A 72089-nucleotide genomic window follows, 5' to 3' on the forward strand; every position below is an offset into this window, starting at 1 on the left:
GACATTTTTTTAAATGTATAACCCAAATATTGCTCTATGATGCCCTCCTTGGCCAGGTCACTGACACAGCAGTGGCTCACGCTACACAAATAGACATGCCTTTACTTCTCATAATCAGTGATAGTGATGTGTGCATCAAATTGTGTCACACAACAGCACCTCCTCATCAACATCACACCTATCAATCTCTGTGACACCCTCACATGGCACACATCCTAGGTCCTGTTGTCAGATTAGAGAGACATCTGTATGTATGTGTCATTAAACTCAAACACACCTTCCCTGCTACAATTCTGTATGAGTAAATGGGATTACAAATAACCAGTGTGAGAACATTTGAAAGGGCAAAATGTAAACACTCTATGCATAATGGGTACGCCTCTACCAGGGGGAAGCCAGTAAGGCTGGGGCTCTTGTCCACAGCCCATTTTGTACATTCTTTAAAACCTCTATGTGCACAGGATCCGTGGTTTGAAGTCTATCAGTGACAACGAATAGCATAACCAAGTGCCATGCATTTATTTTTATTTTATTTTATTTTTATTTAGCTGTTTTATAGCGCGCTCTATTACTACCAGAGTATCCTGGCGCGAAAAAGAAAAACAAGCAAGAGGCCATCAGAAAAGAATTATAAAAGCTAATAGGCAATTCTGAAAAGATAGGTTTTGAGTGCCTTCTTAAAAGGAACGAAATTTTCAATCGATCTCAAGGGTAGAGGTAGGGTGTTCCAAGTCCGAGCTGGGACAACAGCAAGTGACTGGCCTCCCAGACGTACTCTCTGAAAGCGGGGCACTCTCAGGAAATTACAGTCAGATGAGCGTAGAGACCGAGTGGGATATAGTGGCTAAATCTTTTCCTCAGGTAAGAAGGCCCAAGGTCATTGACTGCTTTGAATGCTAATGTAAGGAATTTAAAAATGATCCTTTGCGCAATCGGCAGCCAATGTAGTTCCTTCATATGTATTCTCACACTTTCTCTACTTGGGACTTTGCACAGCAAACGTGCCGTCGCATTTTGGATAACCTGCAGTCGCGCAACTAAGAAGGCCGGAGTTCCGCTAAAAAGAGAGTTGGCATAGTCGAGCTGAGATAAAATTAAAGCCCTCGCAACCGACTCTCTTGCTGAAGATGGCAAATAAGGAAAGAACTTTCTCATGGCTTTAAGGGATCCGAAGCACACCCCTGTGAGTTTTTTTATGTGTGCTTCGAATCTCAGATCCTCTCCAAACGAAACTCCCAAGTTCTTTGCAGAGATAGTAACTGAGCCTGGTTGGGGAAAATCAGGCGGCCACAAGAGTTCTCTAAAATTGGGCGGAAATTGGCCATACAACAAAATTTCGGTTTTGTCTTCGTTGCATTTCAGCTGTGACACTGCTAGCCAGTTAAACACAGCGGAAAGGCACGAACGGACAACCTCTGTGTTAGCTGCTGCATCCTGCCAAGTAAATAAAAGCTGTGTATCGTCTGCATACGCTATGATTTTAGCTCCCATTTGTTCAGCCAGCACAATAAGAGGGGTAAGGTATATATTAAAAAGCAGGGGGCTCAATGTAGATCCCTGAGGAACCCCGGTAGTAAGGGGCCTAATCGAGGATGAAAAAGGTGGGATCCAAACCCGCTGAGACCTGTCCGATAGAAAAGACTTCACCCATTCCAATGCTGAACCCAGTACACCAATCTCAGCCAAACGCGTCAGGAGGCGTGAGTGCGGGACAGTGTCAAATGCGGCAGAGAGGTCCAATAAAATCAGAGCCGCTCTGCCGCCACTGTCCAGACACTCCCTGATTGCCTCAGTGATCTCCACCAAAGCCGACTCCGTGCTATAAGCTGCACGGAAGCCAGACTGAGCAGGATGTAAAACCTCAGAGGATTCTACAAAGGCATTCAACTGAGCAAATGCAAGTTTCTCACCAATTTTTGCCATGGCTGAGAGTAGAGATATGGGTCTATAGTTACTCGGCACAGTTGGATCTGCACCTGTCTTCTTCAACAAGGGAAGCAGCTTAGCCTGTTTCCATTCGTTAGGAACCCTAGCTGTTGTAAAAGATAAGCCCATTATTTGAGAAACCTCAGGTGCCACTACTTCTGCCACTTCAGCCAACACCCGGGCTGGGCAGGTATCACCAGGGGCACCGGATTTTAACGATTTAATTGCCACCAAGGTATCATCCACTGAAGGGGAAATAAAACTCTCCATAGTGTAAATGGGTGAAACATTAGGTCCAACATTATCAGCAGTCCAACTCCCACCGCCAATTGCTCTAAGACTTTGTTTAATTTTAGCGATTTTTGTCAGGAAAAAGGAGGAGAGACTTTCGCACCATTCAGTAGAGGTCTATGAAATATGTAAGTGCAAGTCATGGAAGCAAACACAGCATGAACAGCATTTGGCAAACACCTAGATAAAGTAGATGTAAGGTACTCACAGGAAAATGGACACATGAACATACAAATGTCTACAAAGGTATGACAAGTTAACACTCTCCATGAGTGAAAAAATAAAAAATCTAACTTGAATACTTCAAACACATATCCTACCTACATCATAGCAAGAAGTGCAACCTAAATGATGTTGGCATTGGCCAGGCCAAGCTGAAATACTTACCATATAATGTAGCACCCAATGCAATGTCACCCAAAATTGAATCTCATCCCACATAGACATCCATTCAGCAATTCCCCTTGTCTTGTGTAACTCCAGCACAGGGTCCAAGGTCAGATCATCATAACCACTTCAAATGGTTCAGCAATCAGGGATGAAACAGACACAACTGTACTCACACATCACTAACTGTACAATAACATAAAATAAGTAGAAAAGTAATGGTAGGACTAATGTCTTCCAAACTATGAAACTGTTTAATCAATGGATCAAAAATATAATGCATATAATAACCAGTTCATTGGTAAGGTCTGTGTCACAGCACAATGCTGTGTTAGCAAACTTACCCTTACTGACACTGCCAGGGAACCTCCTCACAAAGGGGCACCCATTAGGCATAGAGGCACCTTGAAGATGGTACTTGGGAGGGGGGTGGTTTAGGGAGGGTTAAGTTTGGTTTTGGGAGGGGTTTTCTTAGACTTCTCCAGGATATGGATGGATTTAGCGAGGGGTGAGGTTTTCCAGGGGTGGTTCGGGATGTGGAAGGGATGGGTTTGGTTTTGGGAGTGGTTTTCTTTGACTTCTCAGGGGTATAGCTGGCTCAAGGGGGGATTGGAATGATGTTTCCCAGGAGTGGATTTGGATGTAGAAGGGATGGGGGGGGGGATTGAAAGATGATTTTTGACTTTGGTAGGGGAGCAATTGGCACAAGGGAAAGGGCAAGGGCAACATAACATGTGTATTTGTAAAGCGCATGTTCACCTGGAGGTATCTTGGCGCTGAATAACAGATGTTTCTTGTTACTCAATGGTACTTATTTTATCGACCTCAGATGGATGAAAGGCTTAGTGGATCTGCCGGGATTTGAACCTGTGACCTGTAGGTCGATCACAGGCCCCTGCAGTGGAGGCATTAGTCCACTGTGCCACCAGACCCCGCATGCAAGACATCTTCACAGGAAAATGGGTATGATGTTTGGGAGGAAGTCGGGTTTGGGATATAGAGGGAGTGAAAGTGAGAAGTGTGTGTGCTGTATCTTCTGTTTATGTTTATGTTTGGGGGATTTATTAAGCGCTTGTTAACCAAAAGGTTTCTGGGCGTTGTCGGAGAATGGAGAGCTATCCTGAGGAACTCTAACAGTATGCTAGGGTGAACAGCCAAGTTTTCAGTTTTTTCCTGAAGCTGATGTACTCCGATGTTAATCTGATGTCAATCGGCAGAGAATTCTAAATTATTGGGCCAAGTACAGAAAAGCGAGAGCTGCACGTTCTCTTGAGCTTAAATCTGGGAATAATCAGCATATTTATGGAGGCTGATCTGAGATTCCATTTGGGAAAGTACCGTGATATCTTTGCGGATATAAATTTGGGGCCTGTCTCGTAGAGTGCGTTCAAAACCATGCAGCCTGTCTTAAACATGGACCGTTGAGTCACAGGAAGCCATTGAAGCTGCTTCATAAGTGGCTAGGTGTGGCAATGTCTTGGTTGCTGAAAGACTAGCATAGCCGCTTGATTTTGAATCAACTGCAACCTATGGGTTTGATTGACAGGGAGGCCTAAATATATAGTGTTGGCGTAATCCAGCCTTGACATGATCAAGGCCAGCATGATTACCATGCTTGCCTCCCTAGTAAAAAAATTCCTCATTTTCATAAAGGTCCTTAGATGGTAGCAGCAAAATGAAGTAACCAGGTTGATCTGTTCATGCATGGATAGGGTGGCATTGATTTTGATCCCCAGGCTTTTAACCGAGTTTTTAGGCATAGGTGGAGTACCCAATGCAGCTGGTCAATGTGCTGGCATCCACTGATCGAGTCTGTTGTTGGAAATAACTATCTCTGTTTTCTCAGGTTAATTTCAGATAGTTGTGACTCATCCATTCTTTAATGAAGAGCATGGTGTGTTGGAAGAAATCCTTGGATTCCTCCGTCTCGTCAATCAGGAAGATCAGCTGCATGTCATCTGCATAGTTAAATCCCTTCACTCCCCTACTTTGGAGGGAGTGGATCAGTGGACAGATATAGATATTAAACAGATGAGGAGAGAGGGATGAACCCTGAGGTACGCCACAAGTGGTAATAACCCTGGCTGAATTGAAGGGTGCCAGCCTAACAGACTGGGTGGGTTCCTCTAAGAATGAAATCATCCAATCCAGGGCCATACCTCTCAGGCCTGCTGCTGCGTTTCTGTCCGCTAATATGGTGTGATCCACAGTATCGAATTCGGCGGACATGTCGAACAGTACCAAAGCCTGTGTGCACTCCCTATCTGCTCCCTCCTTCAGATCATCCACTATGCTTACAATGACTGATTCAGTAGAGTGTGATGGTCTGAAGCCTGCCTGGTGGGAGTCCAGGAAGTTAGTTTCTTTCATGAATGCACAGAGAAGTCTTGCTATGTGTGCTTCCAGCACTTTTGCCGGATATGGAAGGAGCGGAATGGGTCTGTAATTAATAAGTAGGTTGGGGACTACTCCAGCTTTCTTTTGAAGTGGAACCAGCAATGCCTTTTTAAAAGCATGTGGGACCACCCCTTGCACCAACGAAAGGATGAGAAGTGAGAGAAAGGTGTCTGGGAATTGTGCAAGAAGGTCTTTTTTTTATCTTAGTGGGACAAGGGTCGTGGGGGAGCCAGATTGTATCGTGTTCCTTAATTCTGTGAGCCGATCTAGTGTAATGTTTTGAAAGCTAGACATAGTTTTGGGGTTCATAATTTGCTTAGATGCTTTCAATCTTGAGAGCTAGGAGAGATGGAATTCTGAATAACCTTGATTTTATCAACAAAGAAAGTATTCAGATCATCACATAGAGCTTGGGAGGGGTAATGGCCAATGTGACGCGTTCGGGACTGGGAAGTTCTCTATCTTGAAGATATATTTGGATATATTTTCAGAGCCAAGAACCCTGTTTGTGTAGAAGGCTTTTTTTGCCTCCACGATGGCAACTTTGTAATCAGTTAGTGCTTTTTCATACCTTATTCTTTCCGCAGGTGAATAGCTTCTCCACCATTTCTGTTCCTCCTGGCAAGTTTTAAGTTTTCTAATTTTAACTCTGTGGTAAATCATTTGGAGGCTGCATGCCGCCTCACCCCCTTCTCTTTCCTTCTGTGTGTTCTGTAGGTGTCTGTAGTGTGGGTGACTGTGAGCATTTCCATGTTTTTCATTTCGTTTCTGTGATGTGGACATGCTGGGTGTTGTGGAGGGGTCTGTGGGTGTTGGTGTGGTGTCTGTGTCAATGATGGGTGTTGTGGAAGGGTCTGTGACTATCTTATCCTGAGTAATGCCACCAATGTATAAAGGAATACCAGTTGAATAAATGACACAATGTTTTCTGTTGGAGGTGAGTGGCTTCTCTATCATTTTAATTGGTGCTTTTAAAGTAAAAAATGGCAGGAATATCACTAGATCTCATCATAGCAATGCACTTGTCTTTCCAGAAGATCATTTGCATTTTGTAAAGTTGGTCCTCTGAAAGAAATTTTACCTAATCCAATTGAACTTATCACATATTTGCATATGGGACCCTTCCTACCCACCATAGGCTCCTCTAGTGTTGATTACATTTTGTGGTATAGATCATTGATAACTGTTAGATCTGGCTTTTTTCAGTGGGTTTATCCCCAGAACTTTTGCTTTTTGGCCTCCTGTTTTTTACCCTGCTTTGGTTGGTTTTATGACTCTGGGAACTTTACCACTGCTGATCAGTGCTACAGTGCATATGCTCTCTGTGTAAATTGTTAATATGGATTAGTGTTTCCATAATTGGCTTATTTGGTTTACTATTAAGTCCCTAGTACAGTGCACTGTGCGTGCCCAGGGCCTGTAAACCAAATGCTTCTAGTGGGCTTGCAGCATTGATTGTGCCACCTACCCACGCAGTCTTGCAAAAGGATCTCAGGCCTGCCATTGCAGTATCTGTGTGCAATCTAGTACTGCCATGTCAACCTGGTAAGTGCACCCACTTGCCAGGTCCTAACCTTCCCCATTCTCACAGGAGTCACCCCTAAGGTAGGCCCAAGCTAACCCGGTGGGCAGGGTGCAGTCTAAGTGAATGGTAGGACATGCCCTGGTGTTATAGGCTATCTGTCCCATTGGATAGAATGGGGAATCTACTATAAGTTTAAGTTTAACTGCCCATGGGAACAAGATAGGAAGTGGAGTTTGGAATGCCTGCATTAAGAATATAAAGATGCATGTTTCAGTAAGGATGATTTTTATATGCTGGGTTTGAAAATACCACTTTTAGAAAGTCAATATTTTCTTGCTTAGCCATACAGTTTGCCTCTGCTTGGTTGAGTATTGACTGTCTGGCTTTTGAGTGACAGGGACTGGGGATGCACATTCTGTTCACTTGGGGGGGGGGAGGTTGAGGTGTGTCCTGCCTTTCCAGGGTGAGTCAGGGCTGGGCTGAATAGACCTGGGATGCATTCAGAGTAGGGGGAGGAGATTTCTTTCACACCTGAATGGGCCCGGTCTGCCTTGGACAATGCTGTCACCACCACCTGCCAGGAAGCTGGGCCAGAGAGGTCAGATCTGGTTTCAGCTGAGCACAGACACCCTGTGCTTCCCAAGAACAAAGGATTTTGTACTATAAAAAGTGAGGTCCAGAGCCCTGAACTTTAGATTACTTCTGGAATTCAAGAGGAACCTATGCCAAGGAGAAGAGCTGCCTGGGGTTGGCCTCAGTGGCTATTCATGCCAAGGAAAGGATAAGGACTTTGCTGTGTCCCCAGCTTGAGGAAGATCTCCAAAGGCTTGAAGCAGAACTTGCCTCATGTTCTGAAGTCTCAGGGACACAAAGACTTCATCCCCAGTCCCCCCTGAACTCCTTTGTTGGGAGTTTTGACCTGCCAAGAGGTGCCTGCCCATGTTCTGGGCCTTTGGAGGTTGTTTCTAGGGCTGGGAACGGCAAAAGACTGAAGAACTGTGAAAATCAACGCACTGCCTGGTTCCGATGCATCGCAGTGGTGCGAGAAGAATTTCCAACGCATCGCCGCAGCCAAAGAACCGATGAAGCTCCTGCCCACAGCTGAAGTGTCTGCTGTGCCACAAGTCCTGTGGACCAATCTCTGACGTCCGAGATCACCGCTCGCAGGCCCTATTGTGTAAGAAACGACGCATCGAGGGGACGCGGTTGAAGCGTCGCAGCACATCCTGGATCTTCATGCATCGCATCATCCCGGATCATCACTCATCGCATTGAGGCACCAGGTCTGTTGCATTGCTGTAGGACACAGTAAGAAACCGACACATCACCTCCAGAAGCAGTAGGAAACCGACACATCACCTCCTCTCTGGTAAGGAACAGAAGCATCACCTCCCCTGCGCAGCAGTAAGGAACTGACTCATCTCCTCCCCGGGGCAATGAACCGTCGCATCACCTTCCCTGTGTGGAAGGAACTGATGTATCACCTTCCCTGCTACCCTTTTTGCTTGTGGTTTTGACGCATCCAGGGTTCTTGGTGTTGAAAGTGTTGCATTCAAAATTTTACATGAACAGAATTGATTCTACCTTTTAAAAGTCATATTTTAATTATTGTATTGTGGATTTTTGTCAGTTTGGTTTTGGTTGGTTTAGATAAAAATGACTTATTTTTCTAAACTGGTGTGGTGTCCATTTGTAGTAGTTTCACTGTTTTACTGTATGTGTGCACAAATGCTTTACACACTGCCTCTGAGATAAGGCTGTCTGCTTGTGCCAAGCTACCAAGGGGGTGAGCAGGGGTTATTTTAGAAGTGTATTCTCCTTACCCTGACTAGGAAGAAGGGTCCCTATTTGGACGAAGGTGCAAACCATTGGCAACTAGAGACCCCCATTTCTAACAATAACAACGTTAATTCTAGTCCTTTTAGTAGTCATATTCCTTAAACCCTTGCTTTCCAGTTTTCTCACTCAGTCAATCAGGCAATGTTAACTGTATCATGTACTAAATCAATTAAAGGCTGCAGCTTAAGGTAAAGTGACATTTGATTGACACAACAACAGTTTTTAAACACATATTAGACTCTACTTACCCTAGAGGGTACAGACTTTTATAAAATGATTTTGGTGGCCTACTGTTTAATATCATTTACTGTGTGTAATAATTCCAGAGTTTCATGGACTAAATAGTTTAGTCTTAAGCCCATTAAATGGGGTGATCCTTCATGAATTATTTTGAAACTGCAAAAAATGAGTTATTAGTTGGAGAGGATGTGTGTCATTCCTAAGTAATATGTCAAAAATATGTTTTACCTTCTGATTTTGTATTCTTTAAGAAAGTCAAAATTCTCCTGCATGGCAAGGTAGCAGATTTTTTCCAGTGAAGTCCTCTGGACGTGGGATAGTAGTTGAAGAGGTCCTGCTGAAGTCGTTGGTTGTTGCGGCGAAAGGTCAAAGCAGGGAAATTCTAATTTTGTGGCAGCCGAGGCCCTCTCATTTTTTGGACCTTCCGACCTATACTTTCAGGCTAATGCTATATAGCCCAATAGAACTGCATGCCTGTTATGCATCACAAATCAAACTTCACCATTTAATTGGATTTTTAATTAATTTAAAAAAAGGTTGAATCACTTCAATAGCTTATCCCAAACCAAAGTTAGTAAAAATAGGATTTTATTTCATCTTTAGTTTTTTTCTTATAGGATCAGCTACAGCCCTTAACAGTGAAAATAACTTGTGGGAGGTAATCACTGCAGGATAACGCTAACAGAATTTCTCACATAGTTCACTTTTAAATTCTAGGCACTCTGATTGTGGCCTACAAGTACTATTTAAGAGTGTCTTTTTTACTATTGAAAAGTAGGATTCCATCTTGTAAAAAAAGGGTTCTAGACAGGAGTTAATTCTTGCTTCGACCTTAGTTAGTCTGGCTTGTACTGTCCCCATGGCTTCTTTCACATGCTGATCAAGTGTGTAAAAAGCCCCCGTTAAGCCATCTAATTTTTGGATAATTGTGTGAACATTTGGGATTGAGAGGGTAGTTGGTGCAATTACCTCTGTATGACCCAACCCCTGAGTGAGAGAACTACCCTTCTTATTCCTAGTCGAATTTCTGCTAAGTGTGGCGGATACGTTATGGGGATAGGCTTTTTTTTAACCCATTTTGGTGGAGGGGAGGTAGATTTAGTTGGATAGATGCTATCATACATATATTCTACACAGCCATTCACCGTGGTAACCACTTCCCTTTTGTTCTCCTCGTACTTCATAAGTACTTCAATAGAAAACCACTTGACTCTGGAAATTAGTGGTGACATTAATCACCCGCTCTTAGGGGAGATGGAGGCATCTCAAAACACACACACACACACACCCACACACACACACACATATATGTACATATATATATATCAGCCAAGGATCTCTCCCAGTTTGGAGAGACGAAGAGACGCACACGTTACACAGGATGCAGGCAGCATTATTTATTGAGCTGTCTGAGGCACCTGACGCGTTTCGTTTTGAATAAAAATTTATCAAAGGTCTTGCCTTAGTCCGTGAGAGTCCAAAGTGGATTGCAGGGGGAGTTTTAACATCTATGTCAGCCCTCTAGTGGACACCCTCAGTGTGACGATTTTCTCGGCATGATGGTCCCTGTAGTCCCACGTGTGTTGTGTATCTAGTGGCTCTCTACGAGGTAGTCAGAGAGTTCATTTGTTCTTTTCTTTTTAAACTTTTTCAAAAGGTTATACCTCAGTTCAGCAGAGTTCCAAGTGGATTGCAGGGAGGGTTTTTCAACAAAAATGCCAGCCCTCTAGTGGACGCCCTCAGTGTGGCGATTTGCTCGGCTTGTTGGTTCCTGCAATTCCTCACATGCTGTTCATGTGATGACTCCCCGCGAGGTGGTCGGTGAGTTCATGACTGTCTTTCCTGGAACGTTTCGGTTTCCAGTTCTGTGTAACTCCCTGTCGCTTCCCCAACTTTTCTAGGGCTGCAGGGGAAAAATGCCCGACTCCAGTGTCAGGCGGCAGCCTGTTTCTCCTCGATTTCGGTTTTGCAGAGAGAATGCATTTGTGGTCCAGGTTGGGGAAACTTCTGGTGCTCTCACTGGTGGTGCATGTTCTCTGCGACAGAACCCCGTTGCTATATGTCAGCCAAGGATCTCTCCCAGTTTGGAGGGACGAAGAGACGCACACGTTACACAGGATGCAGGCAGCATTATTTATTGAGCAGTCTGAGGCACCTGACGCGTTTCGTTTTGCATAAAACTTTACAAAAGGTCTTGACTCAGTCCGTGAGAGTCCAAAGTGGATTGCAGCGAGAGTTTTAACATCTATGTCAGCCCTCTAGTGGACACCCTCAGTGTGGCGATTTGCTCGGCATGATGGTCCCTGTAGTCCCATGTGTGTTGCGTATCTAGTGACTCTCTGCGAGGTAGTCAGTGAGTTAATTTGTTCTTTTCTTTTTAAACTTTTTCAAAAGGTCATACCTCAGTTCAGCAGAGTTCCAAGTGGATTGCAGGGAGGGTTTTTCAATAAAAATGCCAGCCCTCCAGTGGACGTCCTCAGTGTCGCGATTTGCTCGGCTTGTTGGTTCCTGCAATTCCACACATGCTGTTTATGTGATGACTCTCTGCGAGGTGGTCGGTGAGTTCATGACTGTCTTTCAAGGAATGTTTCGGTTTCCAGTTCTGTGTAACTCCCTGTCGCTTCCCCAACTTTTCTAGGGCTGCGGGGGAACCATACCTGACTCCAGTGTCAGGCTGCAGCCTGTTTCCCCTCGATTTCGGTTTTGCCGAGACAATGCAGTTGTGGTCCAGGTCGGGGAAAATTCTGGAGCTCTCACTGGTGGTGCGTGTTCTCTGCGACAGAACCCCGCCGCTATATGTCAGCCAAGGATCTCTCCCAGTTTGGAGAGACGAAGAGACGCACATGTTACACAGGATGCAGGCAGCATTATTTATTGAGCAGTCTGAGGCACCTGCCGCGTTTCGTTTTGCATAAAACTTTATCAAAGGTCTTGCCTCAGTCCGTGAGAGTCCAAAGTGGATTGCAGGGAGAGTTTTAAAATCTATGTCAGCCCTCTAGTGGACGCCCTCAGTGTGGCGATTTGCTCGGCATGATGGTCCCTGTAGTCCCACGTGTGTTGTGTATGTAGTGACTCTCTACGAGGTACTCAGTGAGTTCATTTGTTCTTTTTTTAAAAAACTTTTTCAAAAGGTTATACCTCAGTTCAGCAGAGTTCCAAGTGGATTGCAGGGAGGGATTTTCAACAAAAATGCCAGCCCTCTAGTGGACGCCCTCAGTGTGGCGATTTGCTTGGCTTGTTGGTTCCTGCAATTCCACACATGCTGTTTATGTGATGACTCTCTGTGAGGTGGTCGGTGAGTTCATGACTGTCTTTCCTGGAACGTTTCGGTTTCCAGTTCTGTGTAACTCCCTGTTGCTTCCCCAACTTTTCTAGGGCTGCGGGGGAACCATACCCGACTCCAGTGTCAGGCGGCAGCCTGTTTCCCCTCGATTTCGGTTTTGCCGAGACAATGCAGTTGTGGTCCAGGTCGGGGAAACTTCTGGCACTCTCAATGGTGGTGCGTGTTCTCTGCGACAGAACCCCGTCGCTATATGTCAGCCAAGGATCTCTCCCATATATATATTTTTATTTACTAGATGTCGTCCAAGCACATGTCTGCAATAAGCTTACCCAGGGACAAGGTTTGTTTCTTTATTGTTCTCTATTGAACCATTATTCACCACTAAAGTGAGCAAGAACCAGACTTGAGTTTGGGTGACCAGTGTGTCTGCTACGCCACAGTTGGACTTGACATCTTCAAAACACAGATGTTTGTTCCGAGATATATGTATGTGGACGCCACTGGGTAGTTATAGTTAGGGGTCAGGGTTTCCATAGGAAATGTGTTGTTTGTGTGAAATTCTGTGTTTTTTTTGTTCAAAAGTTAACATTAACCATTGCTTTTGTAGTACATTTCTACACTTTTTGTTAAACAAAACCATATCTTTTTCTTACACCTAACTATTACGATGCTTTAACTTTCATTTTGTTCAGTATATGTGTGTCTGTATATATATATAAATATATGTATATATACACACATGCAAATGCTTAAATTAAGCATATGGGTTCCCTTACAACATGACTTTATTCAAGAAAGACAGACGGCCTCAGAGATGTTAAGCAAACACAGTTACAATGGAGGCTTTAGAGGTTTGCCATATCACAAGCTTGTTTGGCAAAGAGATTCATTATGAGCCATTTTTATACATCTTTTAATTGAAATCTTCTTCATCATATTATATTCTCAAGTGTTTGCTGCATGTAAACAAAAAGCTAAATGTACACCGTGAGAATTCTCAGGATCAGAGAGTGATATGAAATTAGCATAACCTGGTAAATGAGAGTGTACTAATTGTGTGAATAAACCAGCATCTGTGAAGTTCACACCGACATCTGCAATAGCTATCTGAATTAGATGGATAAATATGGAGCAGGAGCAGGTGTAAAATGCATGCTGAGCAAATATTTTAGTCTCTATGAGCGTAATATTTAAAATTCCAATGGCCTTCTTGTTATTGCAAGGGAATCGAAGGACAAATATGTAGAATTCATAATACATTTATCAAATCAAGAATGACAAAAGGGAAACAGATGGTGCTCATCTTTTGAAGTTCAATTCAGGCAACAAAAAGCATGCCAATATACCAAAGAAAGCGCTGAAAAGGAAAAGATTTAAAAAACAAGCTCATTAAGGGAAATATAAAACAATATTTTTGCCTAAAATTATTTAAATGCTATCTTATCATGAATTACTGCTAGAGAGATAATACAGGAGACTGGAAATTGTAAGAAGGTTGTGGCGTTGCATTCACTTTAAAGTGATATGGGGCCCTTCAAACAGTACCGTAACACATCAGAAAACATCAGAACCTAATTTGCAGTTGAAATGAACATTTATCTTTTCAGTGCACTCATAAACAGAGCGTACAAGTGCATTTTTCAAGCATGCTGCCTTACAACAAAGCGGTTCCAGGTATGATTTGTAACTAGCTATAAGTAATGACCCCTCTGTACACGGACCATTTCACATCCATTATCTCTTACCTTTTTGCTCCTCTCTGTGTCTTGCTCCTCTTGTGCTACCTACTGTCACATAACAAAGGAGCGGTCATTGCAAAGGTAAACTGTGGACTAAAATTCTATTCAATTTTTATTTAACTTTTCTATTTTTCTTTACAGATTAATTCTGTGGTTCAGAATGTTGAAATCATTACACAGAATATTATTTCAAAATAGAAAAATGGCAACCATTGATTCCACTCAATTCCGGTTAAGGTCTTACCATTTAGCTTACAGTCAGCACAAAGTGACTACTATTCACATATTACAAAATACAATTCATAAATCCATGGTTGGAGATGTCTGTCTCCCCATATCATACTTTTCTGCAGCGGGAATTGCACACAAGAAGGCTTATGCATCAGAAATAAATGTGGAAAAGCCAGAGACAGCCGAGGGAAAATAGATTTTTACTAAATGGGAGGGGCTTAGGGAACTGTACGTAGGGATTTGAGAGGGGCATGCTAACACAAAACCTACAAAGAATAAAACCATTACAGTTCACAAACTGCACTACTAATGGTTTCACAACAGACTCAACTGCACTCCAGCCCATTCTTGGAATAAGTCAAGCACCGCACATTGTCAACCACTAGTATTGCAATACACTAATATACAGAACAATTGAGGTAAGGAATTAATATATCACCCCGTAGGAACTAATGTTAAACTAAATAAATTAGTTTGACATTTAAAAGTGTATCTATGTATATATATATGTGGGTGTGTGTGTGCATATATATATATTCACTGAAAAAACCATAGGTTTCAGGGGCGTTATAGTTAGTTGGGCATTTCACTCGTACAAAACCATTGAAATTCCCCCGTTATAGTTTGTTCAGATAACTATAACTCGCGCGCCAGCAATGCACTGCTGATGACATCACATATTACATCACTCATGACATGGTCAGTGAAATCACTCATGACATCACTGATGACATCTCAAATGACATGGCAGGGGGAGCATTTGCAGAGTGCTGCAGTGAGGGGGGGTGGCCTCCCTTCTTTTTCTAATTTATTGGCCCTGGCGACCCCATCCTGCCCCCTAATTTTTTTTAATTAAAAATTTGGAAGGGGACTGCGTGGCCCCCCTCCCGAGGCCTTAATCGGTCCCCCGGGGACCCCCATCCCCTGGGGCATGGCCTTTTTTTTATTTACATTTTTTTCGAGTGGGGCTGCGTTTCCCCCTCCTCAGGCCCCTTATGGCCCCAGGGACCTTTTTTTAAAAATGTATATTTATTTTTATTTAACATTTTGGGGAGTTGGGCCACGTGCCCCCCCTCCAGGGCCACTTGTAGCCTTGGGGACCCCATCCCCCGGGGCTGGCCCTCTCCATTGGGGAGCGTGGGGGGGTCCCCAATCCCTCCATGGTCCCGCCGGCTCCCCACATCCCTCGGGAGCCAGCATTGCTTTTCCACATGGGGAGCTGCTAAGATGTAGCTCCCCGTGTGGAAAAGCAATTTGGTTTGCATTTTGAAAGAGAGAGCCGGTTTTCCTGCTCTCTCGTAAAATCCAAACCAAGTTTTCTATGGCAGGGCGGGAGCCGCGAGGATCCCGCCCTGCCATAGCAAACTACAGTGTCCCTGGGGTGGGCAGCCCAGGACACTGCAGGAGCCGGCCCTGGGGGGTGGCGGTCCCCAGGGCCATCAAAGGCTCCAGGAGGGGGGGTCGTACGGCCCCCCTCCCAACATTTCAAAAGCCCCGGGGAGCAGGTGTTTCCTGTGGGCGTGTGTGGGGGCTCGAGCCCCCCACAGAGGTTTTTTTTTTAAAAACACAAGCCCCGGGGGCTGCATACATTGCCATCCATTTTTTTTCGAAGCCCCGGGGTCTGGGGGTGGCTGTCCCCGGGACTGGGAGGCCCCTCTGGGCCCCCCATTACATTACACACATTGCCCCCGGGACTTGGCCCCACCGGGGCCTAAGCTTCGTTTTTTTTATTTCGTCTGGATGCGCGGATCCTACAAATCCCATGATCCTGCAAAGTCTCTGCACCAAGCCAAGCCCACTGGGGGCGTGTTTCACCAATTTGGAAATGATTAAAAGAAGTGAGCAATCAATGCAAATCTTGACTCAACAGCCCATGAAGAAGAGGCTTGTCAGCCTCAAAACGCGTCGGCATGGAACCAATGCTGTCAACACAAGGTGAGCTGCAGCGAGGCGTACAGACCAGATGGTCTGGAGCACCGTTGTGTGCTCTCTCATTGCTTCCGGGGCCATTGTTTAAAATATATTACACGGCTGCCTGCCGTGGAGTGGAGCACCATTTTGTAAATAAACAAAGGCTGTGGAGAGAAACTATTTCGCTTTGTTCAGCACGGCGTTCCGAATGCACACCAAGCCCGCTTTCTGTTGCCTTCCTACAAAGGATGTTAATAATGATTTAAATTTTATTTTTTTGTGTGTTGAACCTACTAAGGAAACAATGTGTGCTTACCTCCTAGGGACTACAAATCCCATGATGCTGCAAAGACTCTGCACCAAGCCAAGCTCACTGGGGGCATGTTTTACCAATTTGAAATGATTAAAAGAAGTGAGCAATCAATGCAAATCTTGACTCAACAACCCATGAAGAAGAGGTATGTCAGCCTCGAAATGCGTCCGCATGGAACTAATGCTGGCAACACAAGGCGAGCTGCAGGGAGGCGTACATACCAGATGGTCGGGAGCACCGTTGTGTGCCCTCTCATTACTTACGGGCCATTGTTTAAAAAAAAAATATATATATATATATATGTATATATATTATTTTTTAGACAATAGATTTTTTGATTTATTAATAACTTTGGTATAGTTTGATGATTCATCATGGAACTTTCCCAATAAAGTCTAATTCACCTCAGCTCCGTCTTGAAAAGTTTTAGAGTGATCTGTCAAGTGGTGGTGGAGAAAAAGAGTGGATCCCAAAAAAGCATTTTCCCCATGCAATCTTCCATAAGAAAATTGATCAGCGATACACAAAAACACAGATGAAAGGATTGCAACAAATTTGTTAGAAAGCTCCTTTGCCATCCTAGTGTCAGGACACCATTTTTGGTAATTGCGTGCTTCACAAAATACATTAATAACAATCGCAATAATCTGACTTGGTAAAGCTCTATAGTTCAGTTTTGTTTCTTGAAATTGATCTGTTTGTCATTGGCACATGTGCAGTCGTGGATGATAGCCAGCAATGGGTTTAGTCTGTAGAGATGGGTAAAATGTGGACAATATCACGAAGAATGTCGATTCTTAAGGAAAGTTTCACAAATGTTGGTCAGATAAATATGTATTATATAATATACACACATGTTAACCAAGACCTGTCCTCATTCACAATTCCTGTTCGAACTCAGCAGCTGGGGTAGGGCCCTGTGAAGTGCATGTGATGTCTATGTTTCAATCATACACACAAAACCAGCAACCTGTAGCAATAACAGTGAGTGCTTGAAATTTCTCAGAAAGATAATTTATTCTTGCTCATTTGCCATCCAGTTTGCCGAAGCATTTTGAAATTACAGCCTTCCTAACCTTTCCATCTCCATTTCTATCTTTTCCTTTGTAGTATTCTCCCCCATCTCTTGGCCGTCCTCTTTATATTTGTTGCTTTGATTCCTCCCTCTTCATAAGAAGTGAAATTATTCTCAAAAAGTTCTGTTCGCATGTTTACCTTCAGATGTACTCTCTACCCCTGTTTCTGAGGATTCACTGTCATCTACCACGTCTGAACCTTTTTCTGATGCCATGTGATCATAAGGATACCTTGTTCCTGCTCTGTTTCTCTTGTGTGTATGAGCCATCATAATGTTTGTCAAATGTCAGGATCCTCTCTCTTTTATAATCCTCCAAATCTTGCTGAAACATCCCTTATTTTATCTTGTTCTCATACTCTAATTTATCTAATCTTTTACTCTTGTCACATTTTAATTTCTCTATTGTCTTTTGATCTGATTATTTTCACATTCAGACCTCAATCTCCTTTATTTTCTTTAGACCTTTCTATATCACGTCACACATATTTTATCAAAGTTTCTTACATATTCTCAGAGGAAAGCGCAGAGTTGTTGGTCTACTCTTCCAACATCTTTGGGTCAGTAGTATCATAAAATGATATAGTAAATATGTGTAATCCTCTAGGGACCATCCCCGTACCTACATGCATTTGTAAGGGAATGGCTTCCCACCCTTTGCACAGCTCCCGCTTTGAAAGCTTTTTCTAGGTTGAGTTGTTTTGATAGAGGAAATTTGTCTCTAGAATCTGCATGCTGAGATTTTATTTTCTCCCTAGCTGTTGCAGCTGAGAAAAGTATAAGGGATTTTAAAGTTTGGTGTTGAAATGAGATAAAAATGAATGTTCAAAAAATGAAAAAGCTCTGAAATTCACCAATTATAATTAGTGAATTAACTATATATTGCGCCCTTGCCATGCAATCCTTACTACTTCACATATTACATCATGACATGTTAAAGGGATCACTGAAAAAAGTATTGAATACAAAAATATAGACAAAAAAAATATTGACATAAAAATATAGAAAGACAAAATATCGAAATCCTATGTACAAACAGGTAAGTACAAAAATATTGAATCAAAAATATCGAATACATATATACTTAATAAAAAATATAAAATTTATTAAAATAACGTAAAAATAATTTAAAATTATTGAAATAATGACTATAATTAATTAAAACATACTTAAAAATACTTAAACAACTTAAAAATTATTAAATAATTAATTTAAGTTAAAAAAAATACAACTTGATTTTTTAACACATATATGTATATTAACATAATATTAATAAAAAATATACAATATTTTTACTGTAGCATAGCAAGAGGTTAACATTTACTATTACCACTCCAGCAACTGCAACAGTAGGGTAAACATTGGATAGCGTAGGGGTATAAATTACTATTCCCACTCCAAAGAGTGCAACAGTAGGGATAGCTTAGGGGTAAAAATGACTATTCCCACTCCAGAGAGTGCAACAGTAGGGAAAGCGTTGGATAGCATAGGGGTAAAAATAACTATTCCCACTCCAGAGCGTGCAACAGTAGAGAAAGCGTTGGATAGCGTAGGGGTAAAAATTAATATTCCCAATCCAGGGGGTGCAACAGTAGGGGAAGCGTTGGATAGCGTAGGGGTAAAAATTACTATTCCCACTCCAAAGGGTGCAACAGTAGGGAAAGTGTTGGGTAGCGTAGGGGTATAAATTACTATTCCCACTCCAGAGGGTGCAAAAGTAGGGAAGGCGTTGGATAGCTTAGGGGTAAAAATTACTATTCCCGCTCCAACGGGTGCAACAGTAGGGAAAGCGTTGGATAGCGTAGGGGTAAAAAATACTATTCCCACTCCAGAGGGTGCAACAGTAGAGAAAGCGTTGGATAGCATAGGGGTAAAAATTACTATTCCCACTACAGAGAGTGCAACAGTAGGGAAAGCATTGGATAGCGTAGGGTTACAAATTACTATTCCCACTCTAGCGAGCTTAACAGTAGAGAAAGTAAATATTTAATATATTAATAAATATAAATTAAATATCAATACCAATGAAAAATTAATTACAAGTAAATACCAATTTAATACAATATAATAATTAATCAATTAAAAATATATATTAATTATTAAAATTCATTAACTATTAATACAAATTAACAATTAATTAATTAAAAAAAATTATTACCAATTAATTCAAAATAAATACCAATAAAAAAATAAAAACATTTAATTAATTTCAAATAAATAACTTTCCACCCTATTCCCCTAGAAACCCACAAACCACTATGGAAAATACATTAATTACATTCACTTAATTATCAATTAATCCATTAATAAAAATTATTTACCAATTAATAATTAATTAATTACCAATTAAAAATTAATTAACAATTTTTTCAAAATAATTACTAATATATAAATTAAAATATTTAAATAATTAATATTACATTGCTTCCCACCCTATTCCCCTAAAAACCCACAACCCGCTACATAATTAAATTACGCAAAAATTAAATAACATAAAATTAATGACTTATAATAAATTACAAAAATAATATACACTTGACACACATATACTAACATACAAAACACTTTAAAAAATCGATATTATTAAAAATTCGATAATTTAATTTTAATAACCTATATTATATACTTCGATATTTTGACTTTCTATATTTATAAAAATCGATATTACATTACTTACCTTAAAAACGAGATTTTTGATGACTATATTCTGTCCATTCGATATTTTGTCCATTCTATATTTTGAAGTCGATATTTGTGTAATTCGATATTTTGTACTCTATTTTTCGTCTGTATACCATGTTAAAGGACAGCATTGATATCGCTGACGACATCTCAAATCACTCATGACATCACCCAGTCAAGTGGCAGCATCCTATATGGTTTGTGGACTTGAAGAAGTTCACCAAGCTACACCTGTGCCTAATTTCCTATCATCAATCAAGTACTAATGGGCATAACCTTTAACTGCATGCTGGCTCCATTGCATATCAGCCAAGTCACCTACATTTGGTGGCTGTTACTCTCTTTTTATTGGTATTCATCCACCTATCAAACAATATGCATCCATACACTTTAATGGCAAATCTCCCTTTTTAAACCTTGAACACCTCACAATTTCAATGGCATTTGATTTGAGTCAGATGAATCTTCTAAGGGTCAATTTCAATGTCTGTGAAGGATTTTGTGGTATTTTGGGCTGAACTGAGTGTTGTTGGTATGCCCAGTAGTAATTATGCAGGCATGTGCACTTCTCCTGTCACATTTGTTTATTACCATAAACTGGATGTGTTGGTGGGCTTGATATGCTCTGTGATGACTGCCTTTTGTTGGAGATCCAGTGTAGCTCCCTTCTTGCTGCCAGGCATGTCCCTATAGCCTTGTTAGGTGTAGAGAATAGCACTACTGGCCCTTGGCTTTGATCGTGCACCCTGTGAGGGGATTGGTAGGTGTCTCCTGTTCACCGTCATCTTATGAAGCCAAGATTCTGCTTGCTGCATAGAGGCTCAGATCTTACAAGCCATCTGGTGTAGGTGTGTTGGACTAGAGAGACATTGCATTGCTTTCAAATGAGGGAGGGCGGGCTTTTTTGACACCCTAGTGTAACTAGGGCTGACAAGGAGTCCTGGGTTCCACATTTTTTTGTGGCTTCAGAAAGACTGGAGGGATTGGTGCTGGGACTTGAAGCTGAGCTCTTTGTGGTATGTCATCCCCTAGTGAGTGAAGTCTATGTCAGAACTCATGCAGTAACTGCAGGGTACTAGCCAGGATACTCAGAAGAAAGTTTCCTCTAAGAGGAGTACATTGGCAGAATTCAGGAGCTGACTGACAAAGACTGATAGAGTGTGGGACTTCAAAAAAGTATGTTGACATCCATGGACTAACTGTGGTGATCCATGAAGAAAATGTGCAGAGTGGTTATGATCTCAATGATTATGCTTATGTCACCATTGCACTTTTGCAACCTATGTGGAAAATCTGGCAAATGTGGCAAAATTATCATAGCTTACTTGTTGGGAATACTTTAGTCTACCATTGTGGACACATTGAAGATAGATGTACAACATTTCTTTGGCTCTGAGATCCATAGAGGTGGTGTCACATCTGGCCACTAAGCACCCTGATTACTCAAATTGTGGAACTTTTAACTAGGAATGCTTGTGAAGGAACTGTTCAACAACATCAGAAGTGCTTCAGTAATACTTTTGTGGGTCTCCCCCACCTTGATCTCTTGGCTGGTGGGCCTGTTGCCTCGTGGCTTCTTATGCCCTATATTTCATCAAGGGATGGGAAATTGGGTTAACTTCTTACATGCTTCCTTCCTCTCTCTCTTACTTTTGGTAATATCTCTCGCTTATCCCCCTAGCGTGCCATCTCTGACTGGTGGGTATCCCAAGCCTCACACTCTAAGACCACTCATCTTCACATGTAATGCTACGTGTCACAGCCTGATCAGAACCAACTATCTTTCTAAACACCCAAGAGGTCACCAGTCTTTATACAAACCTTACCATGTCTAACAACACCTTTAAGGTACTCTCATTATACACAAAGAGCTAAATCACCCTCTTTAAAGAAGAACAATTGCAGAATACTGCTATCAGCTGAAAGGTGATATTGTCTTACTTCAAGAAACTAGAATAGGCAATTCTATTTCTCAAAATCTTCTAAATAATTGGTACTCAGACTTGCCATGCTTTCCCCGACTCCAATAAGAAAATATGCGTCATCACAGTTTTCACAAAATCAGCAGGTATAAAAGTACTCAAAAACATATATGACAGAGGGCAGATGGATTTTTTCGTAAATATCCAAAAACAACCACTATCTCTTTATAGTCAACATTCAGGCACCCTCCTCAGGTTAACCCTTATTCTGGATCAAATTAAACAAAAGACTAAATGAAATCTCAAATGGTTCACACATACTAGTAGAAGGCAACTTCAACCTGCCTATGGATTTAGTGCTTGGCAGATTATCCCTTTGGAACCTTAGACCTAGAAAATCATTTAAACAAATGACGAACCTATGCTCAACACTCAATCTTACAGACGTATGGAGGTTGTTCAACCCCACAGTTAGTAATTTACTATTTACTCCCACCCGCATAATTCCCATTTGAGGAATGACTACATTCTAATGAATTATAAACTCACCCCTTTCTGCGCCAATCCTAAAATAGAACCTATCATCATCTCAGACTATGCTTATATCTCATTGGATATCACAATCTCCAAATCCCAAAATTCTGATGGAACATGGCGTCTCAATGAAACATTACAGAACTACCCAAACAGTAGGATGAACTCAATACCACAATGCTAAACTACTTCAATGAAAATTCCTCCCCAGCAATTTCTCCAGAAACCGTCTTGGAAGTCATGAAAGCAACAATCAGAGGTAGGATGATCAGCAGTATGACCAACAAAAACAAAATAAAAAGCTAGAAAAGCTACAGTCCAAACTGAAACATCTTTGATGACTTCTAACCTCAAACCACTCCACTTAATTATTTAACAAACTCAAAGCCCTACATTTTGAATACAACAAACTAATCAGCAAGAGAGCACATATCTGAATGAATACAAATGTGGCTAAAAAACATAGTGAATTCAATAAGGCTGGTAGATTCATGGCTAACTACCTAGAGGTCAAAAGCCAGAACTTCTCGATAACTGAAATAAAAAATTAATCAGGGAAAACAAATGAGCCTAAATGAATTGCCTGCTGCTTCGCGGAATATTACAAAGAGCTTTACAACCCAGTACGGCAACCGGACATTACAGATTGTGACAACTACCTCAAGAACAATAAAATCCCATCTATCAGTGAGGAAGGCCAATCTGTCTTTAATAAGCCAATTGACATACAAGAAATAGGAGAAATGATTAAAACACATAAAATAAGGAAGGCACCGGGACCTGACAGCTTTGGAGCTAGTTTCTATAAAACCTTCCAAACCCAACTAACACCGCATTTCACAGAGGCCATAACAACAGTCATTCCCAAAGAAAATAAAGATTGGCTAGAGATCAACAATGATGGGCCCATCTCCTTACTCAATGTAGGTTGTAAAATCTATGCAAAAGTTTAGCAACAATGTTAGAAAAATTGCTTTCCTCATTAGTCCATCCCTCTCAAACAGGTTTTATCAAAGAAGATTGGCCTCTGCCAACATTAGGCTCTTCGCTCATACACTAGAAACATATTACGTACTACAGTTCCTAGCAATGGCAATGTCCTTAGATGCCAAAAAGGCCTTAGATAAAGTTAACCTGGGATCTGCCTTTGAACGTACTGTGTTTGTACTGTACATCAATCCATCAGCCAGAGTGAGAATAAATGGTTCTTAGTCAGACAAATTTAAACTTTCCCAAGGCACCAGGCAAGCTTGCCCCTTGTCCCCACTACTTGTCCTCCTTGCCATCAAGTCCCTTCTAGCAGAAATACACCATAATAAAAAACATTAAAGGCATCCCGTTCAACTCAAAACTCAGAAGGTGGTGCCCTACGCCGGCGATGGTCTCATCTTCTCCAAAGATGCAAATTCTGCCATACCGGAAATCTTAAATCTGATCAATGGATATGCCCAAGTCTTGAGATACATACTTAATGAAAAAAACAGAGGCCTTTCCTCTAAACCCACTGTGCACACCTACAATTCTCAATAACAACAACCTCAAATGGCAAAACAATCACCTTAAATTTATAGGCCTCCAATTCCGAAGTTCCCTAATTGACTCCCACCTCCAAATTGAAAACACTCTCCGTAAAAAGATACAAGACCTCATTGAAAAATGGTCGCCTAAACACATTACATGGTTGGGAAGACTAGAATGTATACCAAAATGCTGATTGCCCCTCAAGTTAACTTCATCATTTGTATGTTTCCCCTGCACATTTCCACTGCCTTCTTCAAAACAAGACAGTTACACTATTTATTTGACGTAATAAAAAACCCAGGATCTTCACAAAGATGTTCACAATGGATAAGTAGACAGGTGGGGTAGCACTTCCAAATTTCAGCAAACTCCAATTGGCATTTCTACTTAAAAAATCTAGTCACTTGACCCTGAAGCTTTCCCCTCCTGTTTGGACCGATATTGTGAAATAACTTTTTCTCCTCTTCACTCTAATAGCTACTATTTCCATGAAACATTTCAGACTTTTGTACTCCTCAAACATTTTCGGAGACAAGATAATGGCAGTGAAATATTTAGACAACAAGGGGGTCATTATGATGACGGGGGACTTAGTCCGCCCGCCATCCTACCGGGACTCGGGATCGCCCGCAATAAGGGCGGGGTCCTGTGAGTGGTATTAGGATGCGGCCGCCACAGTGGCGGCCGCGTCCTGCATTTATAACATTGTGGCAGGCGGTGCACTCTGCACCGCCCGCCCCAATGCCATGAATGCATGTATGCATTTGCATACACAATGCGGCAGGCACTGCGCGGTGCCTACCTCATTGTATATGCACATGCAGGGGGGTACCACAGGTACCCCCCGTGTGCACCCCCCACCCCTCCTTCACTTTGGGGGCCCTACATTTTTATATGGAAGGTGGCCATTATATGAGGGTGTGAGCAACACAAAATCATGCAATGTCCCAGGAGCGTTCCTCATTATCAGGTGCTGTAATTGACCTCTCATTCTCCTTGAGTCCACTATAGATTCTACCTCAAAGTCCTGGGATCAATCTTTCTTAACTAATGGAGGAGACGCTTCTGGTTTGGATACTGCAGGTTTCACCCTGGATACATGAAACAGTGAGTGAATTCTCAAGCCTTTTGGGAGTACTTTTGCTACTGCTTCATGACCAATCAATTGGGTTATAGAGATTAGGCCACAAATGGAGGTAGGAACTTATAATGTAAACCAGGCAAGACAGAAAACTAGTTGATAATCAAACCAAATTCCCAACTTTCTATTTACAATCTGCAAAATTTTTGTATTCTGCTTTCGCCCAGTGCAAGTGTTGGAGAGTGTTTGCATTTTAGAAAAGCCATAATGAAAGGGACAGAGGTTTGAGGAGATAGAACTGGAAAAAGGTCAGGTTTCAAACCAAAAGAACAAAAGAATGGTGAGTAGCCAAGAGAAGAGTGTAATTAGTTGTTGTAGGCAAACTTAGTCAAGGGCACCCATGCAACCAACTGCTTTAGTTGGTTCATGTCATAGCAGTGGAGGTATTGTTCTAAGGATTGGTTGATTCTCTCTGGTAGCCCATCAGTTTGGGGATGATGGCTGGTTGATTTAAAGCCGAATGATGAATTAATGAGTTCCAGATTTTGGAAATTGATTGTCAACTGCTATCATCATCACAACAAAGCTTTATTCAGACACTCTTTGTGGGAAACAAATAATTCCCCTTATGGAAGAAGAGACCATGAAAAAAAGGTTGCTCTTGGGGATTCTCTTGAATCCATTCCTTTATATCGAATTTCGTGATTTCCAATTTAACCAAGTTGAGAAACATATCCACTTCCGGGACATGAACTATTTAAAGGGCCAGAATACAAGGTATTTCTGTCATAGTTTTTCCAGTTCAGTCTGTCAGGCTTTGCTATGTCATTTTCCCAATCGGCAGGTTATTTGATTTTGAAAACAAGAGAAAGATAACACTCAATGGCCATGTTGAGCATTAGAAAGCTTCATGGATTTTAGAAATACTAAGTTTTTATGGTCTGACCAAACAGTTGTTATATACACTCTTAGGTGAGGTAAAAAAAAATATTGCAATATTAATTACATTATTTGGCAAAGCTTAGAGCCAATTCATAAAACATTTTGCATGTAGAAGACAAATCAATCAATCAATCATCGCATTTATATAGCGCACTACTCACCCAGAGGGTCTCAAGGCGCTGGGGGAGGGGGGTCCGCTACTGCGCGAACAGCCAGGTCTTGAGTTGCTTCCTGAAAGCGAGGTGGTCCTGGGTCAGGCGGAGGTGGGTGGGGAGGGAGTTCCATGTCTTGGCGGCGAGGTAGGAGAAGGACCGTCCCCCTGGGGTGGCTCTTCGGATGCAGGGGACGGCGGCGAGGGCGTGGCCGGTCGATCGAAGCTGGCGTTTGGGAGCGTAGAAGTTGAGGCGGCTGTTGAGGTATCCTGGGCCTTGGTTGTGTAGGGCTTTGTGTGCGTGGGTGAGGAGACGGAAGGTGATTCTCTTGTTGACCGGGAGCCAGTGCAGGTCTCTCAGGCGTCCGGAGATGTGGCTGCGACGAGGGATGTCCAGGATGAGACGTGCTGAGGCGTTCTGGATCCGCTGGAGTCTCTTCTGGAGTTTGGCGGTGGTTCCGGCGTAGAGGGATTTGCCGTAGTCCAGACGGCTGGTGACGAGGGCCTGGGTGACCGTCTTCCTGGTCTCGGTGGGGATCCACCGGAAGATCTTACGTAGCATGCGCAGGATGCTGAAGCACGACGAGGAGACGGCGTTGACTTGTCTGGTCATGGAGAGGGAGGAGTCCAGGATGAAGCCCAGGTTGCGTGCGTGGTCCGTAGGTTTGGGTGCGCTGCCTAGGGCGGGGGGCCACCAGGAGTCGTCCCAAGCGGCGGGTGAGGATCCCAGGATGAGGACTTCCGTCTTGTCTGAGTTCAGTTTCAGGCGGCTGTTCTTCATCCATTCGGCTACCTCTTTCCTCCCTTCGTGAAGGTTGGCTCTGGCGGTGGCGGGGTCGTTGGTGAGGGAGAGGATCAGTTGGGTGTCGTCGGCGTAGGAGATGATGTTGAGGTTGTGCTGGCGTGCGATGTCTGCGAGGGGGCTCATGTAGACATTGAAGAGGGTTGGACTGAGCGAGGAGTCTTGAGGAACGCCGCAGATGACTTCGGTGGCTTCCGATCTGAACGGAGGGAGGCGAACTCTCTGTGTTCTTCCGGCGAGGAAGGAGGTGATCCACTCCAGTGCCTTCTCCTGGACTCCGACGTTGCTGAGGCGTTGTACTAGGGTACGGTGGCAGACAGTGTCGAAGGCCGCGGAGAGGTCGAGGAGGATGAGGGCCGCTGTTTCTCCGTTGTCGAGCAGCGCTCGGATGTCATCGGTGGCTGCGATCAGGGCGGTCTCGGTGCTGTGGTTGGCCCGGAAGCCAGACTGCGAGGGGTCGAGGGATCCGTTCGTCTCGAGGAAGGCGGCCAGCTGCTTGTTGACGGTCTTCTAGATGACTTTGCAGGAAACGGGAGCAGCGAGATGGGGCGGTAGTTCTTGAGGTCGGTGGGGTCGGCCGATGGCTTCTTGAGTAGGGCGCTGAGTTCGGCGTGCTTCCAGCTCTCCGGGAAGGTAGCGGTGTCGAAGGAGGTGTTGATGATGTCCCGCAGGTGGGGTGCGATGACAGCGTTGACCTTGTTGAAGACGTGGTGAGGGCAGGGGTTGGTCGGAGATCCGGAGTGGATGGAGTTCATCGTGCGGACGGTGTCTTCGGTGCTGATCGGAGTCCAGGCGCGGAGGGTGGTGGTGGGGGGCGGTGGTTCGGTCGTGGCGTTCGTCAGTTGAGTGCTGAAGCTGTTGTGTATGTCCGAGATCTTGTTGTGGAAGTAGGAGGCGAGGGAGTTGCAGAGGTCTTGGGAAGGGGTGATGTCGTTGTTTCCGGCGTTGGGGTTGGAGAGCTCTTTGACGATGTTGAAGAGTTCCTTGCTGTTGTGTGCGTTGTTGTCCAGTCGATCCTTGAATGCAGTTTTCTTGGTGGTGTGGATGAGTTGGTGGTGTTTTCGGGTGGCGAGCTTGAGGGCAGTCATGTTGTCCGGTGTTGGGTCTCTGCGCCAGGTTCTCTCGAGGGCTCGGCAGTTCTTCTTGGATCTTTTGAGTTCGTCCGTGAACCATGGGGCTTTCTTGCTACCGGGTCTGCTGGGCTGGGGTCCTCAGGGGGGCGAGCTCGTCTGCTCAGTCGCTGATCCACTTCGTGAGGTTGGTGGCCGCCTGGCTTGGGTTCGTTGTGCTGGTGGGAGGGTTCAAGCTCAGGGAGGTCGCGAGCTGGTCGGCTGTGATCTTGTTCCAGCTCCTGCGTGCAACCTGTTGCTGGTGGTGGTGGATCGTGGTCCTTCCGAAGCTGAAGTGGACGCAGCTGTGGTCCGTCCAGTGGAGTCCGGTGGCGTGGCTGAAGGCGATGTCCTTGCTGGATGAGAAGACGGGGTCGAGTGTGTGTCCGGCGTAGTGGGTGGGGGTGGTCACCAGCTGCTTGAGTCCGAGGTTTGCGAGGTTGTCCAGCAGGGTGGTGGTGTTGCAGTCGTTGTTGTTCTCCAGGTGGAAGTTGAGGTCCCCGAGGAGGATGTAGTCAGCGGAGCAGAGGGCGTGTGGGCTGATGAAGTCGGCGATGTCTTCGCTGAATTGTGTGCGCTGTCCCGGGGGTCTGTAGATGAGGGTGCCTCTGAGGGTGGTCTTGGGGTTGATGTGGACCTGAAAGTGCAGGTGCTCGGCGGTTGCGAGGGTGTCGTCGGTGTTGGTCGTGATGCAGATGGTGTTCCTGTGGACGATGGCGATGCCTCCTCCAGTTTGGTTGATGCGGTCCCTTCGGATGATCTTGTAGCCGTTTGGGATGGCGATGGCGATGTCGGGCGCTGAGGCGGCGTTCATCCAGGTTTCCGTGAAGAAGGCGACGTCTGGGGCTGTGGTGTCGAGCAGGTTCCAGATCTCGATGGCGTGCCTGTGGACAGAGCGGGTGTTGAGCAGGATGCATTTCAGGTGGCTGCTGCTGTTGCTCGTCTTGGTCTTGGTTAGTGCTGGATTAGTGCCGGTCCGGATGCAGGTGAACTTGCAGGAGTTTCAGCAGAAGGGTCCGTGGGTGCGTCTCGGGGTGGCCCGGTAGCATCCCGGGACTCGGCCGGCGTTGAGTGCGTTGAGGGTGGCGGCGTTGTACGTCCAGCGGGCGGGCTGGGGTCTGCGGGGGCCAGGGGTCCCGTCACTGGGCGCGGTCCAGGCACGGACGGGCGCAGACGGGCTTACTTTTGGCGCGCCTTCGGCACACAATCGGCGCTCTCGCTGTGCATGACCGCTGCGCGTTCGCACGGTCGCCATATATGGCGAAGTGCGAGGGAGGGCGGAGCAGCTGGGAGGCGGGAGCGGGGAGGGCACAGAAAGAAAGGGGGCGTGGTTAATCAACGGAGGCGGGAAGCGGGGAGCGGGGCGGGAGGAAACCGGGCCAGCAGAGGGGAGCAAAAACAGGGGGACAGGCAATGGGTAAACAATGACAATAAGACAATATCAGATACAGCGAAGGGGCACACAGCAGGAGAAACACGGGGCACAGGAGCCTAAAAAAGGCAACGAACACAGAGCAGCGAACACAGCAATAGATGCCCCGACCGCAGGAGACCACGCCGCTCGGTGGCAGGGGGCGTGGTCAGACGGCGGCAGCAGGATCAGCGAGGCAGGCTAGTGGGGGGAGGCACACGCAGCAGCTGGTGGCCGTGCGGCGCGGGGGTGTCCTAAGCTAGGTCACACTCACCTGCATCGCACGGTCGCCATATATGGCCAAGTGCGAGGGAGGGCGGAGCAGCTGGGAGGCGGGAGCGGGAGGGCACAGAAAGAAAGGGGGCGTGGTTAATCAACGGAGGCGGGAAGCGGGGCGGGAGGAAACCGGGCCAGCAGAGGGGAGCAAGAACAGGGGGACAGGCAATGGGTAAACAATGACAATAAGACAATATCAGATACAGCGAAGGGGCACACAGCAGGAGAAACACGGGGCACAGAAGCCTAAAAAAGGCAACGAACACAGAGCAGCGAACACAGCAATAGATGCCCCGACCGCAGGAGACCACGCCGCTCGGTGGCAGGGGGTGTGGTCAGACGGCGGCGGCAGGGTCAGCGAGGCAGGCGGGTGGGGGGAGGCACACGCAGCAGCTGGTGGCCGTGCGGCGCGGGGGTGTCCTAAGCTAGGTCACACTCACCTGCGTCGCACGGTTGCCATATATGGCCAATTGCGAGGGAGGGCGGAGCAGCTGGGAGGCGGGAGCGGGGAGGGCACAGAAAGAAAGGGGGCGTGGTTAATCAACGGAGGCGGGAAGCGGGGAGCGGGGCGGGAGGAAACCGGGCCAGCAGAGGGGAGCAAGAACAGGGGGACAGGCAATGGGTAAACAATGACAATAAGACAATATCAGATACAGCGAAGGGGCATACAGCAGGAGAAACACGGGGCACAGGAGCCTAAAAAAGGCAACGAACACAGAACAGCGAACACAGCAATAGATGCCCCAACCGCAGTAGACCACGCCGCTCGGTGGCAGGGGGCGTGGTCAGACGGCAGCGGCAGGGTCAGCGAGGCAGGCGGGTGGGGGGAGGCACACGCAGCAGCTGGTGGCCGTGCGGCGCGGAGGAGGCCTAAGCTAGGTCACACTCACCTGCGTCGCACGGTCGCCATATATGGCCAAGTGCGAGGGAGGGCGGAGCAGCTGGGAGGCGGGAGCGGGGAGGGCACAGAAAGAAAGGGGGCGTGGTTAATCAACGGAGGCGGGAAGCAGGGAGCGGGGCTAGAGGAAACCGGGCCAGCAGAGGGGAGCAAGAACAGGGGGACAGGCAATGGGTAAACAATGACAATAAGACAATATCAGATACAGCGAAGGGGCACACAGCAGGAGAAACACGGGGCACAGGAGCCTAAAAAAGGCAACGAACACAGAGCAGCGAACACAGCAATAGATGCCTCGACCGCAGGATTAATAGAGATGGAGCAAACATTTTTAAAGTGATTATTTGCCTTCAGCAGCAATTTTCCTAAACAAGCAAAGAAGAAATCACAGGTGTGCATAAAAATGCTTAACTGTCTCCTCGATACAAATAATCGATAAAATCTTACAAAATGAGAATCAAAAACCTTCATATACTGGTAAGATACTGGCCAGCACAAAATGGTGAATAAAATTCATTTTAAAGTGTTCATTGAGAGTTGTCTTAAGAAGTCATGAGAAAAATGAAAAAGGTGGGTGGGCCCAACTATGAGCATGTGGACATCATATTTAACTAGCACAGACTGTCAACACAGCACCAGTTTAGAACAAGCGTTTCTGTTGCTCAAGAGAGTTCATTTCCTTTGCGACAAATTTCCTGTAATTTAGAAAAACAGGAAGTCAGCTGTTCAGAGACCTTATTTAAGCAGTCTTCCACTGCTTTTGTGCAAGATCGAACCCACAAGCATCTAAACGATATTAGCCATATTATTCGAGATGCTAGTAGATTAGAGCAGAAGCAGAAGCAAATAACATGAATTAATGATTCTGAGGCAGCCCCACAGAGTCGACATGAGCAATCTGGACCAGGGCAAAGTATGCCATAACAAAATTCTGTTAGCGAGATAAGCCCAAAATAGAGTCTTATCAAATGTGCAAACCCCATTAGAAAAAAGGGACTAACATTATTCTCTGTTGCCCAGCTCTCAAGGGGCCTCATTTATGAGGCTGTGCGTCACTTTTACGCCGCCGGTGCGTCACTTTTTGTGACGCACCAGTGGCGTAAAAAATGCACCTTGTTGCGCCATATTCACATTCCAGGTAGATGCGTCACTTTGTAAACCACTGCACCACATTATACCTGCGCCAGGTATAATGTATGGAAGGGGGGCGTATTGAAGCAAGGAAGGGTCGAAGAAGGGACGTAGAGGTGACGCAGTGAAATCTATGAGATTTCACTGCGTCACTTTTAGGACACCGTTGCGTCAAAATCTTGCGCCTGACTGACGCAGGCCCTTTCACATGGGGCTTGCCCCATGTGAAATAACGCATTGCTGGAGTTGCGTCACTTTTGTGACACACTCCAGAAATGCGTCACTTTTGCGCTTACAGATACGTCAGAAATACTGACGTATCTGTAACTCCTTGCGACGTGATGCGTCATACATTAAATATGACGCATCAGGAATGTCGCAAGGAGTGCGCACTGAGAAGTGACGCATCGCTGCTTTCACGCAGCGGTGCATCATTTCTCATAAATGAGGCCCAAGATCTTTTAAGAGCAATTTTTCATAGATCTTTCCTTCGAGGTCTAGTAGCACAATAAGGTGTCAATTCTGTGGTACTCTATTTGATTCTTGGTGAATCTGTACCAAGCGGGAGCCTTCTGGTATGATGCTATTTGTAAAACATAAATTGTACGCACAGGACATAAGATGTTTACTCATTCCGTCAAAGATAAGTTTATAAATAGAGGCTGGGATGCCATTGTGACCAGAGGGTCCTTTTGTATGAATGTATTTGATAGCTGCCTCTACAGCACGAGGTGATATTTAGCCCACATTGACCTCAAGTTTAACAATGAGTATTCTGATTCATTCTTGTTTAGTGAAACAGTGTTGTTGCAATATAAACTAGGGGGCTTATTTATAAGCCCATTCTGCCGCCGATGTGTCGCTTTTTTTGACGCACCAGCGTTGCTATAAGCTTGCCCATATTTACAATATCACACCCTGTGTGACTTTTCTTAGCCTTATAAATATGGGCCCCTTTCAACCATTACTCTGCATGAAAAGGGCATTCCATGGGGGTTGCTGTGAGTGTTCCCAAGCAACATCCATGGAACTTGACACATTCCCAGATTTACAACATTTTTTAAAACTGGGAATGCCTCAAAATCCTACACCTTCTCATTGGAGGCGTAGGATCCTCGCAATGACGAGAAATACTTTAATTCCTCCGAGTTTTTTCCTCTTTCTGTGTGTGCTGCATTTTGCAGCACACACAGAAAGAGGAAAATGCCATTAATGATTGCTTTTTTGGAGGAAGGGACACCTTCCTGCACAAAAATAATCACCCCCGCAGAGTAGGCACGCTTGCAAAATGATGCACAGGTGTCTCCACTGGCGTATTGCAGCTCATTGTACGCCAGTGCAGGGTAAAGAACAGGGATGCATCGTATTGTTGTTAATACGATGTATCCTTGTTCTATGAGAATATCGCAGCATGGGGCAACTAAGTGGCTCTCAGCGCTGCATCATTTTCTTGCAGATCAGGCCCTAGATGTAGAGCTACTCCAGGCAGCAGGTTGAATATGAATTGGCTCAACCTTCCTTTGATTGGAAAAAAAAAAGTTTTCAGTAGCCCAGAATTTCTGTGAGTCTTTCGATTTAGCTGCTTTAAACAGTGATATTAGCTGTCTGTCTTCATTGGCTTATTTTGTGTTCCAGAGCTCTTTCCGATAGTAAACTCATAGCTTACCTTATATCTGCCCATAAGTTCTTGATCACCAAGGCTGGGTTTTCATTGCCTCACAGTTTTATTTAGCGCCAACTTCAACTTCTTAAGATCAATTTGGTCAGCAGTGGAAAATCTTGAGTTGGTTAAGTGCTTTCGGTTCAAGGGGACAAGTTGTTCAGGTTTCTAGGAGGCGGCTCAAATTGTTCTGCAGTAAAATAAGGCCATCTATTGAAGGGTGAAGGGAGGCCTGGTCATCGTTTGGACGAACCTGAATACATTGCTGCACAATCTTGGATAACGTCTCTGCCTGTATTACCTGCCATTTAGGTTTCATTATGCGCTCTACCCAGTGGAGTAGCTAGACCTTTGGACACCCAGGGCGATCCCCTAACTAGCCGCCCAGTGCCAGTATGAGCCGGGGCAGGGGGACTGGCGAAAGACAATGATGGGTGGGCAGTGGGGGGGGCGACAGGTGACGAGTGGGGGGGCGTTTAGTGATACCTACGAGAATAAAGAAAAAACAAAACTTACCTTGCCCTCGCACATCACCACCGCACCCAAAACAGTGATGCCCGGGTCGGACCACCACACCCACCTGCCTGCCCACCACCTAGCTACGCCACTGGCTCTACCGCAGCGAAGAAAATTATTTTTATGGGAAAAAGCTCTTGGGCATGCAATATAGTGAATCTTTGGTAGAAGTTGTCACTTAAGAGAGTGGGAACAGTAGCAAAATCCAAGATGCACTTGAAGTCCTTGACCATGACCAACTTGTAATTCAAAATTGATTGCCATTGAGGGTCACCCGTGAGTGTAAGCTGCTGGTCTGTCCCAGTTAAAGTGGCCATTTAGAGTTCAAGTGCCCAAATCATGCAGCTCATTCACTCAAGTTTTCCCTGTTTTGTCAGTTTTAATGCCCACAATTACAGCTGGTGGAATATTCTAATAAGTGTCATCTATATTGTGCAATTCTATATCATGATCAACTGTGAATCAGTTAGAGTTAAAGTCTCCTGTGAGGATCTACATTGTGTTTGAGCTATTAGTGTAGACTTTCTGGATATCTGAGACTGGATTTTTCAATACTGCCTTTTTCTTAAATGTTTTCAGGTTTACATACATATTGCATAATGTTATGGTTTTTAATTTTGAATTTGGGTTGCCTTTAGATAGTCTTGTGCAATTTATTTTGAAAATGAAGATGTCAATCAATCCTGGTCGAAGTTAAATTGTCTCCACATCAGTGAAGTTGTTGATGTAAATAGCCACATCGCCAGAGGGATGACCATCGCAGTGAGATGGAATTGGAGTGTAGAAAAATTACAGTAAAGTCCTCAAGTGGTAACACCTCTAGTGTACATGGTTCCTGAACGTAAATGATGTCAAACATTCTTAACATTTGTAATACATCTAGTTTTTGCAGAGTAGCTTTGAGCCCCGTATTATTCCAAGAGCCCCAGACCATGTTCCAGGCTGTGGTGGAAGTATAGGTTGAGGATTGGTTACAAAGTATGTTGAAATGCCCCTGGCAGCCAGACCCAATTTTCCATTCTAGTGCCTCCGGGGAGGCCATACATCTCCTTGAACCAATGTACAACATGCCAGTAATTTTCAGATCTAGGTCCAATCTTCGAACCTCTTCGCGTCTGATCATGCTGTGCAGGATGCAGCGTCTAGAGTGCTTTTTTGCCAATGCCCCATTTTGCTCGTGTAACAAACAATTGAATTGTGCGCTTTGAGAAAGGCTGCTAGGTATCTCATTGGGGTAGAACAATAAGTATGATACCCCATTCAGCGAGCATCTTGCAGTTGTCCTTCAAGCATGCAACAACTTTACTGTTTGTAGATGGGCCCACTGTACGGTTAATGAGTTCCCCTTTCTCTGGGGGCTTTAAGGCAATCATCTCTGTATCATCAGCGCAGATCCAATTGAGTCCTAGGAGGGCTCTACAAAGTGTTAAGATATGGCTTTGATTCAGTGCTTTAAATGGGAAATTAGAAGTGCCGGTACTCACTAATTAGACTGGGTAGGTATTTAGGGCTGTGTATAGGGGCGTGTCTGGGGGCGTGTCTTGAACCAGGAATTTAATAGTAGCCACATAAGTAAACTGTAACCCAAGTGCTCCGATTGTCATGTAAAGCGCTTAAATGCCCATGGGCCAAATTCGCGCAAAATCAGACTGCCTCCTTACATAAGAGGCATGGCAAGCATCAGCTTCAATGTCATATATGCAGAGCCTAATTTGTAACAGTTTGATATTGCGCGAATTTGGGCCATGGGCATTTAAGCGATTTACATACAATCAGAACATCTGCATTAAAGCGTACTTTTTTAAGACCCCTGTAAGGGAGTTGTCCAGAACCACAGGATGATGAGCGGACATCGGAATTCGACCCTGGTTCTTCAGTTCCACTCTGGGCACCTCTGACCATATCCTCATTCTTGTTGCAATGCCAATGAGAACCAGAGCCACAACTAGAGTCACATTTCAGGGGGGTGGGCGGGCTAGTTCTTTCAGAAATAGGCAGCAGAGATTCAGGGACTCTAAGAAGGGGTGAGAAACAACAAAGCCTCATTAAAAAGCAATCGGTCTTTTAAAGACCTGTGAAGTACTGGGGTGCAGCTGTGTGCGCGCCCCGTAAGCTGTCTCATCCCCGGGCTGCCACACGACATGGGAGAGGGGGTGGGGTGTCTGAAGCCCTTTGATCCTAATGAGCTTGCTCGCCTGACGAGAACCTAACACTGCAGTGCAGGAGCACCACCGCGCAGAAAAACACAGGCTGCCTGGCTGTTGCCAGCCGGAGCAGCACCTCAACACGCACCATCTGTTGCACCTACCCGTACTTCAGGGCCTGACCCCTGCTGCTTTATGGAGTACCGGTACTCTTCCTGAGCGAAAATAAGTTCCGGTACTCAGGGGGGGAAAAACAAAGAAGTGCCGGTACTCAGTACCTGTGAGTACCGGCCCATTTAAAGCACTGCTTTGATTGAGGAAATCCTCTCCCATCTGGACCGATACTCAGGATACAGAATTACAACTCTTTTCTCATTTATCGCTGCCTGATTTATTGTGCTTTTTGGGTGGGTACGTAGAATCCAATACCGTAGTTGGCTGAGGTAAGGACACCCTATGGGGCTTGTTAGCGGACTTCTATTGGTAGATTCGTGCCTGCACTGGCTGCTTGGGCAGAGTGTGTCTTGGCGTTTTACTTAATTTAAACTATAGCTCACTTAAAGTTTACTGCTAGAGTTTTCCAAGATTGCAGGTTCAAACTTCCACAGACAGTTAACCTAACTGCCCAATGTGACAGTATGCTGATTTAGGTAACGGTTGTCTTCTAAGAGTTGCTGATCTATTGCGCCTTCAGCTAGTAGATGAGCTGTGGATAATAAACTTCCTGTGGCCTGGTGGTCGACAGTGCCTTTGTTGATGCAGTGTACCATGATTGATGGATTTATCCCTTTACCCAAAATTACTGAATTCATCAGTCAGCAAAAACCAATATCAGTCGTGGGTGGCATGGCACAGTAGGATTCTTTTGTAGCTTTGTTGTTGGGCTCTTTTAAAACATCTTCAATCAATCAATCAGTGAATTTATAGAGCGCGCTACTCATCCGTAAGGGTCTCAAGGCGCTGTGGGGGAGGGGGGGGGGGGTCGCTACTGCTCGAACAGCCAGGTCTTGAGTTGTTTCCTGAAGGCGAGATGGTCCCGGGTCAGCCGTAGGTGAGTGGGGAGGGAGTTCCATGTCTTCGCTGCCAGGTAGGAGAAGGATCTTCCTCCGACGGTGGATTTCCGAAAACGTGGGACGGAAGCGAGGGCGAGGCTGGCGGATCGGAGCTGGCGGGTGGGTGTGTAGAATGTGAGGCGGCTGTTGAGGTACTTCGGGCCCGCGTCATGGAGAGCCTTGTGTGCGTGGGTGAGGAGTCTGAACGTGATCCTCTTGCTGACTGGGAGCCAGTGAAGGTCTTTCAGGTGGGCAGTGATGTGGCTGTGGCAAGGGATGTCCAGGATGAGTCGTGCTGAGGCGTTCTGGATGCGCTGAAGTCTTTTCTGGAGTTTGGCTGTGGTTCCAGCATAGAGGGTGTTCCCGTAGTCCAGGCGGCTGGTGACGAGGGCCTGGGTGACCGTCTTCCTGGTTTCGGTGGGGATCCACCGGAAGATCTTTCGGAGCAGCGCAGGGTGTTGAAACAGGATGATACTCTTTGATCCTGAGACAAGTGGCCATTACATTTGTTCTGTGCCTGTCCTGCTTTTTTATTTAGCTTTTTTCAGCCGCTTCTTTGATATTTTAACTCCTTCCTACTCAGCTTTACTTATTGCATTGGGTCCTCCTTTATGGGATCTACAACGTCAAGAGCCTCTTTGCATCCCACTTCATCCTTGGAAGATTTGCTCGATGAGCAAGTTGGCTCGCTACTGTCAAGATTATTGTCCTTTGTTGATGTAAGTTCAGACTTCATATCATGAATGACAGCATTATTTCAGAAAGGGTGGCCAGTTGATCAATTACTGTTGCAAAATAGCAGGTTTCTTCAAACTTCTTAACTTGTTTTTGTACCTCAATTTGGGTCTCGAGCTTGTCAGAGTGAATCTGCATTGCATGTACTATGGAAGCCAGTACTGCATCTGGATGTTGATGACAGTTCGCTCTTGAGCTCAAATGGTGTTTTTCACCTTACAACTATTATGGAGGGATCCCTAACAAAAATGGCAACACAGGTATTATTAGCAGCCAATCTTGATTCCTCCCCATCAACCTCGTACATCTCAGACTGAGAAACACCTTTGAGCTATCCCTGCCATTAAGTTTACTCATGCCATTACTCGTACCTGATCTTATTTCATTGGGGAGATTAATCTGACTATTTCAACAGGCAGGCTAGAGTCCAAACCAGTCGATTTAACATTGAGGTGGTCTTGTGGAATGTGTTTGATCCCCAGTGTAAAGCTGTCAAGCTCAGGGACTTGTTCAATGGGACTGTTGGAACTATTGGCCCCTTTAGACCAGTAGTTTTTGGAGTTAAGGGTGGGCCATATATTGAATTTGAGGCTGATTTGTGAGAGAATGTTTGCTCTTCTGGCTGCACCATATGGGAGAACAAGCATTCATACTTGCTAGCCACACTTTGTCGGTAAAGAAAAGATTTTGGGCCAGATGTAGGTAATCCCATTTTACCGACTCTTAAATACCGAATCATACCGATTCGGTATTTAAGAACAGGTAAATGGGATGTAGGTAATTTTTCGTTAAAAATTACCGAATCGGTAAGTTTCGGTAATAACCGAATCGGTATTTACCGGTTCGGTAATTGCCATTCATTCCTATGGGCCTGGAGGCCCATAGGAATGAATGTCAATTACCGAATCGGTAAATACTGATTTGGTAAAAGGGGGAAACATTGAAGGGTGGCAGGGTGTCACTTTGACACCCTGTTGCACCCCTCAATTGGGCATGGGTGCATATGTTGCAGACATACATGCCCTAAGGGCGTGTATGTCTGCAACATGGCACTGTTGGAAAAGCAAAAAAAATGCTTTTTCAAAGGTTTTCATTATTTACCACCAACTTCTAGTTGGTGGTAAATAACGAATCTTTAACTGAGGAATGCACTAACTTGAGTGCTCCCTACATCCTGGATTTGGTAATTTACCGAATCGGTATGTTAAGAATTCAGTATTTTACCGAATCCTTAAATTACTGATTCGGTAAAATACCAAATACTACAAAAAATGCCACCTACATCTGAAAAGCCCAATACTGGTCGGTAACTGCCGAAATTCGGTAATTTCGGCCGTTACCGACTGGTATTGGGTGACCTACATCTGGCCCTTAGTATTTCCCACAAGTACTTTGAATTCCTCCGTTTCGCTCTTTGCAACCCAAAACCACTCCAGTTGAGATCGCTGCCCTGCCGCGTGCGATGCCCAAGAACCAGAGACTGGCTCGTACGGTGATTGTGACCACAGAAGACGCAGTGCGGCATCTCTTGGTCTCTCGACTGGAAGGCAGGCGGCATGGTCAACAACACCGGTGGCAGTGAGCAGTGGCCTCAGCCCCAGCGACCAGCGTCAGCATTAGCGATAAACTCCTCCCCATCCTGCCACTGAGAAACAGCCTCCAATGGTTCATCATGAAAGCATACACTGCCCCTTCTAGATGACAGAATTAATGTGTTTTTAGGTTTTCACATAATATGGGGTTTAAAAGTCGACTTTTAAACCCCATATGCGATCAATTTATGTGAAAACCTAAAAATTGCAATGGAGTGTTTTTTTCAAAATTATATGTCTGCTTTACTGAAGTACAAGTACGCAGATTAATCAGTTTGCCTTACTTACATTGTTGCTTTGTTGTTGTGTTGTGTTTTATGTTGAGGGTCACGGCTGTGCCCGCTTGACATTCTCCTTAAGAAAAACTTTATTTTGCAACTATTGAAAAATTAAAAATCCTGTCCGGACGGACGGAAGACATACTACTTATTAAGTATATGGTCATCTTTTCTCTGTATATTTTCCACATATAGGGACCACTGTTCTTTGTAATATCTAAAAATTGGTGAAGCACAAACATCTTTGTATCTCCTTCACAGTGCATGTAATCCATTGTCATTCAGTTGCCACTAATACGTTTCGATGGTCATTGATGCAACCTTGATCAAAATAAATCCTAAGAAAGATACTGATGTAGCGTCACAAAGATATTTATGTAGTTTACTGTATAGAAAACTTTCACATAGTTTGCCAAAATCTTCTCTCATCAGTTGCCTATGTTCCTCTAAGGTGTGTGAAAAAATGAGTATACCATCCAAATAATTTATGATAAAGGAACCTGATATGTCACGTAAGATGTTGTTAACCAGGTGTTAAAATGAAGCACAAGTTTTGCATAAACCACAAATTATAACTAGATGCTCAAAGTGCCCAATCTAGAATTGAAACCAAATTTCACTCACCTCCCACTTTAATAATACTATGTAGTATGGTTTAGGGCCTCTTTTAGCATGCATGTTATGTTAGCATGGCTTATTAGAAGTTTAAACGTCATTTTACCTTTTGCTGCTTTTTGCACACGACACTCCTTAGCTGTTTTTGCAAGTTAGCTTTCAGGAAGGTCTATACATGAGAAAAGGTTTGTTTTTCGACATCTCCAGACATACATTGTGCCCCCAGTCTGTACAGTGAGTGCTGAGCCGTCAAGGTTATCATAACATGTGAGCCTGTTTATCAGCATGTCCATGTAACACATTCTAGACACAACATTTTGGCAGCTGCGAGCCAAGCAAGATTCTGGCGCCTTTATCATAGCACACTTGCCATAATTTCACACACTTGAAAGATTCCAGGGATGCAGAGAGCCTTGCTGATCCAGATGTAATTTATACTTACTGTGCGGAAAGGTAATGGGGTCCTCCAAAACAAGCTCAAGAGACCTTCTTTAGTTTATAATACATAGTTCCTATATAGGGAGGGTGCTAAAACTAGGCGCTTTATCACCTGTTGCTGAACATATTATACTTAATCATATGTCTGTTTATGTTGACTAAAATACTGTGCATGAGATCACGTCGTTAAAATAAATATTTTGACCTTACTGTGTCTCTTTTTTACTCCTGTTGTGGACTCGTATGAAAGTATAACAAAAGAGTGTTCTCACTTCCCACCACTCCTGAGATGGTCCTAAGTCGCATGTTCTGGGTTGTCTAATCATTGGTTACTTTGCTATAGGACGAAGAGCTAATGTGACACTGATTGCTAGCTGGTTGGTGTTTGTAGGTACTGAGGTGAGTTTCTGGTACACCACAATTCACTAATGTCCTAGGTCTCTGTGCACAGTTCTGTGTATAAGCAGAAATCCATGCAACAACTAAATGTTCTTCTGAGATCTAATTTAGAGAAGACTTCTGTCAGATGGACTTGCTCTAACAATACTGACATTAAAGGTAATAGATACCTATACTTTACAGCAGTGGTCTTCAAACTTGTTGATGTTGAGACCCCCTTGTCAAAACTTTTTAGGCGTAAGGACCCCCTTCAGACAAAATTTTCTAGAAACTGGTTCTTTTCGTCATCAACATATATCGATAACTATAAATGGTCCTGTTATACCTGCTATCTTTTGGCATGTTTCTCCTGTTTTTTTCCTTTCTGACCTAGTTTTGACTCTGTTTTTGCTGGTTCAGTGTCTCTGTGCACTTCCTCATTGCTGTTCAGTATTAAAGCGCAAGTGCTCCTATTATAAATTGTATTATGGATTGGTGTTTCCATGATTGGCATGTTTGACTTACTGGTAAGTCTCTAGTAAAGTGCACTGAGGGTACCAGAACCTGTAAATCAAATGGTGCTGGTGGTCCTGCAGTACTGATTGTGCCAATCACCCAAACAGCCCTTAAAAGGGTTATCAGACCTGCCACTGCAGTGTCTGCGTGAAGCTTGTAACTGCCATGTCGACCTGGCAAGTGCACCCACTTGCCAAGACCTAATCTTCACTTTTCTTACATGTATGCACCCCTAAGGTAGGCCCAAGGTACCCCTGTGGGCAGGGTGCTGTGTATGTTATAGGTAAGACATGTACTGGTCTGTGTGACATGTTCTGGTGGTGAATTACATTGTGTTTCATTTTTCACTATTGAAAGGCTATCGGTCCCATAGGATAGAATGGGAGTTTACTTATAACATTATATGAGCATATCTTCCCAGTGGGACAAGATAGAGAAATAGGGTTTAGCATTCGTGAACTCAGAATATAAAAATGCGTCTTTTAGTAAAGATGCTTTTCATGTTCTGTGTTTGAAAATACCACTTTTAGAAAGTGGGTATTTTCTTGCTTAGCCATTCTGTGTGCCTCGGCTGAGTTTGTGGATTGACTGTCTGGCTTTGGAGTGACAGAGACTGGGGATGTGCATTCTTATCAGACAGCCACTGGGGGGGTCTAGATGAATCCTGCCTTTCCTGGAGGAGGCGGGCTAGACTGAATAGACCTGGGTTGTATTTATAGTAGTGGGAGGAGATTTTCTTGCACCTGAATGGGCCTGGTCTGCCTTGGACAATGCTCTCTCCACCTCCTGCCAGGGAGCTGGGCCAGAGAGGATGGAACTGGTTTGGGCTAGGCACAGGCACTGTCTGCCCAAAAGCACAAAGAGAAATGGAGTATAAATATTGGGGTCCATACCCTAGAACTTTAGAACTCGCTGGAATCAAGGAACCTGCCAAGAAGAGCTGGAAGAACTGCCAAGAGGAGTACAGCAACTTTGCTGTATTGTTGGTTTGGCCTGCAGGTGCTGCTACTGCCTTGGGCAGTGAAAGGACTGGACTGAACTTTCTTTACTTGTTGCCTCCTGTTCTGAAGTCTCAGGGACCGCAAAGTCTTGACTGGCCTCTGGGTACCGCCTCTGGAACCGTGGTTTCAGTTGCCACAGAGGGGGTAAAGCAACCTACTCCGTCACTGACTCTGCTGCTGGCTCCGTGCCCTAAAGGTACCGCAGAGGGCACCACTGCATCTTGCATCGCAATCCTGGTCTCACTGATGACGACCGCCGAGCTGCTGCTTGCACTGTGACCTGCGGGCACTGCACTCTGCACTGCCTCACTTCACTTTGCTGCCCTGGTCTCACCACCGCCATCACTGACTTCGACAATCATGACCGCATTGTGGCTTGGGGGCACTGCTCGTAAGTCTTGCGACACACTGCCCCGTCCCACATCCCAGTCTGGACTGACCGACCAATGCCAGCTCCCCGTAAAGTGCATATTTTTAAGTACTGTATGTTGGATTTTTATCGTTTTAGTCTTGTTTTGCATATATAAAGTATTGGATATTTTTCTAAACTGGTGTGGTGTCCTTTTTTAGTGTCTTCAGTGTATTGCTGTTGGTTATGTGCAATTCCTTTCCCCACTGCCTCTGAAATAAGCCTGACGGCTCGTGCCAAGCTACCAAGGGGGTGAGCAGGGGTCATTTCATAGTGTATCCCTCTTACCCTTACTAGAAGGAAGGGTCCCTACTTGGACAAAGGTGCAAACCATTGCCAACTAGAGACCCCCATTTCTAACAGTCCCCAATTACCACAGCAAATATTTTTACGGTGGGGGAAATGATATTAAACAGTATTTAGCAAACCAAAGGTCATTGAGCGTAGGGGTGTAGCCAAAGGTGTAGCTAACAACAAAGGGCCTTATATATGAGAAATTGGCGAAGGACAGCGTTGCAAGTCTTCTTGTGGCGCTGCCCAATGCCAATGTGAAAGGGCAGGAATAAACTGTAATTATGAAATACGGTGCATTCCATTCCCTTTCCCTTCACAAATTGCTGCCTAGCACTAACGTAGGTGAACTGTTTTTGTACGGGAAGAGGCACCTTCCTTCACCAAAACAATCCTGAGGGGTGTTTTCCTATTTCTATGAGAGCTGCAGAATGCAGCACACATGGAAAGAGGAAAAAACGAGGTGAAATTAGAACATTTCTCCTCGTTACGCCTCCACTGGAGAGGCGTCAGTTTTTGGAGCTGCCCCAGGTTTTCATGATTTTGTAAATATGGGGCAGCATCAAAATCCATGGGCTTTGCGTGGGAACCCCACACAAAGCCCATGGAATATCTCCTTGACGCAGAGTAAAGCAATGCAGTGACTTGCGCTGCTATGGCTTAGTGATTAATCCATATGAGGCAATGCAAAGCCATGCAGGGTGACTTTGCACTGCCTCATAGGTATGGTTGAGATGGTTGCGCCACTGGAGCATCACAAAAACTGATGCCCTGGCGAAGCAAGCCCAACATATTCTTGCGTTTTTTAGGTCTTTCACCTTCAGGTATCTACATATAAAATAATGGGCAGTGTAAATGAAAAATAAATAAAATAAGTTATTGCTCAGTGGGAAATGCACTGTAGTACATTATGAAACATCTGTTAGTTAATGTACTGCAGAGGTCTGTGTGTAACCAGAGACCCACAGAATTAAATCTTGATTGCTGCAGTGGAGAATAGTGATGTGTATTTTAGTGCTACAAAGTCACAGCCTGTGACAGAAAGCACTGTGAATATGTAAGTCAATTTTTATACTTGCATTACACACAGGGTAAGATACAATGCTGCAAAACGTGTGAATAGTTTTACAATAAAATGGTGCTTTCAAAATGTAGGTTTTAATAATACCAGACCATATGTAATGCAGTTTTCTTTTTTTACATAACTGTCCCTTCAATACCTCTTTAGGGGCACAAAGGGCTGTGTAAATGCAGTTAAAATTAAAAGAAAGAACTTCCCAGCCCAGTAGTTAACTCTTTGCACTGCAGCTAAAAAAACACACATCTTTGCCTTCACAAAGAGCCAGAACTGCTCCCAAGCATCCTTTACACCTTCAGATTACCAGCGCATTTGCCTTTCATTCAGGCAAACAGCTGATAACAATCTCAATTAGCCTGGACGGCAGATGACTGTCTTTTTACAGGGACAAGTGAAGCTGGGGAATCTGCGACCCCCTTCCTAGGACTCCAGGACCCACCTGGGGGTCACGCCCCACAGTTTGAAGACCTCTGCTTTACAGTGATAGTGTTTAATTCTCTGCAGTCAATACAAAGTCTAAGATCTCCATTTGCCTTGGGGATAAAAATGATGGGTACTCCAGCAGTGGTATTTGAATGATGTATAAAACCTTTCTCAAATTTCTCATTGATGTACTCTTTAAGATGTACATCTTCCCTTCTTTGTCAAAGGATATATTTGATCATGTGGCATCTTGGCATTTGGTATCAAGTCTGCTGTAATCACATTCTCCATGAGGTGGCTGTATGTCCAGACCTTTATCTTTAAACGCACCTGTAAATTCTGTGTACACTTTAGGAATGTTTTTTTTTTCTGGTGAAGTTCAGAATGTGCCTCCCAACAAAAGGCTGTTTTGGAATTGTGATGTTTTTAGGAAAATCTGTGTTTTTACAGTACTCAGAAGTAAAGGGAACTTGTGTAATATTCCAGTTCACTTGTGGATTCTGCAGTTGTAGCCCAGATGTTCCTGACACAATGTGAAAAAGAGTATCCGTAAGAAATTGGGTTGTTGGTTGATTGGGGTTTGAGCCCAGGTGAAGCAACAGCCACAATCCCTTGCAGGGTGAACCACATAAAGTCACTAAATTAGCCTATGCTTAAAAATGGGTAGAATGGCACAAAAATCAGTCATGCTTAACTTAGAGGTAATATGTAATTTTTTTATGGAGCACATAAACAGTAATAAAGTGATAACACAATACAAGAAAAATCCCAAAACAATTTAGAAAATAGAGTAAATGTTAATAAATTATTTGACACCAAAATGACAAAAATATATTCAGTAAAACAGCAGGTATACATTTTTAAAGAAAAAACGGCAATTTAGCGCCTAAAAGCATCAAGCGCCAACCACTGCTATCTTGTTGAATAATAGGCTAGAGGGCAATAACATCATGTCCCTTGCCAATAGGACCAGTGCAGATAACACCATCCTGGACCGCATTGCCTCCTCACCCACCAGTCCTCATAACAACAACTGTTGCCCCACAGCTAATTCTGTACCTGACACGACCGAGGGGAATATGCATTTTATCGCCACTAGTAAGAATCAAATAGCTCCCACCACTACTAATGCGGCCACACTCACAAAGAATATACACCAGGAAAGGCACTCTCAGCGTAGCCATCCTAGGCAAAATGAATTGCCAGTGCCAACTCAAGCCAGCAATTCACATATGAATCCTATTGCCTCTCGGGACACATTACCGTGCCTACATCTACCACCTGCAGCTTCACCATACGTAGTTGTTCTTGCAGGGGTAACTCCACTCTCCTCAGATCGGGGTGAAACCTACCCAGAGCCTAAATATAAGATCATACACTGGCTAGGCAGGAACAGACCACTGACAGGACAAGGGCAAGGAGAAATGTTATTTGCCCGTAGAGTTAGGTGGATAGGATAAAAAAACAAAGACATAGACGGTGACTGTGTGGTAATTAACTTTAGAGACAGAGGAGTGGTCAAACATATACTTAAATGGGATAACTTTGATGCTGACACACACGGCCCAATACATACCCTCCCTCTTGCATATTTTTATCCCCCGCAGTAAATTCTAGAAATAGCTCCAGTCCCAGAACTCATCATCCTCTTGGACCCCAGGGAAAAGCTTTTGTTCTTCCATTAGAAAATAGATTCAGTTCCCTGAATACTGTAGATTGACTAATTTCATCACCTACCCACAAGAGCAATCCAACTACATCAGGCCAAGGTTCCAACCGGGTGATGGAGGGAACCCACCTGTGGGACCCCCGTACCAGCACCATCGTTAACGTTGGGAGGTTAGAAACTATACAATTTTGTCCCGTATTCAGACCCCCCATACACAGTGACAACAACCCTATTGATTCGGTGCCCCCAAATAGTGGGAACAGTTCTCCTTTAGCTCTCACAGCACCACTAGAGGAGCTACCCACTTTCAGACTTACCTTGTGGAACCTAGCTGGGATCAATTCTAAACTGGACCATCCAGAGTGGGGGAATCTAATAGATCAGTATGATCTGTGTATATTCCAAGAGACCTGGGCTCTGGATGCCTGGATTACCTTATTACATTTAATAAGTGCTAAGTTTCAATTGGGAGCAGTTTGGAATATCGAGTTTGATGTCTAAAGAATTGTAACTTAGTACCCTCTTTAATGGTAAAGTTTGATTTTGAGTCACAATTCTGAAAATGCCACTTTTAGGAAATTGGCATTTTCTTGTCCTAACCATTTGGTGCCTGCAGCCTGTTCCTTGGGTCATATGACTAGGTGTAGCTGGCAGTTGGTCTTTGTGTATTGCTACCAGACAGTGAGCTTTAGACCTGTTCACCTTGGGATCTCTCGAGATGCCGGTCTACAATATAAGGGTAGTAAACCACAGGTTTATCTGGCTTTAAATACTTTTAAGGACAGTCATGGACTGTTGGATGTCTGGGAGTATAAAAACATTATAGACGCTGGATACACCTGTTATTCATATCTGCTTCAAAAATATGTGCGCCTAGATTATTTTATGGCTCCCACTAGGAGTCTTGATGAAGTGACAATACCCAAACTACCCCACATTTTTCTGACCATAACCCGCTTCTATTGGAAATAACTCGGCAGGAAATAGAGGGGGGAGCAATGTTGCTGGTCTTTCGACAGAAAACTTCTAATAGATTAGGTATTCCGCTGTCATATTAAAAAATGGGTTAGAGAATTCTTTGATATGAACCGATATAGCGCCCCACGTATTGTAGTGTGGGACGCCTTTAAAGCAGGGTTGAGGGGTGAAGTGATAGGTTATGTAGGTCAACAACATAAGGAGCGTTGCAATAAGGTTAATTTTTTAATGGTACGTTTGGCACAATTGGAGATAGAGCATATTCAATTGATCGGTCATGGGGAACAGGAGATAATAAATGAGGTGAGGATTAAAATAGCTGTCACTAAATCAGAAATAAATAGTTTCTTTCAGCTCCAAGTTGCCCAGTCATCCCAGGCATATGAGAAAGAAATATATGAGTATGGGGAAGCATCTGGCAGATTATTGGCCCTTCAAACCAGACAAAGAATAGCTAAAAATAGCATAACTAAAATACAGAACATCGAAGGGCAGTATGAAACCAACTCCATAAAGATTATGGGGGTTTTTGAACAGTTTCATCAGAAATTATATCAAGCAGATTCTACTGATTTGGCGCAATTGTCTACTGGGACTGGGCGTACAATGCTGAGTAAGATCGATGAAGGTATGCATTTAGAATTAGAAGCAAAATTTACGCTGGAAGAAATAATAACTGCTGTAAATTTCTTATCTTCTGGGAAGGCTTCTTGGCCGGAGAAAATCCCAATAGAGCTTTATAAGCGACTTCAATAAGATCTGGCCCCATTATTGCACAATCTCTTTTTGGATGTGCAATATCGAGGAGTTCCAGCCATTTTCTGACAGGAAACTGATATAATAATCTTCCCCAAGAAGGGGAAACCATCAGAGTTGCCCGGTTCATACCGCCCCATCTCCGTGATAAATTCCGATGCCAAGATCTATTCGAAGGCTTTAGCTAATCGGTTGCAGAGGGAATTTTTGCTTTAACCCTCTGTTTTCTGAAACAGTTTTGCTGACATTTTGGACTCTGCACACTGTACCACTGCTAATCAGTGCTAAAGTGCTAAAGTGTTTGTGCTCTCTCCTTTAAACATGGTGAAATTGGCTAACATCCAATTGCCACATTTAATTCATAAGTAAGTCCCTAGTAAAGTGGTACTACAAGTACCCAGGGCCGGTATATTAAATGCTACTATTGGCATGCAGCACCTATTGTGCCACCCACTTAAGTAGCCTCTTTAAACATGTCTCAGGCCGCCATTGCAGCCTGTGGGTGCAGTTTTGAACTGCCATTTCAACTTGGCAAAATATTTTTTTTACTAGGCCTAGGCATTCTTTCTTAATAAATATAAGTGACCCCTAGGGTAGGCCCTAAAGAGCACATAGGGTAGGGTGAAGTGTATTTAAAAAGGTGGTATGTACTTATAAGTTGTACTTGTCATGGTAGTGACTCTTAAATTAGTTTTTCACTACTACAAAGTTGAGTTTTATTACATTTAATAAATGTTAACTTTAAATTTTGAGCAAGTCGGAATATCAAGTTTGATGTCTAAAGAATTGTAACTTAGTACCCTCTTTAATGGTAAAGTTTGATTTTAAGTCACAATTTTCAAAAATGCCACTTTTAGGAAGTTTGAATAGTTAAGGAGATAGGTCCCGGGACGTAGAGTCAGCTGGACCATATGATACTTTTGAAAGAACAGATGCCAACCCCACCACTTTTCAGGTGCTCATAAATCCGAGCAAACAAATCGAATTAGATTCCAGATTTGTTCGGTATATTTTATTTATACCCTTTACTTTGAAGTTTTCAACATTTAAAATCAGAAATCATATGTTTGAGAAAGACACTCGACATGTAACACTTAACATGTAACAATACAAAAAATCACAAATCCCTAAATGAATTATTTTAACAAACAAAAAATCATATTATACACCTTTTCCTATTGAACACTAGCAAACAATAAATCTTTGCACATATTCAAAAACAGTCAATATTTCAACTCAATGATAGAGAGACGTAGTCAATATTTCAACTCAATGATAGAGACACGTTCAAAGAAGAAAATCAAAGAACACAGATTAATTTATCAATCAGACTCAGAAATTAATCCTGTATATTTCATATATTCTTTAAATACTGCCGACGCGTTTCGAATCCGTGGGACAAGTACACGGACTCTCATCAGGGCTCAATCAATGGAGTTCTGTAAGGTGTATTCAAAAAAAGAGAGAGAGAGCAGCGTGTCACCAACCATCATTAATTAAAAGGTGACTGTACCCCGTCCCCCTTTGAACCCTTTCTGTACCTGGTAGTCAATCCGAAGCAATTATCGTGATGATCGTGTCACACCAACATTGTAGTGGGACAGTGTTATCTGCAAGATAACAGTAAGCTAAGAATGTGCAAACATAGTGTAATTCGAGTTATGCACACGTGAGCATGAGGTTGTTGGAGCTAGAAGAGCCTCAAGGTGCTGGCAAGAATCAGGCAAACCGGAACTATCCTTGTGACCAGAGAGAGATTTGCACAGTGAGCGGCACCCGCGAAGCGGGTGTGGCAAAAAGTAATGAAGGCTGGAGGCTGGGGGCGTGGCCGCCGGGGGAAGAGGCACCAGCTGTGCAGAGTGGAGGATGCTGGTCCTCGCAGTCCCCCGGTAGGCTCCACGCGCAGTGTTCTGCCCAAAGTCCTCAACCTGGGCTGTGGGTTGCTGGGAGCGAGTGTGGAATCCGCCGACTGCGGAGCCGCTCACACCAGCTACGAATGCCTCAGGGAGCGGGTATATTCAGCCGGGCAGCAAAATCCTCGTGGCAGCAGTGTTGGTTAGATTCAATCCATGAGCGGCATCCGCGCAGCGGGTGTCGCGAAAGGTTGTTGGAGCTAGAAGAGCCTCAAGGTGCTGGCAAGAATCAGGCAAACCGGAACTATCCTCGTGACCAGAGAGAGATTTGCACGGTGAGCAGCATTGTATACACTCGAGCGCAGGCAACACAATCATTTAGCCCCGTTCTCTTTTCATTGTAGAACGGCCGGTTGTATATATCAAGAGACCTTAAGTGGGAAGAAAAGATCGTCCGGAGGCTTTTGATTTCATGCTGGGCCTCCAGGTACGCTTTTGCCAATTAGTATGCTCTTGAACATCTTTGATCTGAACTGCCTCAGTGGGTCTACCATGGCGACTTGGGTATGCTATTTGCAGGTCAACAGAGGACCTCAAAGAAACTGAACAACTGGGACAGGGAGAAACACTCACGACTGTCCAAGGTATGAACTCCCTTCTTATTGGGCTTGCTCACGTGTGCATAACTCGAATTACACTATGTTTGCACATTCTTAGCTTACTGTTATCTTGCAGATAACACTGTCCCGCTACAATGTTGGTGTGACACGATCATCACAATAATTGCTTCGGATTGACTACCAGCAACAGAAAGGGTTCAAAGGGGGACGGGGTACAGTCACCTTTTAATTAATGATGGTTGGTGACACGCTGCTTTCTCTCTCTCTTTTTTTGAATACACCTTACAGAACTCCATTGATTGAGCCCTGATGAGAGTCCGTGTACTTGTCCCACGGATTCGAAACGCGTCGGCAGTATTGAAAGAATATATGAAATATACAGGATTAATTTCTGAGTCTGATTGATAAATTAATCTGTGTTCTTTGATTTTCTTCTTTGAACGTGTCTCTATCATTGAGTTGAAATATTGACTACGTCTCTCTATCATTGAGTTGAAATATTGACTGTTTTTGAATATGTGCAAAGATTTATTGTTTGCTAGTGTTCAATAGGAAAAGGTGTATAATATGATTTTTTGTTTGTTAAAATAATTCATTTAGGGATTTGTGATTTTTTATATTGTTACATGTTAAGTGTTACATGTCGAGTGTCTTTCTCAAACATATGATTTCTGATTTTAAATGTTGAAAACTTCAAAGTAAAGGGTATAAATAAAATATACCGAACAAATCTGGAATCTAATTCGATTTGTTTGCTCGGATTTATGAGCACCTGAAAAGTGGTGGGGTTGGCATCTGTTCTTTCAAAACTTTTAGGAAGTTGGCATTTTCTTGTCCTAACCATTTGGTGCCTGCAGCCTGTTCCGTGGGTCACATGACTAGGTGTAGCTGGCAGTTGGTCTTTGTGTATTGCTACTAGACAGTGAGCTTTAGACCTGTCAGCCCTGAGGTGGTCTTCCCCAATCCTTTTGCCTTTCCCCCTCCAATTTTACTGATCTCATTTTTGATGGCCTTAGGAACTCTTTGCACTTTACCACTGCTACCAGTGCTAAAGTGCCTGTGCTCTCTCCTCTAAATATGGTAGAATTGGCTAACACCCAATTCAATCAATCAATCAATCAATAAATTTCTAGAGCGCACTAATCACCCGTGAGGGTCTCAAGGCACTGGGGAGGTGGGGGGGGGGTAGCTAGTGGTCGAACAGCCATGTCTTAAGGAGTCTTCTGAAGGTCAGCAGGTCCTGGGTCAGACGCAGGTGTGTGGGAAGGGTGTTCCATGTCTTGGCGGCGAGGTGGGAGAATGGTCTGCCGTCGGTGGTCATTCGGCGGCTGCGTGGGATGGTGGCGAGGGCGAGGTCGGAGGAGCGAAGCTGGTGGTTCGGGGTGTAGAGGGGCAATCGTTTGTTGAGGTATGCTGGTTCAGCGTTGTGGAGTGCTTTCTAAGCGCGGGTGAGTAGCTTGAAGGTGATCATCTTGTTGACCAGGAGTCAATGCAGGTATCTAAGGTGGGTGGTGATGTGGCTGCGGCGAGGGAGTCCAAGGATAAGGCATGCGGAGGAGTTTTGTATGCGTTGGAGTCTTTTCTGGAGTGTGGCTGTAGTTCCTGTGTAGAGGGCGTTGCCGTAGTCCAGCCTGCACCTGGCGAGTGCTTGGGTGACCATTCTTCTGGTTTCAGTAGAGATCCATCTATAGATCTTGCGGAGCATGCAGAGGGTGTTGAAGCAGGAGGAGGAAACAGCGTTGATTTGCTGAGTCATAGAGAGCATTGAGTCATGGATGAACCCCAGGTTTCATGCGTAGCCGGCCACCAGGAGTCGTCCCATGTGGAGGGGGTGGAGCTGAGGATGAGGACTTCCATCTTGTCTGAGTTCAGTTTCAGCCGGCTAGTCTTCATCCAATCTGCGATGGCCTTCATTCCTTGGATTTGGCGGTGACCGTATCCTTGGTGAGGGAGAGGATCAGCTGGGTGTCATCGGCATGCAAGACTTTGTTGAGGTGGTGTGTTCGGATGATGTTGGCCAGCGGTGCCATGTAGATGTTGAAAAGGGTCAGGCTGAGGGATGATCCTTGGGGTACGCCGCAGATGATTGTGGTGGCTTCGGATCGGAAGGGGGAGGCGGACTCTCTGGGTTCTGCCGGTGAGGAAGGAGGTGATCCAGTCTAGGGTTTTGCCTCTAATCCCTGTGCCGTGGGGGCGTGTGTGCAGGGTGTGGTGGCAGACGGTGTTGAACGCAGCCGAGAGGTCCAGGAGGATGAGGGCTGCTGTTTCGCCTTTGTCCAGTATGGTCGTGATGTCATCAGTGGCAGCGATGAGGGTGGTTTTGGTGCTGTGATTGCTGCAGAAGCTGGAATGGGAGGAGTTAAGGAAGTTGTTCTCCTCCAGGAAGTGGGTCAGTTGTCTGTTGGCGGCCTTCTCAATAAATTTCACCAGGAACGGGAGAAGGGAGATGGGTCGGAAGTTCTTAAGGTCTTTTGGGTCCGCCTTGGGTTTCTTGAGCAGGCCGTTGATCTCGGCGTGTTTCCAGCTTTCTGAGAAGGTGGCGGTCTCGAAGGAGTTGTTGATGATCTTTCGGAGTTGGGGTGCGACGATGGAGCTTGCCTTGTTGAAGATGTGGTGGGGGCAGGGGTCGGAAGGTGAGCCGGAGTGGATGCTGTTCATGATCCTGATGGTGTCTTCGTTGTTGACGTTGTGCCAGGAGAGCAGAAGGTTGGTGTGTTTGGTGGGTGTAGAGTCGGGGTGTCGGCATCTGTCGTCGGTGTCTGGGTGTTGAAGCTGTTGTGGATGTCTGCGATCTTGCAGTGGAAGAAGACGGCCAGGGAGTCGCAGAGTTCTTGTGACGGCGGTACGTCATTGGAGCCGGAGTTGGGGATGGCGAGTTCTTTCACGATGTTGAAGAGCTCGTTGCTGTTCTGTGCGCTGTTGTCGATGCGTTCCTTGAAGGAGGTTCCTTTGGCTGATCAGATGAGTTGGTAATGTTTGCGTCTGGCGTTCATGAGGGCTGCGTGGTTGTCTGGTGTCTGGTCATTGCGCCACTGCTTCTCTAGACTTCTGCAGGTGTGCTTGGAGTTCTGGAGGTCTGGAGGTTGAACAAGATGGCTTTTGTGTTGGTGCGCCTGTTGGAGGGTTTCCGGATCAGGGCGAGGGTGTTGGTGCAGTCGTCGACCCATTGTCTGAAGTTGTGGGCTGCCTTGTTGGTCTCGGAGGGCTCGGGTGTAGGGACTCGGGCCAGTCAGCTGACGATCTGGTCTTCGGTGATTTTTTTCCAGTTGCAAATTGGGATACGATGCAGTTGGTTGTGTGCGGTTTTTTTCTCGAAGGAGAAGTGGATGCAGTGGTGGTCGCTCCAGTGGAGTTTGGTGGTGTGGCTGAAGGTGACGTGGTTGCTGGCGGAGAAGATGGGGTTGAGCATGTGTACAGCGCAGTATGTGGGTGTTGTGACGAGTTGTCTGAGTCTGAGGTTGGCGAGGTTGTCGATCAGCGTTGTGGAAATGCTGTTGTTGGCGTTTTTGTGGTGGAAATTCAGGTCTCCCAGGAGGATGTAGTTTGTGGAGGCAAGGGTGTGCGTGCTGAAGAGGTCGGTGATGGATTCGCTGAACTGTGGACGGGGTCCTGGGGGTCTGTAGACGAGGGTTCCTCTGAGGGTGGTGTTGTGATCGACGTTGATCTTAAAGTGTAGGTGTTCGGCCATGTTGAGGGCGTCTTCTGTGTCAGTTGAGATTCTGATGGTGTTCCTGTGGACGATGGCGATTCCTCCTCCTGGTTTGTTGTTCTTTTGTTCCTTGTGTGTGATCTTGTAGGCATCCGGGATGACTATGGCTATGTTGGGCACCGAGGTGGTGTTCATCCAGGTCTTCATCAGGAAGGCAACGTCCGGGGCGGAGGAGTGGAGCAGGTCCCAGAGTTCGACGGCGTGCTTGTTGACCCAATTGTCATATTTATTTGACTTGTAAGGCCCTTTTAAAGAGGTACTACATATACCCAGGGCCAGTTAATTAAATGCGACTAGTGGGAATGCAGCACTTATTGTGCCATCCATTTAAGTAGCCCGGTAAACAAGTCTCAGGACTGCCTTTGTAGACTGTGTGTGCAGTTTTTCAACTGCCATTTTACTAGGCCAGAGCCTTTAATTTTTAATACATAAGTCACCCCTAAGGTAGCCTCTGACCAGCTCAGATGGCACGGTTCAGTGTATTTAAAATGTAAGAAATGCACGTTTTCTTCCTGGTAGTGAAAACTCCTGAATCCCTTTTTTCAGTACTTCAAGGCCTACATTTCCTATATGATAACACTGGAGTTACCATATTACATTTAATAAGCTGTAACTTCCAATTGAGAGCAGGTAGACATCTCAAGTTTGGTGTTCAAAGAATTGTTATTAAAAACCCTCTTTTATGGTGAAGTTGGATTTTTAATCATAGTTCTGAAAATGCCACTTTTGGAAAGATGGCCTTTTCTTATCCCAACCATTTGGTCACATGACTTGGTGTAGCTGGCAGATGGTCTTTGTGTATTGCTCCCAGACAGTGAGACAAAGGGAAGCTAGGTTTTGGCAAGATGCGCCACTCTAAGTTAACAAGGGGGAGGAACTGTCACATACCCCACTTGCACATCACAAAGGCCCTGCCTAAGCGCTCTCACAAAAGAGTTTGACACTAGTCAATTGAGATCCTAGAAATTCTGGGGCCAGGGCTGGGAATTGGAAAATTCCAATCACGTCTGGGGGGTGGAATCTTCTGAAAGCTTTCCCACTTCGAATTGGGCACCAGGTACAAATATTGGACATTGCCCACCAACTCTTCAGTACACTTCTAGACCTGTGGACTCTGCCAGGAAGAAGGACTGCTGTGCTGTTGAAAGGACTGCCACTCTGCTAGACTGCTGCTCTGAAGGATTGCTACAGTGCTGTGCTGACCTGATGCCCTGTTGCCCTTTTGCCTGGGTTAGAAGGAATGGACCTGCATTTCTAAATCCAGGACCACAGAGTGACTCCAATGAGTAATTGTTTGGCATCCTTATCAGAAGTCCCGGGGACATAACAGGCTTCCCACAATCTTGCACCCAGCACCTGGACTCTGCCATCTGTGAGTCTTATCCTGCCAAGTGGTGCCACCCCAGTGCTGGACCTTTGGAAGTGGGCCTGAGGTGCTCTGCCAGCCCATTTGTGGACCTAGCATAACCGATGCACCTCCTCTACTGTGTGGCAGAACCCCAAGCCGAACAGCCGCATCACCTCTGCTGCATGAACTTGCCCAGCCCTAGGACTTTGCATTACTCTTGCAGCCGACAGTCACATCAGAATCACTGTTGCATGACTCATCCCCGATACAGGTCCTTGCATTGCAAGCCTCTCGTCAAAGGAAGCTTCGACCGCAGGTGAAGCCCCACAGTTTCTTTGGAACCTGCCGGTGCGCAATACATCCCTGATGCCGGACTTTGCATTGCCTGTCCCGTCATTATCAGCCTCCTCGACAACCGTGCAGGACCTTGCATCACAGCTTTGCAGCTCCTCGGAACTGACATTGGATGATGCATCTCCGACCAGGGCTTTGCATCACCTCAACTTGTCGACACAACTCTTCGCAACCAGGACTTAAGGTGTTTTTGTTCAGCAGGCCTAACTGGGCCCCTGTAGCCTACCCATGTTCCATTGGGTCCCGGTTTAGTGCGACCAGATATCCACAATTGGTGCTTTATGCTTTTTGACGCTATTTTCACTGAAATCTTTTAAACTGAATATTTCTGGTTCTACTGATCGCTTTTTTGTCATTTTGATCTTGTTTTATTTATTAAAATGTATTCCTTTCTAAATTGGTGTAGGATTTTTGTTCTGTTGTGTTTTCATTTTACTACTGTATGAAGTGCTGCATACATTCTTTAGTCATTGTCTATAAGTTAAGCCTGGCTGCTCCCTCCCAAGCTACCAGAGGGTTGAGCGCAAGTTAATTTGGGGTTTTCTTGTGACTTCACCTTGACAAGGATTGTGGTTGCTATTTGATTAGGGTTCTACCCTTTCTATCAGTAACCCAATTCATTACAGTTCGACAAAGGGGAATAGGTGTTGGCTGGATGGGCCATCTCTGACTGGATGAGTGGGTGGGGCTGTCAGCCAACACACTTGCACATCACAAAGGCTCTGCCTGAGCACACTCACAAAGGGTTTGACACTAGTCGTTTGTGACCCCCCCCCAGACAAGCTGGGTCCAGGGCAAGGAACCAAGAAATTCCAAGCACCTCTGAGGGTGGCAGCCTCTAGACACTTCCACTACTTCATATTGGGCACCCGATATACAGAATGGACCCTCAAATATAACTCTTTAGTATACCTCTGGGTCGGTGGAAGACTCAGATGGACTGCTGTTCTGCTCTGCAAGAAGGGCTGCTACGCTGCTGCCCTGCTGCCCTACTGCCTGAGTGAGAAGGACTGTACCTGCATCTTGAATCCAGGATCACCAGAGTGACTCCAAGAGCTAGTTGGCTGGCTTCTTGTGGAGAACCTCAGGGACAGAAAAGGCTCCAACCACATTGAACCCATCATCTGTACTCTGTCTGCTGTGTGTCCTACCCCCCAAGTGGTGCTACCCCACTGCTGGATCCTTAGAAGTGGGCCTAAAGGTACTCTGCCAGCCTTGCTGTTGTCCTGTGGGTAGAACTGATGCAGTACAACACATCTCCTCACAGCTCTGCTTTGGAACCGCTGCTGCATGGCGCATCCTTAATGCAAGACCTCCTATCATAACACACAGTTTCCCAGGAACCCTTGCTGTGCGATGCATTCTCGATGCAGGCCTTCCCATCGCAAGCCCCTCGTCAACTTCAACCTTGATGACGACGCAGGACTTCGCATCATAGCCCGCAGCTTCTTCTGAGCTGGCGGTGCACAACGCATCTTCGATGCAGGACTTCATAATGCAAGCCCCTCACTGCATCCTTTATTGGCTTCCCAGGAACTGCTGCTGCACCATCATCAACATGGGATATCGCAACGCTCCGCAACCAGGATTTAAGGTGCTTTTTTTTAGCAAGCCTAACTTGGTCTCTGTATCCGGTCCATGTTCCATCTTGTTTTGCCAGAACTAGTTACTTTGTCTCATTCCGGCGCAACCATATAACCACAGATGGCACTTTGTGCTTCTAGGCACTATTCTACTTAAAACTTTCAAATTGCGTATCTCTGGTTCTACTGATTGGATTTTTGTCATTTTGTTCTCAAATAATTTATTAAATCATAGTCTATTTTTCCAAATTGTTGTGGTTGTTTTCTTGTGTTGTCTTTCCACAGTATTACTGAAGTGCTGCATAAATACTTATGCATTGTCTCTATGTTAAGTCTGACTGCTTTTTGTACCAAGCTACCAGAGGGTTGAGCACAGGTTCATTTGGGGTTTTCTTGTGTCTCATCCTACCAGAGGAAAAAATGTATGCACATATCCAAATACTGCACGTCACACTGACCTAGAAATTAAAGCGACAATCTGGATGCTGCAAAAATAAGAGAGTCCTGCAGTGTGAGGAGTTCTGTCATGCCCAGTTTTGTCAACAGTAGCTGTAGCAAGCTCAACAATTAATGTGTTCAAGACGAAGTTCCTACCTCAAGAAATACATGCAGCTGTGCTACAACTAGCGGAGCTTTTCATTACTTTTCAGTAAAAGGAATTTTCTTTGTGGCTTCAGCGAACTTGAATAGCTTGTCAATAGAATAAAAACAGGGGAAGGGGAAAGGCTTTGAAAAATGAAAGAGTTGACAGGGGGGCTGCTTTAGTCTTTCCTGCCTTGGACTGATGATAATCCTAAAAATCCACACTATGTTTAAATTAGGACTGATTGCTAGTGAACCCCCATTCTAAATATTACCATAATGTTGACTAGTTTTCAATGCACCCAAAAGATCACATATTTAAAATAGTTAGTACCGAAAGCATCTGCTGCTCAAATAGGGTTATTCTCTCAGGTTTTTTTACAGGCAAAAATCCCTTGTTCCACTCTTTCATTCCGTACTAGTGACAATTCCACATCATTGAATGTGGGAACGGACAATGGAACGGCAGCTGGGTGGGGCTACGCCACATCCGGACAACCACAGTAAGCCCGACCTGTTTTACCCCTTGCGCTTCTTGACATATAGGCATTCTAGCTCACGATTTTGACCCAAGACTTTTGGGAAGGTGCCAGCGGCTCCACTCGGGGAGACTGATGGACCCACCATGAGGATTGCTGCTCCTCTCCAGTCCTGATCCTGTGCTCCATGGCCCCAGGCCTGAGTCGTGGTGGGGTGCAGTGTTCTGGCCTTTCCTCCATGGCTCCCACGCAGGACAAAAGGAAGAAGGCACAAAGAAAGTTGCAAGTTCCCCTAGAGCAGAACTGTGGGTCTGAGCACAGGGATGAGTTGGGTTGACAACAATACGACGCATCCCTGAGCTTTTCCCACCTCTGATGCATAATTGTTGCCTTGCACCAGCACCGGCACCCTTGTGTCATTTTGCAAGGGTGCCTACGCCGCGGGGATGATCGATTTTGTGCAGGAAAAGACACATTCCTGCAGAAAAACAATCATTAATTGCACTTTCCTCTTTCTGCAGCACGCATAGAAAGAGGAAAAAATGAGGAGAAATAAATATCTTTTTCTCATCGTTGTGCCAATCCTATGCCTGCCCTGTGGAGGCATATGATTTTGACGCATTTCCAGTATTACAAAATGTTGAAAATCTGGGAATGCGTCTAATTCCATGGATGTTGTGTGGGACCACTCACAGCAACACCCATAGAACGCCCCTTTCACGCAGAGTAATGCATGAAAGGGGCCCATATTTACAAGGCCATGAAAAGTCACACAGGGTGACTTTGAGTGGCCTTGTAAATATGGGCAAGCCAATAGTGTAGTCGGTGGGTCAAAAGAAGAGACGCACTGGCAGCGCAATGGGCTTATAAATAAGCCCCCTAGTTTATATTGCAACAACACTGTTTCACTAAACAAGAATGAATCAGAATACTCATTGTTAAACTTGAGGTCAATGTGGGCTAAATATCACCTCGTGCTGTAGAGGCAGCTATCAAATACATTCATACAAAAGGACCCCCTGGTCACAATGGCATCCCAGCCTCTATTTATAAACTTATCTTTGACGGAATGAGTGAATATCTTATCTCCTGTGCGTACAATTTGTGTTTTACAAATAGCATCATACCAGAAGGCTGGAGAGGCTCCAGCTTGGTACCAATTCACCAAGAATCAAATAGAGTACCACAGAATGTACACCTTATTGTGCTGCTAGACCTCGAAGGAAAGATCTATGAAAAATTGCTCTTAAAGGAACTTGAGAGCTAGGAAACAGAGAAGATTTGTATCCCCTTTTTTTCTACCGTAATTTGCACAAGAAACCAAAAGTAAATTACTCTATGCCGCTTTTATAGATTTTCCCACAGCTTTTGAAAATGTTAACAGAGGCACGGTATGGGCAAAGCTTCCTAAATAGGGAATTCCAAACTCTTCGTTAAATGCAATCATACGTCTATACCCAAAGAAGTGGGTGAGGATTAAATTAACATCTAAATGGATTATCACAAGAAAAATTGCCAAGAATAAGAGGCCAAAGCAGGGCTGTATATTAGCCACTACTTTTTAACTTATATATGGCTGACATCAGCAATACTACCCCGACCCCAAGAGCCTATCCGCCTAAGCTTTGTGATCAGAAAATCAACATCCCCCAGTATCCTGGCCATACTATCTTCTTAGATCAAACTGGAATTAAACTACAAAGGCAACTGGATAACCTAGGGAGATGCTGAACCTCAAAAATAGAGGTTGTCATTTTTGGACAAAGATTAAATAAGAAGGGCCACTGGTCAATTGTCAATGAGCACATTAAGAGAGTTACAAACTACAAATGTTTGGGGGTATGTTTTGATGAGAGAGGACGAGCATTGCCCCATAAATCAGCAATTAGGAATTCATGGACAATCTTCCTGCCTCTTGCATGTTACCTGCCCTAATACATGTCTACTTTGCAACACTTAGGATTGCAATGTCGCTGTACAGCAGGATTGCTTTTAAAGACACATTAGGGGACTGGCTGGAAACGCTGCAATGTAACATCTATCATTATGCATTTCGACTGCTGATTGCTGTCTCTCAATCACGGCTTAGACTGGAGTTCATCTTGGATCAATGCAAGTTCCTTCTTTGTGCTAGATTCCTCTCATTCTGTAACAAGCTAAGAAGGGCAGATGCCAACACCCCAAAGTACTATCTACGGGCAGTGGTAACTAAAGGAGGCTCTAGTTGGCTGGTGTATTTGGAAAAATCCTCAATACAGTTAGTCAATGATTACTTGAACAAGTCACTTCCAGATAAACATTTCCCCAAAATCTTTAATACACAGACAAAATTGCATCTCAGTTTTACAAAAATATGGGAATGTGTTAAGTGCCATGGATGGTGCGTGGGAACACCCACAGCAACACCCATGGAACACCCCTTTCACGTACAGTAATGCCTGAAAGAGGACAATGTTTACAAGGCCTTAAAAAGTCAAGAGGGGTGATTTTTCGTAGCCCTGTAAATGTGGGCAAGCCCATTGCACTGCCGGTGTGTCAAAACAAGTGACGTATCGGCAGTGCAATGGGCTTGTACATAAGCCCCCTAGTTGTGTTTTCATTCTACTTATCCTACCAAGTGAACAATACATGTTCACTTCTGAGGCTCTCGTTGTGAGTTTGTAGCAAATGCAAAATGCTTTCCGTCACAAACGGCTGGATATTGACTTAAGTGTAGAAAATCACTGTGCAAAGAACCAGAGATCCCACTACTATGGGTACCACACCACAACACATGGTTTGTATAGTGATTTATGGACTAGTACAGGCTGTGTGTTTGAAAGCACTTTTTTTCTGGCACCTTATTTGCAGTAAATAGGTGTGGGGGAACTGAAGACAGCACATGGCAATTGACTAGGATTGCGTCTCATCAAAGGTCGAGCTCTGTATGTTTTTTTCATCGCTTCACAACCAGTTCATTTTAAAGCACTTTTGCATTTTATTGTAGTTTACCTTTTTATGCAACAGCAGAGAGGGCAAAGCTGAGTGACTGTTTTAGTGCTGGATCCTGTGTGAAGATAGGGGGCTGCAGAGCACCTTAGCAGCAGGAATTGCCGTTCTTGAAGGATTTCTTTAAATGGATGACAACTATTTCTTTGCCTTGGACCTGCCCTGCGAGAGCGGCTCTTATATTTGCATTCTCCATGAGGAATCCTCATTGCTGCTATCACAGCAAAGAATACAGCCTGCCATCCATCCAGCACAGAACACACTGTCCTGGGTCTCTTTGGGGTCAGCTGATTCCATACCCCCCAATCTTCTCCCAATGAACTGGCAGATGATCTTGTATAGGCACCCATTCACCGACCGGAGAGGTTCCGGATGCTGAGGAGCCATTGAGTGAAATTGACCTGAGGAGGAGCATCGCTGGATAAAGAGGAGTCACTGGAGGTGGAGTAGGATCCACGACTTGGTCAAGGCAGAGGAGAATCTTGATGGATTGTTGAGGGGCGGCCGATGCCTGAATTCAAGCTCAGCTGAATTCCAACATCATCCTGAAGAGGATGGCGGTCTGTCCTACATCAAGGTTTGATGCCTGATGACCCACGCCTGAAGGAGCTGAACATCATTTATTTTTGGGATCTTGAAGCAAAGTATTTCCTTTTTGGTGGGCCTTTCTCTGGAGACTTTGGGCATTTTCCTATTCTCAAATTTGCAAGTATTGTGGTTGTTACCTAAGGCAATTTCTGTGCTTTTTTCTTCCAATCCTAGCAAGCGTTGCGGTTGCTCATGACCAGTAATGGGGAAAAAGAAAGCTCAGGACAGGGCCCATGGTAATTCCTTTATTAAAAAATCACCTTCCGGCGAAATTTGCAATGATGCCATGGGCAAGATTGGTGTTTTGTTATTCGAGTGTCAAAATATTGCTCACAGACCTCCTTTTCCCCCATCTACAACCTTTGATTTTACACTCCCAGAGATATTAGAGACCTCCCCTACTCTTCCACCTGCCAAGAAAACAACAAAACGTATCCCGCTGATACAGGGTGGTAGTGTTAGTGTTAGACATCTACCCCTATAAAGGGCCTGTACTATATAACACTACCACCCCGTCCTTTGAACAGATGATATTTCTCTGCAACATTTAATGTTAATTGCTTTGTCTAAATGACAAAAATGTTGTTTCGTTGTTTCATGGACAGGCAACAATCAGCTGGTGCTAATATCACAACCACTTGTATATGTTAAATCATTGTAACATTCTTTGAACTACCTTAATTCTGCGCCTCTTTCACTTCCAGTTTATTGCACACACGAGCACCCTCCCCTCTTTCACAACCCACCCCCCCTTCTATTCTTTGGAGCAACCTTCTGGCGATTACATGTTCGGTAAGGTTTTATCTTCGCTATTGGTACTATGAATAAAATAGACAATTCTCCTTAAATACAGTGGGTATCTACTTTCTCTTTTTCAAGGTGCTTAAGGCCAGATGTAGGTAATCCAGATTTACAGATTCTAAAATATCGAATTTTAACGATTCGGTATTTCAGAATCGGTAAATGGGATGTAGGTATTTATTCAGTACATTTTAAAGAATCGGTAAGATTCGGTAAATACCGAATCGGTATTTACCGGTTCAGTAATTCCCATAGGAATGAATGGGAATTACCAAATCGGTAAATACCGATTCAGTAAAAGGGGGAACACATTCAAGGGTGGCAGGGTGTCACTTTGACACCCTGTTGCACCCCTGAATCGTGCATGTGTGCACATGTGGCACACATACATACCCTAAGGGCATGTATGTCTGCCACATAGCACAATTAAAAAAGCACAAAATTCCTTTTTTTAAGGTTTTCGATATTTACCACCAACTTGTGATCACCCTAGCTGAGGGGCCATTTACATCGGCCACTAGGTTCAGAGACGGGCTGACAGCGGTGGCCCAGTGGATGGCAGACAACTGTCTTCAGCTTAATGCGACCAAGACTGAGGTCCTGCTGCTGGGGAAAAACACCACCCTGTGGAATGCGCACTGGTGGCCGGACTCCTAAGGGACTATGCCTATACCTAAGACCTTAGCTAAGAACCTAGGAGTCTGGATGGATTCCTCGCTCAGTTATCAGACCCACACTAAGCGAGTGGCTGCCACGTGTATGGGCTTGTTAAGAGGCCTTAACCCTCTTTTGAAGTTCTTTGAACCAGCAGTGCGACAGCTTATTGTTCAATCCACTATTCTGTCTCGATTGGACTACGCTAGTGTGCTACTCCTAGTGGCCATCAAAGCTGTGACTCAACTGCTCCAACAAGTTCAAAACCTGGCAGCTAGGATGTTGGTGGGGCTTCCCCGCCGATGTTCGGTCAGACCTACCATCAAGGGATTACACTGGCTCCCTATCTCTGCCCGGATTCAGTTTAAAGCTTTGTGTCTGGTGTTTAAGATTGTCAAACTTGGAAGCCCAGAACTATGTACCCTTCTGACCCCTTATGTTCCTCACCGTAACCTACGCTCACTAGGACAACACCTGGTGACGGTACCACGGATTAAGCTCAGCCGCATTGGTGGCCGTTCCTTTAGATACATGGCGGCCAAGCTATGGAACTCCCTGCCGCCCTTTATCCGGGGGATGGAGGATGTGTTGGCTTTCAGGAAAGCAATTAAAACCCTCCTCTTTCCTTCAACATAGCCTTTGAATGTTGCTGGGTGAGCTCTCTGGGGATTTTTGTGCCAGTTAGATTTTTCAGCGCTGGGACGCCTCTTTGCTGGGCAGCTGCGCGCTTTAAAAAACCTGTAACATAACATAACATAACTTGTAGTTGGTGGTGAATAACGAATCCTTAAATGAGGAATGCACTCACTTGAGTGCTTCCTACATTCAATTTCAGTTTCAGTTTAAGTTTATTTGTTTGATTAATTAAAATCTTACAAAAATGTTACCTTAGAAAAAAAAAATGTCAGCATCATTACACATTTAAAACATCGTGCAAATAGTAAATGTCATTAAAAATAATAGAAAATGTCATTAAAAGTAATAACTAGATAAAATTTTGCTTGAGACCTTTGGCAATCACATTTAACATTTTTACAAAAGCAGCATTCATTTGTAGGTCGTTCGGACTTAAGCACGCCATTATTGCTTGTCTGCAGGTTGTTATTTCTTGTGCATTAAACAACCTCCTAAGGATTAATCTCCTTTCTGAGTCTATGGCAGGGCACAGACATACCAAGTGCACAATGTCTTCTTTTCCCCCCGTGCAAAGTCTACATAATGTATGACCCTCGTTTGACTTCCAGGGCGGAAGATGACACAACCCTGGCCATAGACCAAAGCGTGCTCCTATAAATGTTCGCTTGCTTTGGACTGACATGCAGTATAAAGATAAGGTTGGGCTTATTTTTTTTTGTAGCCGTTTATGATCGGCCATGAGTGCTTGCGTTTTACTAATAGAGCTTTGTCTTTTAGCAGCGATAGGTGAGTAACCAGCTTATTGATTGTTTTTTTTAAGCTTTCCCGCGTTATTGTGTTTTCCCAGATTGCTGATATTCCAAATTCTTCTTTTGCGTTGTTTAGGTATTTCCATGCTTGCAGTTTCTGGTTATCTTTCACCTCTCTCCACTAAGCTATAGACAATTGATTGTCCTGATCATTTTTTACTCTATTCCAAACTTTTAATATTTGGCCTTGCCGGGCATACAGCTGATTGTTCATACCAAATTCCATCCTTATTTGCGCTTGTGAGGCGTTACGTGGTAAGGTGAAAAATATTTTATAGGTTTTTGCCACAGCATTGTTGATAAGAAGAGCATCCTTCCCATTTAGCACTTCAGCACCGTATGTTAAAGATGGTAATAGTTTGGCAGCTATGATTTTTAACAGTGGCCCATATGACAGTGCAGATAGATTCTTTTGTAGGGTTCTAAATGCTGCAATCAAGCTGTTCGCCTTCCTTAAAATATCTTCCCTTTGTGGTACAAAACTTCCGGTCTCATTGAAAAGGACTCCGAGATATCGATAACTCTCCACTTGCTCTAGTGTTGTTTGTCCCAACAACCATTTCATCTTTTGTCTTTTTCTTCCTGTCACAACCATTATTTTTGTTTTAGTCTCATTTATTATCATTTGGTTATCCTTTGCATATTTAAGTGTACGGTCAATCAGTCTTTGCAGTCCCACTTTTGTGTGGCTAAGCAGCACCACGTCATCAGCGTATAGCAAGTTAGACATTTGTTTTCCGGCTAACCTAGGTGGGTGTGAGTTTACCTTGTTTAATGAGTTAGTAAGATTGGCCACAAATAAATTAAAAAGTAAAGGTGCAAGCACGCATCCTTGCTTGAGGCCGCGAGTCACCAGTATTTTCTTGGTCAAAGCTCGACCATCCCCTATCCTCACCTTGACCCAATTATCAGAGTATAGTAGCTTAATAAGAGTCAGTAGTGAGCCTGGGATTCCGTAGCCCTCGAGTTTTTTCCATAGGAGGGACCTATTTACTAAATCAAAGGCCGATCTAAAATCGACAAAACAAAAATAAAGTGACTGTTTAGAAAAAAGTGTCTTATCCATTAAGACAGATAAGATTAACAAATTGGTTGTGGTGCCTAAGCCCTTAATGAAGCCGGTTTGGTTTGGGGGAAGTATTGACTTTTCCTTGACCCAATCTGTCAAAATTGATAATAAGAGACCTGCGAATAGCTTGGCGTCAGTATCTTGCAGAGTGATCAGGCGGTAATTCTCCGGTAGTTGCCAATTACCCTTTTTAAACACGGGCGATATAATTGATCCTCTCCAGGATTGTGGTATTTGCCCTGTATGGATGATTTCGTTGAAAACTTTTGTCAGATGGGTGCTGCCCTTTATCCGGGGGATGGAGGATGTGTTGGCTTTCAGGAAAGCAATTAAAACCCTCCTCTTTCCTTCAACATAGCCTTTGAATGTTGCTGGGTGAGCTCTCTGGAGATTTTTGTGCCAGTTAGATTTTTCAGCGCCGGGACGCCTCTTTGCTGGGCAGCTGCACGCTTTAAAAAACCTGTAACATAACATAACATAACTTGTAGTTGGTGGTGAATTCAGGATGCAGTAAATTACCGATTCGGTATCTTAAGGATTTGGTAATTTACCGATTCCTTAAATTACCGATTCGGTAAATTACCGAATTCTTCAATTTGGCATCCTACATCTCACAAGCCTAATACCGGTCGGTAACTGCCGGAATTCGGTAATTTCGGCTGTTACCGACTGGTATTAGGCTACCTACATCTGACCCCAAATGTATTAATTACTATGTGTTAAATATCATTTTTTGCATATAGATTGTTTTTGAATTATCAAAGTTTTTTTACTTGATGCGCGACAAAGGAGTCCAAGGACCAATTGTTGTTCTATATCATCCGATACCCAGATCCATGGATGGGTATTAAATAGAAGCATTTTCCCCTCATTTTCCCATACCTTAGAGCAGTCTCCAGATGCACAGGTGGTTGGCTTGGTGGATCAGGTTGAATGCCGTAATAGGTATGCTGCTCTTTGAGTTGCAGAGAATATAGCAGAGGGGAGGGACACATCTGATTTGCATGTCAGAAGCAATGCAGGCTTGTCTTTGTTCTATAGCCTAAAGAGCATAATCAAGGGTCTTAAGGAGGTAGGTAGCAGCCATGAGAAAGGTGCCGGTGCGTTGGAGTGGAGGGTGATTAAAGAGCAGGCTCTGAATGAAGCTTCCAGGCAAAAGCACTAGTTGGAGGCTGTGAGGGGTCCCTGTATGTAGATACCCAGCGAGACGTCTCTTCCCGCCCCTGATGCTGTGCGATAGTGTGTGTAAAGGTTGTTGCTAAAAGTCAGTGGTCCCCCCTGTTTTCACTCTGCCACCTAGCCAACCTTTACCTAGCCATACAGGAGGCCACAATAGGCCTAGTGATAGATCAGTTGTACATTGAGGTGGTCTATGGGACATGGGAAGAGAACCCGATAGGGGTGAAGTGGTGGTAGATGAGGGATACGCTCATTAATGAGACTTGTTAAACCGTATGCGCGGGGGGGGGGGTCAAAAATGGTTTCTATACTAGAAATTGTGCCTAGAAGGAAGAAGTTGCAATTTTTCTTGTACAAGTCCCCAAACTCCCCAGTAGCAGACGACAAGATCATGAGTCATTTAAACATAAGGCTGTCTGTTGGCTAAAGGAAACATGACATTACTGTTAAGTTATTATATTATAAGGGATGATATTAAGCAGGTGGAAAGGATAATTACATCAGGGATGTCGAATGATATGGTGAAAGTCCGTTTTTTTTCATAGAGCTATAGTTGACAGCCTGATGGCCAAAGACGTTTGTACAATCCCTCTTGATTTTGGACGAGTGCACCCAGACAGATGGTTATGTCAATAAGGGGGGAGGGAGTTACAGTGAGGGGGGATTGTGGGTGGCCAGGGATGACTTCAGGGTATGTCTCGTCTGGAGGACTATGAAATGATAGCTGGCTCATCTTTGGTGGAACTACTACCTAGGCCCCACCTTTTCCCTCCATCAAACACCAGATAGCCCTGGTCCTAATATGACAGTCCCTAATTTATTAGATGAGCAGACCAATAGCAGTGGAGTCCCCAGGCGTGAGGCCAGTGCCTGCAGTAGCCATATCCAGGAGCCTGGTAGGGATATTCCTATGGACCAAAGTCTGAAATTAAGTCCTACTTTGGACCCCCGGAGCAGCTAACCATTCTAATATGGAATGTTGCCGGGATAGCCCGGATGCTTACAGATAGTAGAAGAGTTGTGATATTTGGCTAAGATAAATTCTGGATCCCCTGTGGATTATTCGCTCAAAGTGCCCTGAGTAATACACCTAGTCTATTGTATCTATTAATTTATGTTTTTATTATAAATTATATGCATTGTTTATATATGTTTTTATGTAGATACAGGATTTTATGCTTTTAAATAACATAACATAACATAACATAACATGTGTATTTGTAAAGCGCACGTTCACCCCAACGAGGTCTCTTGGCGCTGAATAGAGTGATGCACTTTTTTGTTTAATGACCCCTTGATTCTTTGTTCTTAGGAAGACAAATTTTGTATACTAAATCAATTTTAGTGTTTGTAATGTATGTATGTATGGTCCGAGATGCAATTTAAAAGATCTTTGTGATCGACAATAAAGTAATGAAGATGATGTTTCTTTGTGCGCTAAGTTCCTAAATTGTTGGACTGTCCGTGGATGCAGTTTGGTTCATGCAGGAAGCGGACCACATTTATTTTATATCTCACAATTTATAAGTTGAAAAAAGCGCCACGATTTTCTGTAGAAATGCTTTGGCTAATGTTACTTAAATGTTTAACCCAAAAAAAGCAACAAGGCTAATGCTAATGAAAAATACAGAGCTTTGACTCTTGGAAAAAATAGGCTTTTGAATATTAATATCGTTTCTTTTAAAGTCCTATGGCAGTCTCCTACCCGCTGCATCTATGATGCGGCAGCTTAAATGGGGCAATCGCCCACAGGATACATCCCCCTCAAATTGTGTTGAGCCAAGGGAATGGGTCGAATACTATGGGAACCAATTCAAAGCGAATGTCACTAGTTCTGCCACTCTGCTGCCCATCACTACTGACGAAGCCCTGGTTTTTACTTCTACTGAAGTGAGGGCAGTGTTAAGGGTTATCCCGGGGGGTAAAGTACCAAGCCCTGACTGTATACCAGCTGATTTGTTTAAGCAGGACAGGACCTTTGGGTCCCATACATTGTTCTTTTAGCCAATGCTCTGGCAAGGGGTGCGAAAGTCCCTGACTCTTGGCTGGGGGCGGAGATCCTCCCAATTCATAAGAAGGGTGACCGCTCAGTAACGGCTAATTACCGACCTATTAGCCTTATTGATGCTGTACAAAAGATTGTGGCTCGCCTACTTCTGGGTAGGATCCAGAGTTGGATCTCTGATTATGATGTTTTAAGTCCTCTCCAGGCGGGATTTCGGCAACATATGGGGACCTTAGAGCAAGTTTTTAGATTTATGCTATTATATTGGAAGGTGGTCTACCTAGGGGGAGGTCTGCTGTTTGCGGCATTTGTGGACCTTAGGTCAGCTTTCGACCTAGTGCCTAGGATTAAGCTCTGGGAAGTCTTGTTGGATTTGGGCATGCCCAAAGAGCAGGTGGCGCTGCTTATCAATCTGCATTAAAACACCTATGCCAAAGTAAGATGGGGTGGTCCAGGGGAGGTCACCGACAGTTTCAAAGTCGCCAAGGGGGTTAGACAAGGGTGTGTGTTGGCCCCCACCCTTTTTTCTTTGTTTATTAATGGGGTGACTAAGTATTTTTCTAACTTTCCGACGGACGCCCCCTCCCTAGCTGGAAGGAAAATTCCCCTCCTCATGTTCGCGAATGACACTCTTAATATTTCTAAAACGAGGCAGGGCCTTCAGTCCGCGCTGGCCCGTTTTGAGTGTTTCTGTAGCTAACATGAGTTAGAGGTGAATGTTTGCAAGACCAAATTTATGTTTCTGAGAGGCCCCAAGGCTGTTAAGGCCAAGGTGTCGATGAGCGGAGCCATTTTGGATCAAACGGAGGTCTTTACATATTTGGGTGTCACATTAAGTGAGAACTTGAGCTGGAAACCCCAATTGGATCTTATGACCCTGAAACATGCTCAACTTGGGGGAGCCTTATTGAAGGAGCACGCAAAATCTCTCACTAGACCTCTGGCACCGTTGGTAAAAATCTATGGCTCCAAGATAATTCCTGCAATTATCTACGGTGCAGAACTGTGGGGGTATAGTGATTTATCCACTCTGAGGGTGGCTCAGAATAGGTTCCTCAGAATGGCAACTGGTCTCCCACAATCAACACCTTGCTTACCCCTGCAGCTTGATTTAGGTGTTAAATCTATCGAGGACATGGTACGGTATAGACCACTGGCGTTCTGGCGTCGTCTGTGGACTACACCCGAATTATCCCTGTTTGCTGAGGCCATCGTTGAGGTGAGGGGGCTCGAAGGGGCCCATAGGGTACCCTGGTTCTCTCATCTCAGGATGCTTTTGAAAAATCTGAGCCTGGAGGCACTATGGGTTGATCCAGCACGTGCTACCTTTCCATCAAAAAAGGCACTCAAAGATATTTATTGGCACTGGATCGCTGAGAGGAGATCCACCATGGTTGTTGGTCCTACCATGTCACTGGAATTTTTGGTTGTTAAGGATGTCCCTAAATACGAAGCTTACTGGGACTTAATAACCAAGCCAAATGATCGTAAACTGTATCATCAATTACGAGTAGGCTCGTTACCCGTGCGGGGGCTTACGCACTCCTGGTCGACTGGTGGCAGCGATAAGTGTCCTTTCTGTGTAACAGCAGTAGAGAATATTGAACACTTTTTCTTCTGCTGCCCTATGTACTCGTTACCCAGAAAAGTTTTGCTTTTACCAGTTTGCCGCTTATTAGGTACTAGATCTGCTGTTGCAGCAACTAGGATTCTAAAAACTGATACTTCTGCCCCTATCGCCATTGGTGTAGCAAAATTTGTGAGTTGGGCTTGGTCACTCCGCATTCGCAACCTTGGTAAATGAAGTTCCCATTGTATTTGTTTTTATGAGTTTTTAGTTGCAACTTAGTATTGCTCTTATGTAGTCAGGGGTCCTTTGTACATCATTATCTAAATGTAATACTTTTTTTAACATGGTTTTAAAATGTAACGTATTTATTATCTTATATGTAAAATTGTACAAACTGGTTTTTTATGTATTTTGTCTTTTATGAGGCAAATCGAATAAAGACCTCTTGACTGATAATATCAGGACTTTTGGAGAAACTGAGGAAGGATGTTAACTTATGTTGAGGTGCTAGATCTATTTGGTTCCCACTGAATACTGCCCCTAACCCCAAATAATTTATTCTACCACATAGAAACTGCTGTTAATGTACGGAATATTTTCCTTAAGGTCACAAGACTAATCCCAATAACCATTAATAACAACTGGGAAAAATTCCAGAAAAGTACCACTATCCTTGGATTCCAAAGCAGCACGCTGCTGGCTTAGATCGCTTGAATGCTGCCACTGTAGCAAGTACTATACAGAAGCAATATTAAACCCTCCTGGTGCATACTAATATTAATATCATAACAATAAGTGTTAGGCAGTAGATTGCAGTTCATAGAGGCTGCATAATAATTCAGTTATACTACTTGACACTCTTACGCTCACATAACACAAAACTGCTAAGGGTCATGACCATAGCGCAGCATTGCACCATTCCACAGCATTAAACCACTGATCCCTAAAAGAACAAACATGGAATAACTAAAGAGATCTGCAACAAATAGAAGGCTTTAATGTCATTCACCATCACAGATCCTGGACTCCTTATAAGCTACATACTATGACTCATTCTTGACATCTCACAATGACAATTAGCTGTGGGATGATATTAAAAAAAGTCTGTCCCAGCAG

This window comes from Lissotriton vulgaris, chromosome 6 (genome assembly GCF_964263255.1).
Source record: "Lissotriton vulgaris chromosome 6, aLisVul1.2, whole genome shotgun sequence".
Lineage (NCBI taxonomy): Eukaryota > Metazoa > Chordata > Amphibia > Caudata > Salamandridae > Lissotriton > Lissotriton vulgaris.